Source organism: Theropithecus gelada, chromosome 4 (assembly GCF_003255815.1).
Source record: "Theropithecus gelada isolate Dixy chromosome 4, Tgel_1.0, whole genome shotgun sequence".
Taxonomy (NCBI): Eukaryota; Metazoa; Chordata; class Mammalia; order Primates; family Cercopithecidae; genus Theropithecus; species Theropithecus gelada.
This window is the reverse complement of record NC_037671.1, coordinates 46,113,985-46,184,737: the sequence shown is the minus strand read 5'-3', so window position 1 is coordinate 46,184,737 and position 70,753 is coordinate 46,113,985. Positions and strand designations below refer to the sequence as shown.

The window sequence follows — 70,753 nt, the reverse complement described above, 5'->3', positions numbered from 1 at the left end:
CCAGCCAGCCTCAGAGGAGAAAGTCTCCTTGGTGCAGACAGAGCAGAGGCAGCAAAGAAAGCAGCACCGGGGAGAGCCGAGTGTGTGATGGCAGAGCTGGCCGCGGCCGCCAATCCTGGCCGTGTTCTAGATGTGTCACTTCCCTGCTCTAGGGTTCAGTTTCCTCGCCTGTCTAGTGGGATCAGTGAAACCTGCTCTGCCAAACCCATATGCAAAGCTTGGAAAATGATAAGCCACAAGTATGTGACGTTATGACACAGATAATAACTGTTAAAAAGCCATGGTCAGGAATCTGATGGAAGTCTTTAGATTTGAACACTTGAAAAAAGACACGTTCAAACTGTCATGAAAACGTCTGTGAATCAGAAGGAGGAAAGGAGCACGAGCTTGCAATAAAGTCTTCCCAGAAGGAGAAACAGCCCTTTCTGCAGCGTGCTTTCCGAGAGGATAATCTTGTCCATCTCTGTGCCTCCTCTGGGCCAGTCAGAGGCGCTGCCCTGCCCCAAGGGAGCCACCAGGCTGCACAGAGGCAGAAGCAGCCTGCAGACACAGAGCCCAAGGCAGTGGCAGATGAATCCAGCCTGGCTGAGCTCAGGGCCACTAGATTCCCACTGGGGGAGGAAGCAGAGGGTAACATGGGCTGGATGTGGTAAGCCCCAAAAGCTTTCTGGAGGGCTGGCTGAGCCACTGTGGTGGGGAAACAGCAGGCACACAGTGCATCACCCATGGTGGCAAAAAACACGGACTTTGACGCGATACAGACCAGGGTCAAGTCTGCTCTGCCTCTTGCTCTGTCTGATCCTGAGCAGTGATGTGAGCTGAGCTTCCCTTCTCCTCTGGTAAAATGGGGGTGTGATATGTACCCTTCTCACGTGGCACTTGTAAGGATTACAAGTGAATCTGTGTGCTATGCCCAGGACCCAACAAAGGGCAGCCTTTGTTATCATTATTAGTCCCTATTACTAATATAAGTGCTTTCCAAGGCTGGGAGGTGGGACAGAGATGGAGCACGGGAGAAACACTGCGACTGTGGTCGGGTTGAGTCAGGGTGACAGTGGGGCTCCTTCCAGGTCTGATGGGACATGAGTGTGTACGGGGGAAGGAGATAGTAAGGGTCCCAGGGTCCTGCCCTAGCCAAGGCCTGATCCTCTGAGGTCCAAGACATACCCTCACCTCCCATTCGGCTAGGAGAGTCCCCCACTTCCTACTGTGGGAATCCTAAGCCTGGCATGTATTTTCTTCTCCCAAATTTCTATCCTGTCAGAGCTGGGGGGAAGCACTCTAGATAGACCTTGCCCTCCCTTTGGGGTTTACAGGTTGGTTCCCTGTGCTGTTAGCCATTAAAGACACAGATCCCTCCTCATGACCCAAGGCTAACCAGGAGAGCTCCAGGAGGCAGCCCCTATGAGGATGTGTTTAAAGGAAGCCCCAGCCTCCTCTTCAGGCAGGCCACCCCTCTTTCACCACCTCCTACCCATCTGCCCAACCATCTTCACACACAAGGACACCTGGGTCTACTGGTGACCCAATAGGTAATCATTAACCCTGGGAGGAGGCACTGGCCCTTTAAGGCTGCCCTGGGAAGAGATGACAAAATCACACCACTGGACTTTGTGCCCTGAGGCTGTTAGGGAAAACAAGGCCCGGGAGTGGAGAGCTTCAGCTGGGAATCCTAGACAGAGAGCCGCTTCTGTCGGCCTTCCTCCCTCTGTCTCCTCTCTGATAGGCTTGCCCTGCATGTGTTTTTGTTTTGTTTTTTTTTTTTGAGACGGAGTCTCGCTCTGTCAACCCAGGCAGGAGTGCAGTGGCCGGATCTCAGCTCACTGCAAGCTCCGCCTCCCGGGTTTACGCCATTCTCCTGCCTCAGCCTCCCGAGTAGCTGGGACTACAGGCGCCCGCCGCCTCGCCCGGCTAGTTTTTTTGTATTTTTCAGTAGAGACGGGGTTTCACCGTGTTAGCCAGGATGGTCTCGATCTCCTGACCTCGTGATCCACCCGTCTCAGCCTCCCAAAGTGCTGGGATTACAGGCTTGAGCCACCGCGCCCGGCCATCCCTGCATGTGAATAACGGTAACTCCACTATGCATGCTGGTCTGGAGGAGTGGTACCCTCTCTGGTGGGCATCCTCTCTCCCTGGATCATTAGGCTTTGTTCATAGCCCACCTCCTTCTAACAAGGTTCTCAATCTGGGCCATCCTTTCAATACCCATTGTGTGAAAAGGGGGACCATGGTAAGGACCACCGCAACAATGCCCAGCACCCAGCCCAGAGCCCAAGGTGCTGACCCAGAGAAGGCACTGGCCTCTTAAAGGCAACTGCGTGGTGGCATCCACGGAGAGAGCACAGGGTTGGGAGTCAGGACTGTTAGGTTCTGGACCCCACTCCGCCCTGGGTCACTGCAGGGCCTCTGGAGTGTCTCAGCCAATCTCTGACCCCAGTGTCTACATGCAGGCAACAGGCCCTCTCACTGCCAGCTGGTCCTGTGGCTTTGCAGCCCTCTGTAGCAGTGATGGAACAGGGGGTGCTGATGTAGGGGATGGCCACCACTGTCCCTCCTCCTTGTGAACCAGGACCACAAACAGGTCACAGGCACATCTTGATCTAACAAAGATGAGCAAAGCTCTCTTAAACAGCTTACATCAAATAAGTGATTAAGAATTTTTCAAGGGCCTCAAGTGCCAGCCCCTCTGGGAAGCCTTCTCTGACTGTCCCAACCTTTGGTTCCAGTGCTGAGGAACTGCTCTGGTAAATATCTTATCTCCTTGATTGGTTTGTGACCTCTTTGAGGCAGAAGAACTGTGTCATCTTCAACACAGAGAGCCAGAGCAAGCACGGTCCCAATATTTTCTGAGTGAATAGATGCATGGACATCAATGGTGTTTAAATATCAGTTCTGTACACAGAAGGAAGCCCCAGGTCTGAGAGAAGATGTGCAGGTTTGGCCAAGGATGGGCCAAGTTCTTTCACAGCTGGGTAACCTCAAGAAACAATCTGACCTCCCTGGCACTCCTTTGGCCCAGATCCCATAAGCTAGTCAGTTAGTGGCCATCGATTAGGAGTCTGCTGCTGTCTGCAGCACCCTGGAGAGGTTGTCAGAGGGCCACATTGCTCAGCTGCTTTTGGTTCCTTATGAAAAACTCTGAGAAAAACAGCAGGAAGAAATCAGGACAGAATAGGCAGACCAAAGACGGGAATAAGATGCAAAGAATAGGCTGGAAGTAACCCCAGGAGACCTCCTAGGGGAGGTGAGTTCTGAAATAGAGACCCAGGACATTCATCCCACTCATTCATTCATTCATTCATTCATCCATCCATGGAAGCAGCAGACATTATTAGAAGCCAGGCCCTGAGAATACAATGGTAAATGAATCCAGCCCTTCCCTCAAGTTGCTGAGAGTCTCACTGGGTAGCCAGCATCTAAACTCAGGTGACCACACAGTCTGAGATGTGACCTAATAGATATAGACCACATGCCAGAAAATAGAAGAGTGAGAAGCCTCTCAGGAGGGTTTATCTTGAAGGAACCCCCACCAAAATCTGCTCAGCTGATCTGAGCTTTTACGGGAGCAGGAGATGCAGGTAACGAGAGAAGGGGCGGAAGAACCTTTGTAAAGCAACAGTTACCTGGCAGGTAAACAAGGTTAATGGAGACCTGTTGTTTTTCCAGGTTCTTAGTGACCTCACCTTTGACCAACAATTTCCTGGCACTAGCTCAGGCTGCCAACGGGGGAAGAGGGGGAGGAAGAAGAGGGTAAACAGCAGGTGAGGCCAAAGGTGGCCCTAGAAGGCAAGGGACACATACCAAAATGTCTCCCCAGCCTGAGACCTGCAGCAGAGCCCAAAGTCCAATAGGGAACCTACACCCGCATTCCAGTCATCAAAAACACCATAAATACTGGATTACCCACCAGAAAGGATGCTTCCCGCTGCCTAGGAATGCCTCCCTTTCCCCAGGCTGAGGCCCATTCCCCGGCTCCCCAAGTGCCCCCTTGTCCAGGAGGCTTTCTAGATGGGCTGGAAGGAGCTGAGGATTTCCACCTGGGCATGGCCTCTTCCTCCTACCACTTCTTCCTCTTCTCCAATATCATTAACAATCAACCGTTAGGGGAAACTCCCTCTCTTCACTTCATTCCCCTCAGCCCAGACTGGCCAGTGGGAGAGCCCCAGAGCCACGTGGTGCTGCGATCCTGCTGGGCACTCGAAGACGAAGCCCTGAAATTTCTCAGCCAGCAGCCAGGTTCCTGGCTCACTCTGCCACTCACAGGCTGCATGACCTGGGTGAGTCACCAAACCTCAGTGTTGTCACCTGAAAAACAGGGATGCGGATGAGGAACACTTTCACATGGCTTTGAAAGGAGCAAAGGAGATAATGTACAAAGTAAAATGAGGCATTATTATTCTAAATGCTGGATGTTACCAGAGATCACCCAAACTTCTAATTTTACTGATGAGGAAACTAAGGTCCAGAAAAGACATTTTAAAATGAGAGGATTTGGGTCCTCACTCCTCTTCCTTCTCCTCCTCTTAGGACTCATCTTCTTACTTTAGCCTGGCCTTCTAAATGCAGGTTTCTAAACTTTGTAGGACACAGACTCCTTGCAGAATCTGATAAAAGATAAGGACTTTCTCTCCCCAAAGGGCATTCATTCATATACCCCCAAGACTGTGAAGGTAAGTTCAGGGGGCTCTTGTGTTCCAGGCTGGGGTTCTGCTCTATGGCAGAGCAGAAAAAGAGAAGCTGTCCGTTCTCCGGTCGAGCCTCCCACAGCCACAGCCACAGCCGCAGGGAAGCAGGAAATAACAAGGGGCCAAGCCTGACCTTCAGGGATCAAACTTCACCCTGAGAGTCCCCCAAAGCCCAGTCCTCAAGACCCTGGGAAGAAAGTCCCATTTAATTCCCCTCCAAACTCCTCACTACCCTCTCCCTTACCCCCACCCATCTTCTCTCAATCCACCTAACACCCCCACCCACCCACAGCTCTTCTTTTGAACTGGTTAATTCTGTTCTGGTCTTTGAAAGTCAAACAGAATCTTAGAGACCATCTGTACAAACCTCTTTATCTTTACAGATGAGAACTATAAACAACAAAAGGCATACTGACTTGCTTGAAGCCACCCAGATAATCAGGACAGGAGCCAGGCTACATTCACCAACTCAGTCCCACGGGTGTGCGCTGAGGACCTACTGTGCATCCTGGGCCCAGCTGGGAGGGGTGGGGCTGCCAAGATTGAGGAGCTGTAACCAGATTGGCCAAGCAAGTCTAAAATCCTTGGAATGAGAGTGCAAACAGGGTTACCAAGCTCCTGATTGTGTAAGAGAGGTTGCAAAATCTCTAGAAGTTCAGCAAGGGCAGGGTTAGAGCATTCATTCATTCATTCATTCATTCATTCATTCACTTATTCATTCATTTAACAAATATTTATTGAACCCTAAGCACTGGTCATGGAGCCAACAGTCTCGACAATCACCCAAGCAAGGTTCCTGCTCTCCCAAAATCCTAGAGAGAGAAAGTCAATCTGTAAACAAATAAATACATTTTAGCTAGAGATAAATACCATGAAGAAAATTAAAAGAGTGGAATGCAAGCAACTTGGGGATGCCATTTATGTTGCAGGGGAGAAGGGGAGAGGTGCTCAAGGAAAGCCTCTTGGAGGAGGTGACATACGAACAGAATCCTGAAAGGTGAGGGGGAGGCATCCATGCAAAGATGTGGAGGCAGCATGTTCCTGAAGGAGGGAACAGCAAGTACAAAGTCCCTAAGCGGACATGACACTGATATGTTCAAGGAAGGAGAGATTATTGTGTGCAGACGGTGAGAGGGGCCTGTGAGGAGGCTGAAGAGAATGTCAGGAGGCAGACAAGGCCTGGCCTTGTGGACAGGCGATGAGGGCAGGCTTTATTTTGTGTGCAGGGAGGGTTTACGCAGAGAGGTAGCATGATCCTTCGTGTGGCATCAGAGTGGTTTCTGGCTGCTGGGAGGAAAAACAGTTGGAGAAGCTGGAGAGGAATGGAGAAGCTGTGGAGCTGAGGCCAGATGGTAGAAAGAGGGGAACAAGGACAGAAGTGTTTTTGAAGCAGAACAGGCCCTGGGATTGCTGATGGCTTTGATCACCCAAAGGGGTGGTCAGATTATGAATGCCAGGCTTTGGGCTTGAGCAACTGTGGGAATGGCGGTATCATTCACAGGTATAGGAGAGTAACAGGTTTATGAGGAGAATGAAATCTTGCAATTTGTGTATCAGGGAAAAAAGCTCAGTATCCTTTCCTGACAAAACCTGTTCTGTCTGAATGTACTATAAAGACCGTGTGTCCATATAACAACAAAAGATACAGCCATTTAAAGAACTCAAAGGTGTCTGTGACAGAGGATGGGGCAGCCAGGCTCTGAAAATAGCCAACATGGCCAAAAATGTATCAATCACAAGTAAAATTTCAAAACTGCTTTCCTTCTGGGCTTTCCACACCGTGCGGCTGACAGCCAGGGCTCTCCCTCCAGCCAAAGGCGGGGCCATGTGGTCAGGGACCGGGGCTGGCAGGGGCACCTCACGCCCTGTGTTTGAGCTTCTTTCACTCTTGTGCTCCCTCTCATCTGATTTTCATGTTGTGCGAACCGTGGTCACTGGATTTGGGCATGGTTCTTTTTGTAAGTCAAGAGTTTTTTTTTTTTTTTTTTCCTTTTGTAATCATCTTCTTTGAGAATGAAGGCATTTTTTTTTTATTGGAAAAAAGTACCAGCTGGAATCATACACTGAATCACATTCCCGGCGCCACATTCTGAGGGGAACTTGGGCATTAGATCCTGCCATGGCACCCCTGCTGGGCGCCCTCAATCAGAGGACACTGACCATCTGCCCTGTGCCTGTCAATGCAAACCCCAGAGGAAGACACAGCAAATTCCTTCCTCTAGGGATTCTGGTTGGGAAAATCTAGCCTCTTCCTCCAACTCTGTATCCTGCGTGGTCCTACTGGACCCCAAACCCAAGGCTTCTGACCTTGATGAGCCCCCGTCTCAGCCCTAGCCTCAGTCAGCCCTGCCTCTTTCCTGGGCCTTCCCTGACCTCTGCTGCATCCTCCTTCTTTCTTTCCTCCATCCTTCTTTACCTCTGACTGGAGATGTCCTGAACTTTTTTCCTCCTGTGCTGGTCTAGCCCCAGGCCACCTCCTCCTGGAAGCCCCCAGTGATCAAGCCTGATGCCATCATCAACCTGGCAGCAGTTTCCAGTGCTCTCTCCTTCTATATACTGGTGTGTGATGGTCCTGGGTTGTGTGTGTGTGTGTGTGTGTGTGTGTGTGTGTATGTATGTGTAACAGATCTGAAGGAGCATCTCTTCTGTTCAGATAGGAGGGTCTTAGGGGCCTCATAATGACCAGTGGACACCTTTCTGTTCTCTTCCTCGAGAATCGTCTCGTTATGGGCCTGTTACCAGTGACTGCCCTGTCTTCCCACTCTCCCTGGCCTCTGTTTCAGGTCCCTCCCATCCAGCCAACACGTATTTACTGAGTACCTACTCCGCACCAGACACGTGCTGAGGGCACAAGTATGAACAAGATAGGCAGTTCCCAGCTCTCACGGAACTGCTATTCTGAGTGTGGCATCCACAGGGAGGTCGATGGGTGAGTGGGGAGCGTGTACACAGAAGGAGAGAGAGAGAAGATCATCACCCATAGTGACAGGTGCCATTTGCTCCACAAGTTGAGTACCTGTGGTGTGTCAGGTGCTATTCCAGGGACTTAAGACACATCAATGAATAAAACAAAGACACCTACTCTTGTAAAACTTAAATTCAGGGTGGGGGGAGACAGAAAATACACAATGCACATAACAAATACATGCATTTTATACTGTGAAAACATTAGAGAGTGGTAAGTGTTTAGAAAAAAAGATAAAAGAGTATAGAGTAAGAGGGCTGGCAAGTGTAGGAAGAATATTGCCATTTTAAATAGGATGCCCAGGGCAGGCCTCATTGAGAAGGTGATGTTTGAGCAAAGACGTGAAGAAGGCAGGAGAGTGAGTCCTGCAGATATCTGGAGAAAGAACATTCCAGGCAGAGGGGGAAAGCTGTGCAAAGGCCCTGGGGCAGGAGCATGCCAGATATGTTTGAAGAACACCCTTGCTGTTCTTGGAAAGGAATCATGTAGGACCTTGAAGTCCATCGTAAGGACTTTGGTCTTTAGTCTGAGGAAAACCAGGAGCCACTGCGGGGATTTGAGCCAAAAAGTGACATGAGCTGACTCAGCCCTTCTTCATTAAATGCAGCAACTGATAGAAAGTGACTGAGGCAGGGAGGAGGCCACTACTTTAGGTAACGAGGTCAGGGCGGTCTTTCTGAGGAGGAGCATCTAAGCTGGGAGGTTAAAGGCAGAGAATGGTCCCACCCACTCTTCTTTCCCCTCCTCTTCCTCAAACTGTCAACCAAGGAAAAGCCTTCTGATGTCTACCACACCTCAAGCATCTCCTTTCCCTCATCCTTTCATCCTCTCTCTCTTCCTCTCTCACCATCTCCATTTTCTCACTCCCCTCTTCTTTAGTCTTTTGCCGCACCCCTCAGAGATGAGGCCTCTGCCTTCCTGGGGTTCTTAGAAAACAGTTGTGAAAAGCAGAAGGAAATGCTGCAGTAGGCCCTTGGCAGGAAGGAGGGCAGCAGATTACAGTGTCTGGTCCCAGAGGCTCACCCTGTAATCATCACTGTGTTTCAGGTGACCGGGGACCCTGAGGCATGCCCCACCAGGCCAGGACTTTCTATCCTCAGCCAACCCTCCCCAGTCCCCCACCTCAAACATAGGTGAGAGAGGAGACAGCTTCAAGGCCTTGCCCTCAGCCCAGCCTTCAAGGCCTGATGAGGAGCCAGCTAGATGGGACCCCTGAGCCTTCAAGCACAACCCCCACAGGGTACAGAGGATGAAACTGAGGCCCCAGGAGGAAACAGTGCAACTCCACGTCGCAGGTTGAGATTTGAACCCAAGACACTGTCTGCACCCCAGACTACCTCATCTTCTGGCCTAGGCCTTGGGGTCAAGCAGCAGGTCAAGGATTTGGCTCCCTTGCCTCAGACAAAGAAGAGGGCCTGTCTGTGGTCAGATACTGCATTACCAAGGCAGGGCAGGGGTGCTTTGCTGCTAGATGCTGGCATCCAAAGGGCCAGGGAGAACTCATCCCCAGTGGAGAGTGACCCTAACCCCATGTCTCCAGGAGAATGGGGATGGCTCAGGACAGCCCTGTCCCGCTGAAGTAACAGCTCAACCAGCCAGTGGAGCAAAGCTCCAGGGGACAGGTAAGCCCACAGGCCATCTTTTCAGCTCCATCCCAGGGGCCCAGGCCCTGAGCCTGTGAATAGAATCCCTCCTGTCCTCTAGGAAGAGAGATTTCAGTGTCAGCCTCCTGGGTCACCTGTCTATCCAGTCCAGAAATAGACCTGGCCCTCCTTGGCTGTCACGTGCCATGCGTGGCTGTGGCCTCCAGCACCTGAGTCATCCGTGACTCATCGCCCTCTGTCCTTGGTCTCAAGAGGGTTGGGCCAGGAGGACTCATAAGACCAGTCTGATGTCCCTGCTACAGGCCTATCCCTCCCTGCTCCACCCCACACTGCGACACAGGAAAATAGCCAGACGCCTTGCAGCAGACACCCATATGAACACCCATCTGCTCACAGGGGACCCAGACACCTAACCGCACTCACCCCTGCACACACACACACACACACACATACACACACTCCTTCACAGCGCCCCTCTGCTCACATGTGTGCTGGGTGGCCCCATGTCCCCCAGAGTCTCTCCATAAGCCCAAAGCACTGCTCTGAGATTTAGGCTCTGCTATTAACTCCCTGGGTGACCTCACGCAAGATTCCTCCCCTTCCCCTTTGGGGCCTCAGTTTCCTCCTCTGATCTTGGACTCACATGTCTCCAAGATCCTTTCTAGACCTTAATCTAAGGTGGGGCATGGTGATTACGGACTACAGTGAATTAATGAAAGGAAAGAGCTAGGAGGGTGACAGTGGGCACGGTGGAGGGGGAAGGAGGACACCTGCCCGGGACCCTTCAGATCACACCACACCTCTGGCTACAGTCAAGCATGACAAAGAATGGCAATGCCCTGAAAGACTCCTCCTCGGCGGGGCGCGGTGGCTCACGCCTGTAATCCCAGCACTTTGAAAGGCCGAGATGGGCCGATCACGAGGTCAGGAGATCGAGACCATCCTGGCTAACATGGTGAAACCCTGTCTCTACTAAAAAAAAAAAAAAAATACAAAAAAAACTAGCCGGGCGAGGTGGTGGGCGCCTGTAGTCCCAGCTACTCGGGAGGCTGAGGCAGGAGAATGGCGTAAACCCGGGAGGCGGAGCTTGCAGTGAGCTGAGATCCGGCCACTGCACTCCAGCCTGGGCGACAGAGCGAGACTCCGTCTCAAAAAAAAAAAAAAAAAAAAAAAAAAAGGCTCTTACTCAAATAGCCAACTCTGGGCATCACTATGTCTCCCCTCAGACTGGGGCTCCCTGAGGACGGGGCTGTGTCTCCTCTCAAACTGGGGTTCCCAGAGGATGGGGCTGTGTCTCCCTCAGACTGGAGCTTCCTGAGGATGGGCCTGCGTCTCCCTCAGACTGGGGCTCCCTGAGGACGGGGCTGCGTCTCCCTCAGACTGGGGCTCCCTGAGGACGGGGCTGCGTCTCCCTCAGACTGGGGCTCCCTGAGGATGGGGCTGTGTCTCCCTCAGACTAGGACTCCCCAACTCAGGGCTGTCTCCCCTCAGACTGGGGCTCCCTGAGAATGAGGCTGCGTCTCCCTCAGACTGGGGCTCCCTGAGGATGGGGCTGTTCTCTTCCTGACTCTCTGACAGGTCAAGAGCTTTCAGTCTCACCTTTTTTTCCAACTCTTCCTCTCTTGACTGAGCATGATGCAACTCCAGGCCAGTTCTTCTCAGCCTGGTTTCTTCTCTGTGAATTGGACCCAGGATGACAGCACCCACACAGAGGGGGCCATGTACTGATGAAACCATCTAAATAGCCATCACCACCAGGTCTCTCCCATATTCCACCTGTATTATCCTCAAATCCTCCCGGGTAATGTGGGTCACACCTGGATATGGTTCCTTAGAGGAAAGACAGGGCAGTGTGGTCCAGAAATCAGAGATTTGGCAGGAGCCACAAAGCTGAGGGTCATCAGCCACTCACACTCTATTTGTCCTTGTTCACCCACCCGGACAGCAGACACCTCCTCCACCCCTAGGAAGGGGTTAAGGAGTATCCCTCCCAGGGTACAGGGCATTGGGAAAGCTAGGAGGGAGCCATGTTCCTCCACTTGGCCCAAGATTCAGTTTCCCAATCCAGTATTATTACCGTGAGGCAGAACCAGGCCGGAGGCAGCTGGGCAGACTGGACACCACCCGGCTGTGGATCCCAGAATCTTCTTCTCTTGTTGGAGTGGCCCAGGGGACCAGACTAGCTCCTGAGGGCTCTCAGCTGGGAGGGCCCCGGGCTCTGGGTAGAGAGGGGCATGAGCTCAGCAGAGGCAAGGCAGGAAGACTACTCAAGAGAGCAAAGAAGAACCCCAGATAGGAGGTTGTAAGTGGGCCTGTCATCTCCGTGACGTGGAGAAATAGCAGAGACCACGTCCGGGTCTCCAGTTGCCACGGTCACCCTTCTGTCACAGCTTCCAGTACCGACTTCCTTACTTTTTTGTTTTACCACAACCCCCTGAAAAATACTTCCTACCTCATGACCCAGAACACATGTACGCACACACACACACTCCACACAAGTTTCAAGAAACAGTACTTACCTTTACTCCATGCAAGACTAAATATTTTGTACCCTATTCTCCTTCCTATGTAAGAAAAAGAATCATGCTGGTTGCATGCTGTTAAATCGACTTCATGACCCACATAGATCACAACGTACAGTTTGGAAACCCTACTCCAAGGTCAGCAAGCTAGATATAGTGCCATTGTACAGGTAGAGATACTGAGGCCCAGAGAAAAACCAAGAGCTACCTGAGGTCACAGGGCTGGTTGGTGACAGAGGCCCGGCCAGAGCTCTGGGGTCTTGGCTCCCAGAGAATTTTTCCACTGGAAGTTTCCAGAGCCTGAGGGACTCTGAGATAGCAGAATGAGGACTAGGGAAGAGAATTCCCACCGACAGGTCATCAGGAAGGGGGAGACGGATGTTTACTAAGGCTCTCTTAGAGCTTCTGCAGGCCACAGCAGTGAAGGCTATGCTGAGCCTATGGAAAAGGTCAGCCTTGAGGGTCAGCGCCAGATCCTCCTGAGCATGACGAAAAGGAGAAAGGGGAGTGGGCTGGCTGCAAGGTCACACGGACTCAATCCAAAGGAGGCTCCCAGTCTGATGGGGGAGACACTGACTGCGCCCTCAGAGAGCTCCTAATTTGTTTCACATCTCTGCTGCAGGCAGAAAGTGAAGACAAATCCAGAACGAGGGCCCACACACAATGTCTCCACTGGACACCTCAGCAGCAAAGCAGTGAGAAGGCTGGGGAGGAAGAAGAGGAGCAGCAAAGCACCTGAGAACTCTCGAGAGGGAGGTCCAGCCACTCCCTCCATGCAGGGTTGCCAGACACAGTACGGGATGCCCAGTTAAATCTGAATTCCACACAAACAATGAAAATTTTACAGGGCACCTCATGTTTTTATTTGCTGCGTCTGACAACGTACTTCCAGGATCTTCTCTCCTCAGACCTAGAAGGCCAGCTGACCATAGAGGCCTGAGGCCCATGCAGGACTAACAGACAGCAGGAGAAACTGAGGAGGTGCTTCATGTCCAGGTATCTGGTATTGACCCAGCGGGGGTGAGACAGAGATGAGGGGCTCTGGGACCCCCATCCCCCAGTAGGTAGTCCTCAGACCACAGATACCTCCTTCCCACTTTCAGAGAGGGAGAGAGGATGGTCTGGGGTGCAAGAGATAGCCTTTGGAGTGGACATGTGATGGTGGGCAAGGGAACAAATGGCTTCCTTTGCCCCCTCCCAGCAGAAACCCAGGCCATTCGAGATAAGCCAGACTCCAGGGACACTTCCTGTGAGGCAAACGCCAACGGCTGGCACACCACTGGCATCTGGGGGGCGGGCTAGGAGAGGGGCAGTTTCTCCGAAGTCATGGGGCCTGGGGGAGGGTTTTACCAGCATCGAACTGAGCCCTTCCCCTCACCCCTGTGTCTCTTCTGCCCTCTTTCCCCACTGTGTGCCCTCCCACTCACCACCAGCACCACCATTTGAGTATTTAATGTGGCTGCCAGACACTTAGGTAGTACCAAGGGAGTGTTTGGGGTCACCACAGTCACAATGAAAGGGGATGAGCCCCACTGACCGCAACAAGAAGGCATTCCCTGGACTCCCATAATCTTTGCCGGCAAAATGTCCCCTTTCCCAGTCACCAGAATAGGGGGTAAGTGATAGGACTTGGGGAGGGGGACACAAAGCAATGCCAGGGATGCAGCCAGGAGCTGAACCTGGGGCCACATCCTGGCAGGGGACTAATTGTAGGCCTGGGACTCTGTGCCCAGGGCTTAGGGCAGCATACCTTGCCTGCACCTCACTACAAGAAGGAAAGGAAAAGTTGTTTCCATTTTTCCTTGTGGGTTTCTGCACTGGCTGTTGCCACACCAAGAGAATGAACCATCCCAAAAAAGACTCGGTATTTTAGATGGTTCATCTAAAGGGATCCATAGATCCCTTTCTCCCCAAGGGAGAAGGCCCAAGGTCATACCCTCACCTTCAGGGAGCACACGGGCTAATCAGAGAGAATTTGCCCCTGCTCTTGGGGACCCTGACAGAGTGAGGTGACTAATGTTCATTTATTCATTCATTCTACAAGTACCATATTTATTGAGCCCCTTAAGAGGGGACTGGGGGTGGGTTTTACCAGCATCGAGCTGAACTCTTCCCCTCAGCCCCAGGTCTCTTCTTCCCTCCTTCCCTTTTAAGTGGCAATCACTGTGTGTTCATTGTCTAATATAATCCACATCAACACCTGGGAGGTAGGTGTTGCCATGCCCATTTTATAGAGAAAGACAATGAGGCCCAGACAGATCCAGCAACTTGCCCGAGGTCACAGAGCTAGAAAACTCTACTGATGTCAAAAGCAGAGCTCAGCTCTGTCCGATTTCAAATCCTCTCTTCGCACATCCTTGTGCCAAATCACGACAATAGCTAACCTTTATTGGGCCCTATTGCGTGCCAGTCATCCTCCTATGACCATCCGCATTTCCCCGAGCACCAGCACTCTCAGCTCTAGTATGGGGACACTACTGCCTACGTCTGGTGTGGGGAGGATGACATGATCATGTGTACACAAAACACTGTGAAATAGATATCATGGTGCCTCTTTCACAGATGACAACTGAGATGCAGAAAGGTAATTGTCCTAAACATAACTGAGAAGCTGTCAGAGCTGGGGCTGTGTTTGGGGTTTGGGTTTTGGAACTCAGGGTTCAGAAGTTGCAGCTGGGATTTGAACCCAGGCAGTCAGGCTGGGCCAGGCCAGAAGTGACCCAGTGTTATCAATTCTGGGCTGCCACATAGAGGACTATTAATAGCCACGAGGTGTTTATTGCTGAACAGTCAGCAGTTCCCAAAGGGCAGCTCCAGGTCATGGGACCGCAGCCAGGTCAGCCCCCAACCCCCAGCCCCATGGGGGTTCGTCCTGAGATGCTGGCTCCCCCAGCTGGGCCTCACCCAGCCCCTGGGAACCCTTACCCAACCAGGCGGCCACCCCGTGACTGGGGACGGTGACCCCTGTCACACTTGTGTGTGTGCGAGCCCTTGTGGATATGCCTATGCGGAAGATCTATAGCAGGAGTCTCACTCCAGGAGTGAGGATGCCTCGAGAGGGCATTTGCTGGGGCCAGGCCTTCCCCACCACTCCCAGCCTCAGGGGCCCAGCAAGCCCTGCCATCTTCTCTCTTTCTCAAGCTGGCCAGGAGAGCAGCTGGGAGGGAGCCCCGGGGAGTGAAGTAGGGAATACCTGGGGTGGGGGTGGAGATGCCTTTGGGAGCCAAAAGCAAGTAGATAAGCAAACACCCTCCCTGAATATTTCCCCAGAAGACATCCTCCTGGCCGGGCGCGGTGGCTCAAGCCTGTAATCCCAGCACTTTGGGAGGCCGAGACGGGCGGATCACGAGGTCAGGAGATCGAGACCATCCTGGCTGACACGGTGAAACCCCGTCTCTACTAAAAAATACAAAAAAACTAGCCGGGCGAGGTGGCGGGCGCCTGTAGTCCCAGCTACTCGGGAGGCTGAGGCAGGAGAATGGCGTGAACCCGGGAGGCGGAGCTTGCAGTGAGCCAAGATCACGCCACTGCACTCCAGCCTGGGCGGCAGAGCGAGACTCTGTCTCAAAAAAAAAAAAAAAAAAAAAAAGACATCCTCCTGTGGCATCCCTGGGAGATGGCAGCTCCCAGCTCTCCAAAGTCCCAGGGAAGGGCTTCTCCCCTGCCTGGGTCCCAGAGGCCCCTCTCTACCTATACCACGAACCATTTCACCTAAAGATCCTAGAACAGACAGGTTTTCACCTTGAGGGAGCTTCTGAAGACAGCCCTGGGGACATCCATCCCCTGCAGCCTGGCCCAGGCAGCCCTGCCCGGCCTCAGCATTTCTTGCCCAGAGGACAGCTGTGTATATAAGGGTGGACATCCGGCCTCCTCCATCAGAATGGAGGTTCCCAGTGTGTTTGGGGGACCTAAGAGAAGATTGGCCATGCATTCTGCTCCTGTTCATTTGTTCATTAATTCCACAAATACTCGTCCAAGCCCACCTTGTACCTGGTCCTGGGCTCAAAGCCACAGGGCATCATCCCTACCAGGAAGGGCTCTCCACACCCTCTTTTCCCTTCAGTCCAATCCCTTTCTCTCACTGCTGGGCCCCAGGGCTGAACCTGCTCTGGCATGCCTCACTCCTCAGCAGGAGAATAAGGACGCCTGCTTGCAAAGATGATTATAAAATCCAGCCAGACCATTTCAGATTTTTTTTAAAAGTGAGAAAAAAGCCCCACAAATGACCAAAATGTACCAAAGGGGGCGGTCAGAGAGGAAAAAGCTTTAGTGTGGAGACTAGAATAACAACACGATGACAATGACTTTTTTTAGGACATCCTATGTACCTGTCACTTCATGAGGTACTTTTACATGTCAATGTCACTTCAGAACCTTAAACTCCACCATGTAGGTATTATTGTGCCCATTTTAGACATGAGAAAGTTGAGGTGCAGGGAAATAATTTCTCCAGTGGCAGACTCAGGAGGGTGGCCCAGATTAGGCTCTGCAGAGGCATCCAAAGAGAGGTCCCGATGGGCCAGGCCTCACAGGACATCACCCCACCTCCTCAGAGGCTTCCAGCCCCAGGACAACTGGATGAGCTACAGACAGGGAGTAGGGGAACAGTCTTCCCACAGGAAGTCTGAGGAGCTAATGATGAATAGGGTTCTCAGCAGAGGAGACACGAGAAGCCCAGGAAAGGGACATTTACTGGCATCTGCTCCACTTGGAGTCAGACCCAGGGACCATCAGGGGATGTGTGGAGAAAATCGGGGCCCAGGCTGGTGAGCCACACATGCGTGATGACAAACATGAGAGAAGCTCTGTGAGCATTGTGAATGAGCATCGAGATTGGAGGTAAGGATGGGGTACCAGCATGCGGTGACTTCAAACAGTGCAACAGCCAAACGGAGGCAGGGTAGTGCCTTCCCGAAACTAGTATCCAAAGAAATGTCTGATGGCAGAGGCTCTGTCTCCTCCCTCAGATTAGATACTCTGTAAGGACTGGGAGCATCCTGAGGGCCAGGGCCATGTCAATCCTCCTTGAGACTGGGAGCTCCCTGGGAGCAGTACTTGCACTTCCCTCGTAGAGAGACTAACTCCCCAAAGGCAAAGGCAGCCTTTGAAAATCTTTGTCAGATCCCGGCCCCCTCTTGCCCTGGGAGACTCAGGCCCAGCCTCGCTCCATAGGCACCTGTTCCTAGTGAGCCCTTTCCTCTAACTCACTGCTCCCTGGGTTCTAGCTCTTCCCCTTCCATGTCACCCCTCTGTCCCCTTCTCAGCAGATGCTCAGTCAAGCCCTGTCTTTGCTTTGCATTTTCCTTTTCTAGGCAGATTATAAATATTTACTGATTCCTTCCCTGCCCTCCCCTAGTCCCATGTCCTAATGGACAATGTCCTGTGGATATAGCTGAATTATCTCTCTCCCAGCAACTCTGAAGCTAACCTGGTGGAGCCTTCCAAGGGTCATCCCATCCATCCCCATCTCTAGGCTGGCTCGTGCTAAACCACCCCCGCCAGTAAATGAGAGGCCATCCATACACCAGGGTATAGTACATATACTTGGTATTCCATAAATGCTGGAGGATGGGAGGAAGAAGGCAAGAAAAGGATTCCACAGGCTTTTCCTCCAAATCCCTCAGGCTGTGCTCTCTGGCAGTTCTTCTCATCCTCTCTCCTCTATCCCTCGTGCTGTAGGTGAGGCCCACTTTCTTTTGGTGAGACTCCAGTAGAACCAAGTCACTCTCCTCACTTTAGAAATTAGGACAATACTTTGTGCTGCCTGGGATAGCCCTTACCCTGAGTCTTCCCACAAAACTTACCACCACGGCAGATGCCTGGTCTCTGATTCCCTTATAAACACTCTCTTCTTTCCTTGAACATCCCTCCATCCACTAAGATCTTCATGAATACCAGTTAAACCTTACGGATGGGAAGGGACAAACACCCTAATCCCAAGGAAATGACTGTTTTGTTGGATGGCTCAGTTATTATTGAGGAGTAACAACAACCCCAAAGCTTAGTAGCTTTAAACAACACAGTGTATACATTTGCTTACAACTCACTAAAGTGGAGAAGGGATGGCTTCTCTCTACTTTATGTGTTGTTGGCTAGAGTGGCTCACCTGGCGCTAGGGAATCCAAAGTGATTTCACTTACACGTCTGGTGCCTCAGCTTCAGGTGGTTGGAACAGCTGGGAGTTGGCTGAGCCTCTCTCTCTCCATCTCTGTTTCTCTCTTCCTCTATCTCTCTGTCTCTCTTCCCCTATCTCTCTCTGTCTCTCCACAGTCTCGCTCTCCAGTAGAGTAGTTGGACAGTTATAGCCTGGCAGCTGCCTTACAAGAGGACAAAAATTGATACTACAATGCCGCTTAAGGCCTAGACCTGAAAGTCCCAGAATATCTCTCTTGTGTTGCATTTTTATTCCAAGCAAGTCATAAAGCCAGCCCAGATTCAGAAAGAGGAAAAATAGACTCTGCTTCTTGGGGGGCAAAGCATGTGGGCACAGGGATGGAAAGAACTGTTGACAGCCATGTTTGCACACTGGCCACCACATGATCCTAACACATGAAATTGATCCAGAATCACCAAGTTTTGCATGGATCCACCCTTCGGCCTTGCAGGTCTTGTGGGAGGCAGGAGAGTGGGCCAGCAGGCTCTCTACAGGCCTCTCAGGGCTGGGAGTAGGATGGGCAGCTCCTTGGAGAAGGGACAGTCTCAGGCTAGGCAGAGGAGAAGGAGCACTGGGTAGCTCCGGACCAAACAGTGGCTAAGCCAGGGGGTGTGAGTCCCACAGAGAGGAGATGATCTGGGAAGGCAGGGGAGGCCTTGGGACTTGCTTAGGTCTGGAGAGATCCTTGGGAAAGGCTCCAGGGGGGTATCTGAGCCAGTCTTATACAATTGGGGGAGGTGGCATTTTCATGTTCTCCTTCTTTTCTCCATGGTCTGTTTCAAGGCTGTTTCTCTCATCTCAGGCCGTGTGTTGCAATCTCTTGCGTGCTTAGGTTTCCGATCTTCCACTGACGAGCCCCAGCCCCTAGAGACATCTCTTACTTGCCTTGCCTTGCCTTACCACACTTGGGGAAGTCTGGATTTCAGCCCTGGGTTTGGCCACCACTACATCCTCCCCCTGTCCCACTTTCTTCTTGCCTGTTTGTGTTCAGTCTAGACGATTCATTTTTATTTGTTGATGTCCTGCCCTAGCCTGGGGCAGCTGTGGTGTGGTGAAAAGAGCACTAGATTTGGAGTCAGAAAAGCTGGTTTAAATTCTGGCTTGGCCATTTACTGACTGTGTATAAATTTGGGCAAGTTATTTACCTTCTCTGAGCCTCCTGCTTCTCATCTGCCAAGCAATAATAAGGAGCCCCATCTCCAGGGTGGCTAAGAGGAGACGGTGCTAGCACTGACAAAGAGACCTCTGCTCTAATCCCTACCAGCTGACTTTGAGTTCACTTCTAGAAAATCCCTGCTCAAGTCACCACCTGTCCAGCTAACCCTCCACCAACCACTCCTGGCATCTCTATAGAAATCCTGTACTCACCTCCATAGTCTTGGGATGAAACCCTCAGGTCCAGGCCTCAGTTTAAACAACGTCAGTCATTTAACAAATGTTTATTGAGCACGTACTGTGTTCCAGGCACTGTTCCAGGAGCTGGAGATACAGTGAACAAAACAGACAAAAATCTCTTCCTTCATGGAGCTTGCATTCTAGCTGGGGGAGACAAACAAAAGGGGGAGTACGTTTTAAAGCTATACTGTCTGAAATGGTAGCCACTAGCCATGTGTATATTAAGCACTCGAAACGTGGCTACGACTAATTGAGACATGCAATAAGTATAAAATACGCACCAGATTCAAAGATTTATTTTTTCTTTACACCCGATTTCTGCCCTTGGACAGATGCAAAGACTTAGTACCAAAAGAGTATAGAATTTCTCATTAATAGGCTAAGTGCAGTGGCTCATGCCTGTAATCCGAGGCAGGTGGATCATCTGAGGTCAGGAGTTCAAGACCAGCCTGACCAATATGGTGAAACCCCCATCTCTATTAAAAATACAAAAATTAGCCAGGTGTGGTGGTGTGCGCCCATAGTCCCAGCTACTCGGGAGGTTGAGACAGGAGAATCACTTGAACCCAGGAGGCAGAGGTTGCAGTGAGCTGAGATCGCACCACTGCATTCCAGCCTGGACGACAGAGCGAGACTCCATCTCAAAAAAAAAAAAAAAAAAAAAATCTCATTAATAATGTTTACATTGATTAGATGCTGAAATGATATTCTAGATATGTTGGAGTTAAACTATTAAAATTAATTTTACCTTTTCACAGTTTTCAAACTCTGGCGCCTAGAAAATTTTAAACTCCGTAAGTGACTCACACTATATTTCTGTTGGTAGCATTGTTCTAGAGTCTGTTAGGTGGCTACATGCACTATGGGGAAAAAGAAGGGATGGTGAAAAAGAGGTACCCAAGTGCAGAGTGGGAAGGGGGGTCAATCGTAAATGCAGTGGTCAGGGTAAGTCTCACTGAGAAGGTAACAAGACTTGAAAGTGAGGGATCCAACAACACGGGCCATGTGTAAGAAAGTGCTCCAGGAAGCAAGGACAGCCAGTGCACAGGCCCTGTGGCGGGAGCATGCCCACTGCATCTGAGGAACGGAGAAACCAGCATGGCTGGAGCCACGCGGCCAAGGCAGGCCCCAAAGTCATTGAGTAGTCAGGGAGTCAGCCCAAATGGTGCAGGCCTTTTAAGGCCATTTGGGTTTTTCTCTGAGTAAAACTATCTCTGGAGGGTTTTGAGTCAAAAGGTGACAAAACTTAACTCACATTTTAACAGGCTCTCTCCAGCAGTTGTGTGAGATTCAGCTAAAGGAAGGCCAGGGGAGAATCCAGGAGACCAATTTAAAGGCTCTGGCAAAAATCTAGATGGGACGAAAAAAGCCCCTACCTGCCGGGCGCAGTGGCTCACGTCTGTAATGCCAGCACTTTGGGAGGCCGAGGCGGGCAGATCACCTGAGGTCAGGGGTTCGAGGCCAGCCTAGCCTACAATGGTGAAACCCCATCTCTACAAAAACACAAAAATTAGTCGAGTATGATGGCGCGTGCCTGTAATCCCAGCTACTTGGGAGGCTGAGGTGGGAGAATCCCTTGAACCCGGGAGACGGAGGTTGCAGGGAGTCGAGATCACGCCATTCCACTCCAGCCTGGGTGACAGAGCAAGACTCTATGTCAAAAAAAAAAAAAAAGCAAAAAAAAAAAGCACCTACCTCCCAGGGCTGCTGTACAGATTCAGTGTAGGGGCCGGCACGTGGTCAGTGATTGGGAAAGGAGCACTTACTAGACCAAAAGCTGCCTGAGGCTGAGACCTTGCAATGGCCCGCACTGCCAGTCACCAAAGGTGCTTCCCCACCCTCAGTGCAATTCCTCCTGGAAGACTACAACAGCCTCTACCAGCCTCTCTGCCCCCCATACTGTTGCCAGGCACCTATGGAAAAGTGTATCTGACTGGGCCGCTCAGTGTTTAAAGCCCCTCAGCTGCTGCTCATCCCTGACAGGCCCTAGGCAGTTGGCATGGTGCTGCAGGCTCCCCTGGAGCTAACCCCTGCCCATGTCTCCAGCCTCCACCCCGCCCACCCACTCCCTGCCCAAGTGCCACCTTCATGCCTTGCTCACACTATCCCTTCTGCTTGGGATGTCCTCAACCCTTTCACCCCCCTCCCCCCGTTCTCCCTGTCTTCAAACCATTCTTTAAGTGGCAGCCTAGAGATAACGTTGTAAGACACCACCCCCCAGCCACCACCCCCAATACAACTTCCACCCCCAAGCTAGATCAGACGCCCCCAGCACATTTTATGTATTTTTCTGCTCATGGATTTATAGTTTTGTGTCTCCCCACCCACTCACCCTCACCAGATCCTTGAGGGGTGGAATTGTGTCTTATTCATAGTACACAATGACTGGCTCAATATATATTCAAGCCGTATTTATGATTTGCAAGAATAAATGAGAGGCTAGAGGAAGTGAATTTGGAAGCACTGCTCTTCAATGCCAAAGATCTGGACAGGTGCCACTTTACCCAGAAGCAGGACATGAGAGAAGAGCTTATGGCAAGCTGGAGCAGGGAGTCCCATCAGTGATGACCAGACCTATGGGTCCATCTTTCAGAGGCTCAAGGAACTCCAGGGTGTAACTATGCAAAATTAAGTTACACCCTGGGGTCACAGCCCTCCAGCAGCATCCCCTTCCCACTCCCAGCCTGTTGCAGCCAACAAGACCCCCACAGACAAAAACAGCTTTCTCCTGTCTCCTGGGCAGCAAGCTTGGAGACATGGCCAGTTCTTTCCCTGGCTAAGGGACAGAGGCCTGGATTATCTAATTCCTGAAGGCAGCACTACCAATTGCAAGGGCCCTTGGCTCCTGTCTTATAAGCTGTTTCTCCCTCTCCACCCATTCCCAGAGCTTACCACCTTCTATATCAAGACAGGATGGATGGGTTCCCCCAGGACCAGCTCAGCCAAAATGGAAGGACTTCACCCCCAGCACAAGGTGGGTCACCCCATATCCTACACATTAGACATACCTTTCCCAGACCCAAGACAAATGCCATGTTCCCCAAAGGAAGAGGGAAAGGGGGCAGGAGGAAGTCTAGAGCAAGGATTCAATGGAGAAGGAGAAACCAAGAGGAGCTTTGAGATCAGAATTAAATTCTTTAATACAAAATGCTTTTTTTTAAGATATATCTGTATTTCTTTGTCGTTGTTTAAAAATAAATATGTACTACGGAATATCTCGAAAAACTGCACTAGAGACAAAGACGTGATGTTAATATCTTTTCCCCACAATTATTACGGATAAACAGTAGCACCAATAAATAAATGATAACAAATATTAAAATTAAAAAAGGAGAGAGATTTAGTATGTAGAATTCTCTATTTTTTCTTGTTTTGTTTTTACATATAAAAAACAGAATAGCAATGTCTATTTTATCAGAATCACATATATACATAAACATATATATATATATACACACAAATACAAGTTGCCAAATATATATATAGTATGTAGATGTATATTGAAACCTTATTTCAAAGGAATGTGTGCTGGGGAGCCAGGGGAACGGGGAGGGCAGAGCTAAGTGTTAGCAAAATTAAATATCTGTTCAAGATAAGCTAGTGACTGTCACCGATCAGGGAGAGAGAGATTGGAAACATGAATTGTATATACAAAAACCGGTACAAATAAGAGAGCGAGAGAGAGCAAAAGATACATCTCATAAATAGTTGAAATTAAATATTAACCAAGAATACTGAAAAAAACCCTACTCTTTAATTAAATTAACTGTTTTAATTTCTAATTAAAAAGGGATATTAAATAAGTACCGTATATAAAACACTTTCTCTTTTCTCTGCCTCCACAATGGGCACGTGGATCCTGCCCTGTCTCTCTGTGCCTCGGGAAGGGAAAGGAAGGACCAGGGGATGGAGGAAGGTCAACCACTCACACACACACAACCAGGTCTCCTAGGGGGACAGAACTAGTGGTTTCAATGGTGTGAGGACATCAGGTCCTTTTAGGCTACACCCCAGGAAGGGGAGCAGGAAGAGGACGAGGGTGAATCCCAGGAAGGGGAGCTGTCATGGGCTGCTTCTTCCAACAATGTGTCTCTTCTCTTCGCCGGGCCATCTGCCAGTGGCCTCCTGGGCAACTCAGAAGCAAGTGAGAGTAAGTGAAGGCCGCCCAGGCTCCTGAATCTTCCAGGCGCTGCCCCTGGGGGCAAGATGCGCATGCAGCATGTGGAGGGAATCCCCAAAGCACAGCAATGTCCTGAAGCTCCCCAAACTCCTAGTCAGAGCCAGTGTCCTCGTCCCTGTACCTGTCATCTGTCTTTCTGTCCATCTGACCCGGGGTAGAGGCTCGGTGCCAGGGCTGGGTTTGTCGGTGTTCCCAAAAGTGGGTCATATTTGCCCCCATACCCTGGCCTTGCACGTTCCTGGGCAGGGGAGGGGACCCTGGCCCCACCAAGTGGGACAAAAAAAAAGATCATGCCAGAGTCTCTCATCTCCTCCTCTTCCCTGTCAGGATCTGAGTGGGAACATTCCCCCTCCCAACTCAAGTCCACAGCAGTCAAATACATCCAGTGAAGACACCAATAACATTAGCACTGTTAATTTAAAAAAAGAATATATATATTTTATATATATAAAATATAGATATTTATTTTTATATATATAATATATATATATATATAAATGTATGTATGTGGGTGGGTGTGTCTACAGGAATCCCAGAAATAAAACTCTCTAATCTTCCGGGCTCGGTGATTTAGCAGCAAGAAAAATAAAATGGCGAATCCAATTCCAAGAGGGACCATGCTGGGTCACCCGCCCGGGAATGCTTCTGCCGGAGTCTCGCCCTCCGGACCCAAAGTGCTCTGCGCAGAGTCTCCTCTTCCTTCATTTCAGGTTTCTGGATTAAGGACTGTTCTGTCGATGGTGATGGTGTGGTGGCGGCAGCGTGGTTTCTGTATCGATCGTTCTGTATCAGTCTTTCCTGGTGAGAGATCTGGTTCCCGAAACCCTGAGGGAGGCTCCTTCCTCCTGCCCGGCTCACCGCCTCGGCTTGTCACATCTGAGGGAAATGGAAAACAAAGGCTAGGGTTAGGACCAAGTGAGGAGGCCTGGCGATGAGGCAGGCGGCCTCCCCATTCCTGGGGGACCCTGGGTCACTGCAGCCTCCAGCACCATAAGAGCAGAGAGGATAGGAAGGTGTGGTCCTGGGGCAGAAAGCCCCAGTGTGAGAACAGCCCCAGCCCCGCCCTCAGGGAGCCCCGGTCTGAGCAGCAGCTCCGCTCAGGGGCTCCCAGTCTACCCTCCGGAGCTTGCAATCTACTTGAGACAAGACAAGGACACGGGAACACTTTACAAAGCAACAAAGGAACGGATACCAAAGAACAGTCCCCACTTGACATTTTAAGAGCTGATGGGTGACGAGAGCTGGATGAAGTTAATCAGAAGAGGTTCCCTGCTGAGGAGGTTTTTCAGTTCAGTCTCTAGGGGCTGGTGTGGGGAAGAGAGTAGGCAGGTCACCTGGGAGAACGCCTGAGACAGAGAGGCTTGGCTGGGTGGCCAGCAACGGGAAGGGCCTGCCCTGGGGACAGGAGGCTCCCGAGGGGGTAGTGTAGAGCAGGAGGCCCCAGCAAGGTGAGGGAACATCTCCATTCCCCATGTCCCCTCCCAGTGTGGCTGTAGGCCTCATCTCTCCTGAGCTGCCTGGAGGTTACAAGCCCAGGTACCAGATTGTCTTTCCTTTCAAATATGCTGCTTCACTTAGGATGGGGAGAGACAATTCGGCGGCTTCACAACTCCTGCCGAAGCAAAGGGGGCTTCCAGGAATTTTCTCAGTATGCCCCTACCCCTGGGTGATTGTGAGGAGGAGGCAGAACAGGCCCTACCCTTCTGGGGAGCCCAGAAATGGGAGTCCAAAGCTCCCAATTTTGGAAACTGATATTCCCAGGTACAGCCAGCCTGGGGGTTGGATAATGGTATTGGGAGGTTAGGGTCACCAGTTAACTCCCAGGTCACTTCACACAAACCCCCATCAGCAGAATCATCACCAAAAAACCCTAAAATGTCAAGTCCCTTATCTTCCCCAAAGACCCCTGGGGAACTGAGACTCCCCTCATCCAGCCCTGAAGTTAGGCAGAGCCCCCACCCCCAGCACTAATAACACCCTCTTGGTTTCACATAGGGCCAAGACATATAGAACCCCACACCAACTACCCAGGCCTGGTTCCCAGCATCCCCTGAGCATCCACAAGCCACAAGAACATTGCTGGGGGAGGGGAGACACTCCAAGGACTTCCCTAACGCAGCCTCAGGGCGAGCTGGGGGTGCCTTGGCCCTGTCTAGGAAATCCCCATAAAAGTCTTGCCTCCCTGAGTGAAGCTGACCCTGACCCCCAGGGCCTCCCTCACTCTGAGCACAGGCCAAGTTGGTATAAAGAACACAGGCTAAGGCATTAAAAGATTGCCAGCCACCTGTCCCGGCCCTGTGCTCCTGACCTCACCCCCTGAACTGACTCACACATTCAGTCACGCACTTGACACTTCCTTGGTACCCAGTATGGACAAGGGACAGAGGTACAGATGCCCGGGGCTCACAAAGGTAAGTAAACCAGGCCCGGCTTACGGAGCTCACAGTCTAATGTCAGGAGAATGGGCACAGAACCCTCCCTTCACGCATCCTGGGAGCACTTGAAAATGTGTGGGCTGCTTGGGGTTGTCACCATGACTGGTGGAGGATTAAAGGTATCTAGTATTCTTGGATGCTACAGCTCCTTCAGTGTGTAGGCAAAACTGCCCCATCCTAAACCAACAGCCAGAGCCCTTGCCCTCAGAGAGCCCCAGTCTGAGGGGGGAGACATAGCCCTGTCCTCAGGGAGCCCCAGTCTGAGGGGAGAGACACAGCCCTATCCTCAGGGAGCCTCAGTCTGAGGGCGGAGGCATAGCTCTGTCCTCAGGGAGCCCCAGTCTGAGGAGGGAGACATAGCCCTGTCCTCAGGGAGCCCCAGTCTGAGGGGGTAGACATAGCCCTGTCCTCAGGGAGCCTCAGTCTGAGGGGAGAGACACAGCCCTATCCTCAGGGAGCCTCAGTCTGAGGGCGGAGGCATAGCTCTGTCCTCAGGGAGCCCCAATCTGAGAGGGGAGACATGGCCCTGTCCTCAGGGAGCCCCAGTCGGAGGGGAGAGACATAGCCCTGGCCTGAGGGAGCCTCAGTCTGAGCAGAGAGACAGCCCTATGTGCAGGGAGCCCCAGTCTGAGGGGGGAGACATATCCCTGTCCTCAGGGAGCCCCAGTCTGAGCGGGGAGACACAGCCCTTTCTTCAAGGAGGCCCAGTCTGAGGGGGGAGACATATCCCTGTCCTCAGGGAGCCCCGGTCTGAGGGAGGAGACACAGCCCTTTCCTCAGGGAGGCCCGGTCTGAGGGGGGAGACACAGCCCTTTCCTCAGGGAGCCCCGGGCTGAGGGAGGAGACACAGCCCTTTCCTCAGGGAGGCCCAGTCTGAGGGAGGAGACACAGCCCTTTCCTCAGGGAGGCCCAGTCTGAGGGAGGAGACACAGCCCTGTCCTCAGGGAGGCCCAGTCTGAAGTGGACTTAATCCCTTCCCCCATCAAGAAACATTGAGTGAGTGAGAAGCCCAGCCATGCAGACTTCAAAGGGCCGAGGCAAGGCCCCAGTGAGAGCGTCACGTGCTTTGTTGACACTGTCCACACCTGGAATCGGCTTTCAGCTTCTCAGCATTAGTACCAGAGGTAGTAATAACATCAGGACCGACAGCCACTATGAGCAGAAGGACCACAGGACACAACACACAGCTTGCGTCCACACCACCACACTAAGCCACACCAGCCTACCACTCAGGCAACCAGGGCAACCTCAGAACAGGCCCCGCCAGGCTGGACCAGCGCCTGCAGCCCACCACAGGGGCCTTAAAAGCAGAGAAGGCAGCAGTCACCAGGCAGGCAGCTAGAAACTGAGCAAGCAGCTGGCCCCTCTCAGGCACTCTCTCGCTCGCTCGCTCTCTTTCTCTCTCTCCCCATCTCTATGTGATGCCCCTCTCTGACCTGCTTGCCCTCTGGGAACCAACCTGCAAGTACGTTCGTTTAACTCAAGCTGCCTCGCCTTGCAACGCGAGTCTGTGTTTTTGCAGGAACATTTACACGTCTGCGGATCTTGTACAAACAAATGCTTTCTCCGCTCTGAGCAAGGCCCACAGGGACTGCAAAAAGGCAAAAGGAAAGACATCTAAGCTAGAGCATCAGCAGAGAGAGAGAAAAAAATCACCATGCAACACCCCCTAACACGTCCGCAGCTGCACCCCCACCCAGCTGGTCAGCCCCCAGGCCCTGGAAGGATCCGAGCGCTACAGCAGAAGACAGAGAGAGCGGCGGAAAGAGGCAGCACTGGCTAGGACACCTGCCGCAGGAAGAGGCGGGCACAGACGGGCAGAGAGTGCGGGGAGAGGCTGCCATAAGGGGTAATGCTATGTCCCTGGGAGACCAGGGTGAGTCTCAGACCACAGGGACCCAACTGTTGCCGCCCCCATCAGAGCACGCCTTGACTCTTCACCTGCTGGGGATGGCAATCAGGGTCCACTGAGATGGCAGGGGCCACCTTCTCCCTGTGCAAGGCTCATGCCCAGGCCCTTCCACCAAGGTGGGCTAAAGTAGGGTGTGATGGGAGGCTAAGCCCAGAGGCAGTGTCCACAGGCCAGGCTGCTGGTGACCAGAGGACCCAGGGCAGGGCCCACCATAGCCTCCAACCCAGAGGAAGAGGCCATCCTACAGGGAGGCCTCTGTGGGTGCCATGGGTTGGGCTGGAATAGGGGGCTCCCCTCCAGAGGCCCCAACTCCGTGAGGAGCCAGGGCACTTCCACCAGATGAAGGGAGGCTGCCACATGGTGTCTGATCCCACCCAAGCTCCTCCTTCAGCCGAGGAGTCATTCAACAAGCTGCCTCCAGTCATTCGAGCCCTTCTTGGGCCATGTCTGCCCTCCCCACCACCCTCCGCTTCCAGACGAGTGCAGAAGCCTAGAGCAATGGAAACCAGTTGGGTGAGCAGGCACCCGTGCCAACATGGGCCCATCACCAGTGCCCAGTGGGTGAGAGAAAAATCGGTGCCCAGCCAAGCCAGAGTCCCCTCCCTTCATCCTCCAGGCCAAGTCGGCTCCCCCATTCACCCCAACCCTGGACCAGCAACGCCACCACCAAATCTACCCGTTGGTGCCAATTAGTGGAATGAGAGTGAGAGAGAGACACGGGCCAGGGGGATGAGAGCCAGGGAGGGACCAGGGGAGGGAGGCAGGGTTACAGGGTACGGCAGGCAGAGGTTGGACTGGGGGCCAGGGAGGCTCCAGGGAATTAGACAGCAGCGGGCACCAACGTACACGCTCCAGGACTTATGCCGGGATTTCTTGCGCTTTCGTTTTTGCCCCTTTCCCTTTCCTCGAACTGATTTTCTGGAAAATAAAAAAACAGAGACAGAGAGAGAGCGGGGGCGGTGGGGGGAGTAAAAGAAGCGGTAAGGAGGGCAGGGATGGGGGAACGACCAAAGCAAAGCCACAAAAAGCCGCTTCCTGGAGGAAGTATCAGGAGGCAGGTGGTCTCTGGGGAGGCATGCACAGGCACGCACAGGCGTGTCTGGGCAGCAAGCACTCGATGGCTCTTTCTTCTCCTCAAGCTGCCCACCCTGGGATGGCAAACCCAGTCCCTGACAAGGCTTTGGTGGGAAACCGAGACTGGGTGGAGGGCACAGGACCCAAGGGTCTCCATGCTCACAATGGCGCCCGGTCTCCAGCAGGGGGCTAAGCCTGAGGGAAGGCTCTTTGCCCAGCAGCCCTGTCCAAGTCTGACCCTGAAGGTCAGGGGGTGATAAAAGGTAGGCCAGACTTTGGGGAGAAGGTCAGAGACCTGCCTGGATGGGGAGCAGGAGTGGGAGGGCAGGCTGTGCGTCAGGCATCTTCTGCCTTCATTTCCGACTGCGACAGAACCTCTGGGAATCCCGGTGTGGGGGAAGTGGCTACCTTGGGAGCTGGCACAGAACCAAGAGCAACACCAGCCTGCTCAGTGCGACCTGTACTGGGAGGCAGGGCTGGGTGTCCTGGAGCCCTGGGCAGGCAGCAGGGTGGGGTGGGAGTTAAGGAGGGCTGGGGAGGAGGGGCTTGGGCGGTACTTGGCAGGGAGTTCTCTCCCCAGCCTGTCAAAGCCTGCTACACCATCTCACCAGACACTCTTCCGAGCCCAGGCGAGCCCCCCACTCTACCCGTGGCAGAGCAGTCATTTGGGGAAGTGGGAAGGGGGGCAGGCTGTAGCCTGTCCTCTTCAAGAGAACCAGCGCTCTCCATGCCTGCCAGGCCCAAGAGAACACACCTCAGAATGTCTGTCACAGGGAAGAAAGGAGGGGGAGAAGGGACCAGAGAGGGTAAGTCTGTCCCCCTTAGGAGAAAGCACTAAAGGGTGGAAGGAAGGTTTCCGCATCCTCTCGTTCTGGAAGCTGGGGGCTGAGGGAAGAGGCAAGGGGTTGAGGCCTGGCGGGGGCTTCAATGTCCGCACAGCACTGGAGGCAGACAAGATGGTGTGGGGGAAAGGGCAGGGCACAGGTGCTCTCTCTCAGTCTCTCTTTCCCTGCAAGCTCTTGCCGATGCCAGTCGCCCACCCTGTCTTGAAGGGTTACTGCCACCAGACCTTGTCCCCCGCCCCATCCTACCCGCCCCTTAAAAAGGAGCACTCACAAGCCTCTGAAAATGACCAACATTCAACTTTTTCTCCCTGGCCAAGAGGGCTGTGTGTCTGCCGCCTGCCGCCTACAGGAGGGCATGCGCTGAGAAACCACCCTCCAGCCGGCCTTGCATCCAACTGCACCATCACAGTAGCCACCAAAAGAGGCCATTTCCTCTGACACACAAAAGCTGGCCTCTCTGCCACCCACTCCCTCTCCCCACTGTGGGTGCCCTAGAGCAAGCCAGTGAACCAGTGTCCACAGTGCCCCCTGACACACCAAAAGAGCAAGTCCTGGCCAGGAATGATCTGGAGACCCAGAAGGCACTGTCCCTTACAAAGGAAGTGCCAGGCTCCTGGCTGGGTTTTCTCACTAGCCCTAGAGCCATCATCCTGGAGTTGGCTCCATCCCATTGTTGCTGACACCACAAGTCCCCCACAAGACCAAGTCCCTGACCCCGGGAGGCTATGGGAGCCCCCAATAGAGGTAGCCAAGAGCCCCAAACCAAGACAACCAGCCATGGAGAGGGAGAAGTGCTAAAGTCAGGGCCACTTACTTTTCTTGTCTTGCTCTATCTTTCTTTGGTCTGCAATGGGTAGGAAGAGAGAAAAGAACAAAACAGAGAAGGGTTAAGATGGTGATGATAATGACAGGGAAAACAACAATAATAATCACAGTAAAAACAGCATTTATTATGGAGCAACACTGTTTTAACCTTCTCATATATAACTTGTTTAATCCTTATAACAATGCTATGAAGTACACTACTATTGTGCCCATTTTACAGATGTAGAAGCTGAGGAACATTGAAGTAAAATGCCAAAGGTCACACAGCTGGAAGCTGCACGTGGGCTAAAAAGTACAACATGCTTAACCCTGGCACAGATCAGACACCCTGCAGCCACTTGCTGATAATGAATCCGCGACTACATCCTCACCTGCATTCACATTTGTTGTGCTGTAGGAAGCTCATCTCTCCTATGTGCTGGCCTTGGTGAGGTTTGATCCGCATAATCTGGAGGGGAAGGAAGCAGATCACAGAGGTTAGTGACCCAGCCAGCCATACCCAGATGGGACAACCCTGGGGCTCCTGCCACTCAGCACCCAGGGGTTCTGCAGAGCAGGGATGGGTGGTGGAGACAGGGAGGACCAAGAGCTCTAGCAGGAAAGAGGCTCAGGCCCACCCCAACTCCCCCAACCCTGCTGGCCTCAAGGAGCCCTTGTTCCACTTGAGGCCAAGACAAGGCTGCAAGGGTTGGCCAGGCTGGGAATTCAAATCCTAGGTTCTTACCACTCCCCATGCCCTCCCCTTCTTTCATCCTCTCTAGGCTTCACCCTGACTCCTAGCAGATACCCAAAAGCAACCCCCTCCCTGTGTTTCACAGCTCCCTCCCACCCTATCTGGGCTGAGATATGCCCCATTACCAGGTAACACCAAAGACTTTTTAAACTCTTCATGGACCAGGCTCATTCAGCTTCCCAAACAGAGCCCCCAAGAAGAGAGGGCCCTCAGGATTCTCTCCAAGAGAGGGAGAGAGGGGCCTCTGACACAGGCATCCATCTGCCCCCTCCTGAGCCAGGGAGGAGGAGCTGGTTGGGGCTTGCTGGGAACCTGGGCTGGGAATACAAGCATCTTCTTCACAGAAGGCAAGACCCTACCACACCTCCCCTGTGCAACTCAGGGGCAGGAGCCAGACAAGGCAAGTCTAGCCAGAAAACGACCTGGGACCACCTGTTCCCAAAGTGTTATGCCCCTCCCTATCCCCCCCTGCCCCCACTTCCCAAAGATGCCCACCTGCATGGTGATGTTGGACTCCTCAGTGGGCACACACTCCAGGCCCTCGTCATTGCAGCAGCCCCCACATCGCATCAGGGGCACACAGGATGGCTTGAAGATGTACTCAATCTCATCAGGGTACTCCTGGAAGATGTCCACCAGGGTCTCGATTGGATGGCAGTAGCTGCGCTGATAGACATCCATGAACTTCACCACTGTATGAGAGGCGGTGACACATGAGCCCGGTGGATGACACAAAAGATGGCTAGCCCCTCTCTCCACCCAGCTCTGTAAAGCCACTCCTTGGAGCTTCCGTATCAGGCAAGTCCTTCTAAAAATCTACGTCCCTCCTACTGTGTTTGAAGCACTTCCCTAAGCTTTCCACCATCAACACTGGTGAAGGCCTGTTTTCATTCCAGAGATCACACGATATACTCAAGTTCCAAGGGACATGGCCTGCCACATCTGATCCCACCACCTCACTGTGACAGCTGAACTGAATCCCGGGCCAACCTCGATGCCAGAGGACAGTTTGAGTGTCAGTATACCTCATGGGGATGTTGTAAGCTTTCCCTAAAAGGAGGAAAAGCCAGCTTTGCCAAGCTAATCTCCAGTTTCCTACATCCTCCCCACAACCACTACGATAACATCAACCACACCAACAGCTATTTATTGAGCACTTACTACATCCTGGTTACTGTGTACAGTAGTCCATAGCTATCATCTCACACAAGTTTCTCCACATGGGACTATGAGACACTATTGAGATTCCATTTTACAGATGGGGAACAGGAGGCTCAAAGAGGCTAAGTTGCCCCAAGGCCGCACAGCTAGTAAGTAAAGGAGTCAGAATTAGCTGACATCAAAGTGTTCCCAAGCCTAAATTAGGCAAAAACAGAGGAGGCACCTTTCAGGAGGAGGCACTTTTCCCCCAGCCAGTCCCCTTCCCCAGACATGAGCTGAGAAGGTGGTGGGCATCAGCACAGGGGCTGGGCCCTCCTGGAACCCGCAGGTGGCAGTGGGCGGACACGCTGTGCCAGCCCTGCCAGCCACTGATAACCCCGCCCAAGAGGGCAAACTGCTTGCATCATGGAAAAAACAGTGCTACCACTGTAGCCACGAAACATTTCTAGAAGCTGATCTGAAGGGAGACCAGGGTAGAGACAGTTTCCCAAGCTGGCTGTGGAGCCTGGGGTGCACTGGAGCATGAAGGGGTAATTCTGGGCCACAGGGGCGGGGCCCTTGAGAATAAATAAATGCAGGACTCTGGCATGACTACTCCAAATTGTGGCCCAGCCTGCCACTCCTATCGCACCCCACCACCACCGCCACATAGCAATCCTGTCCCTGAAATGGGTTCCCTACCCAGAGGGAAGAAATAACACCTGGCCAGTGAGGAGGCCCAGGCTCTGGTCATGAGTTGGTGTGACCTTGGGCCAGTCCCTCCCCTCGCTAGGCCTCCAACTCTGCTCAACTGTGTAAGTGGGTTGGGCTGATCTCTAAAGATGCTGAAACAGGCTGAAAAGGTGGAGTTTTGGCTTCCATTTCCAGCCCTGGGAACAAGTGCTCTTTTTTCAGCCTGGGTAATATGAAGTTTAGAACTTCATCAAAGCATCTTAAGTGTATGCCTCGTGGACTTCCACCCCAGCTCCCAACCCCCACCCCCAGAGGCCACAGCTGAGTCTCCCCCTCACTCCTCCCTCCAAGGTCTGCTTTCCAGAAGAATAAAGGACAATGAGGGGGGCTATGTACACAACAGGTTGATTGGGGAGAAGGTGGGGAGAATCCACAGGTGTGAAAACAGTAAGAGCAGTGGGGGAACAGGCCAGTCCACTGCCTCCTGTGAGGTCTCTACTTCTTTTATCCAGACCACCAACGGGCACAGAATCCTTCTCTACCCACCAAGGGTTACAGCAAAGCATCATCAAAAGGAGTGAACGAGACCAGAAGTCTGAAAAGGTCATTTTTTAAATCCAAGTCAATACGGAAGAAGATGACTAATCAAGAAGTTTTGAACTGCCCCTTCATCACGATTGGGACAGAGGAGGGCCAGGCTTGTGGCCCAGGAGGGGATAGAAAAAGGTCTGGCCTGGGCAAGGGGTTGGTAGCTGAGGGTAAAAAGACCTGGGGTAGGAATTCCCCCAAAAAGTTTCCCCTCCATGGGAGGTGGAGGGGGTAACCTCACCCGCACCCTTCATCAGGCAGCCGCCCCTCCAAGGGCTGGCCTCCACTGCCTGGGGAGCACATACATACACTCCAACACCAGGTTTTCATGGTTTTCCTTATTTATCGCAGACAACCTTTTCTCCAGCAAACAAAGACCATTTGTCTTGCCTCTCCCAGACCAGAGACCACTGGGAAGCTGAAAGGAGTAAGTGGCGCACTAGAAGCAGGGGGCCGGTCAGTGGCTGAGAAGCCATGTCCTAGGCCAAGGAAAGGGCTCCTGGGGTAGGGAAGGAGGAGGCAGAACAGGCTGGGCATCACCACTGCTGGCCACTACCCAGCCATGCCGGATTTAGGTCAGGAAAACTCGCCTGAAGGAAGACCCAGGGCCTTCCCTCCCCAGAGGTGGAGAGCACAGGCCACAGTCAGTGGTGGGGAGAGCCAGGGTGTCCCCAGAGAAATGGGAGGATCCAAACCACAACGGAACAAAAGGCAGGCGGACTCGGGGTTGGGCAGGGGGGGTGGGGCGCCTGGGAGCTACAGCCAGCCCTCTGCTGGCCTGGGAGGGAAGTTCACAGCACCCGAACATAGTCAAGTGGGGCTTTCTCCACCCCCAAAGGAATGCAAACCAGGGAAGGGAGGGGAGATCCCATTAGGCTGAGCCCTCTGTACCTCCAGCTCACACAGGAAGGGTCACAGTTCCCACAAGTGCGACACGGCTATATAGGAAATGACACTAAATGTCCACCCTCCCCCAGGAGCTAGGGGAGACAAGGGACACTTCCCCCAACATCTAGGATCCCTGAACACTGTCTTCCTTCTCCGAATAAAATGTTACTGGAAAGAGCAGAAGAAAAAGGCAACAACTCCTACTTCTAGCAGAGACCTGAACAGCGGAGAGTCCTCACGAAACTGAGGGTGAACCTCACGGTGCCCAGCTCTTTCTTTCTTGGTCCTCATATTCCTGTGCCCCTTCCCCTTCCTCCCCACAGGTCTGAAGAAAAAGGAATTAGGCCATCCACCCATCCCCTGAGAGGACAGGGAACCCCATCCAAGAGCCAGGGAGACTCACCTTCGTGATGATTCTGCCCTCCTCCTTCTGCCATGGGTGCAGCCTGGGACCACTGAGGACAGAAAGAGAGCAAGGCATGGGCATGGGCAGGGGCTGGGGTGCACAGGCCCAGCCACCCAGCCCCTCCCCCCTCCTCGCTTCCCTCCCACCAACAGCCTCTGGCTTCTCCAAGTCTTCTGAGTCGAGCAGGACACAACCGGGGGTCCCCATGAGCACAGAATATGCCCACCACTCCTGAACTGCTATGATTATAAACCCGAGGAAGTTAAAGACTAACCAGATGCTGGGGGCTGGGGAGCTCGAAATGCACGAGGAAAACCCCAGAATGCTTCACTGTCCAGGTCCCCTGTACCTTCCCCACACTTCCCTCTCACCACCCCCCTGATTTCCTGGTCCAAAGCCATGGTAAGTATTAAGGTCAAATAAGAGGACAAATTTGGACTGGGGCAGGAAGGAAGGACTGGGGGCGAGGAAAACAACATGGTGACCTTCTCCTGCTGACATGACAAATACCAGGGTGAGCTGGTGTTGGAGAGGGAGGGGGGTGCTGAGGACCGAAGGGCGCCAACCGCCCTCCCCCATCCAAGTTCTTCTAGTCCTAGCATGCCCAGAGGTTGCTTCGAGGGTAAAAACCCAGGAGGAGACCCTGGGGGAGAACCCCATTTTCCTCTCTGCACAAATCTCTCCAGAGCCTCAATAGATTTCCAAAGTCTCACCTGTCTCCCACTCCCACCTGTTCCCTGGTTTCTTCTCCCTCCCAGGGTGAGGAGGTCCCAAGCCCCTCTCACCTGGGCACCTTCAAATGCCACCAGGGACCAGGGAAGGCTTTTATGTCTTGGCACTGCCCAGCCCCTAGGGGGCCCCCTGCACCACCTTAGGCCTGAGGCCTCCCTAACCTTCCCCACTGGCACCAGATCATTCCTCCCCTCCCCAGAAGCTGTGAAGGTCAACATGCCAAGACATGCGGACCTGACAGCACCCAAAAGGAAAGGCTTCTGCCAGCCCTTCCTGAGGGTCTCCAGCTCTCACCAACTCCCCTCCCGCCCAGCACTCGCAGAGCAGAGGGGCACTCTAGCCCACGAACACCAGACCCTGCTAGTGGGGAGTCCCACTGTCCATCTTTCTTTCCCTCTCCTTCCCACACACCCCACATGCACCCCACTCAGGCCCCCAGCCCTGGTCCCAGGACAGCCAAGGTCAGAGGAAGCCCCTCTCAAGAGAAAACAGTTCCCAGGTTTCCAGCTGGTCAGCTTCCCACTGCGGCTCCTCCAGGGACCCCCTGGATTCTGCACCTCAGCCCCTCACCCATTCCCATGACACCCCCTGCCTTCCCCCTGACAATATTCTCCCTGGACCCTCCACTCCTCCTGGGCCCGAACGAGGAAAGGGGACAGAAATTTCGTACCCCTTCCAAGGCCAGGGGGCACAGGAGGGGCGGTTCTGGGCAGACAGGGGCCAGGTGTCCTTCTCTGGGGGCCTCTGAAGGTCATACTGTGGCCAGGCAGCCACTCCTCCCCCTCCTCCCTACTTGGAGGCCTGTAGCCAAGGCCTTTGTGCCAGGGTCTGAGGAACTTGTGGTGTTAGCAGCGACCCCTGTCCATGGCTTTCCTCGTGCCTTCTCTCCAAGGGAATTCTGGCTGAGGGAAGGCGTCAGGGAGGAGCGGAAAGGGACCCTTTAGGTGGCTTTCAGAAGCAAGTTGGGTGGGCAAGTTTGGAGTTCCAAAAAACCACCTGCTCCAGCGCTGCCTTCCACCAGGACAAAGTGTGTGCAAGGCTGGCAGGAGCTCCTTTCCAGGGTTCACGAAGAACTATTCCCATGCTGCCCGTGTCACAGCAAATTTCAAGCCATTTCTCCAAAAGGGTAAAGTGGGGCAATGACTCTCTTCAAACCCTCCCTTGACCCACCCCCAGAGAGTTAAAGCACAGCTCACTCGGAACTGTTGTGGAGGGAAGGGAAGCACACTGTCACCAAGTCGGGACTTTCGGTGGAGTGTGACAAAGCGCCCGGTGGGCTCCCGCGCCACGACTTCTGACAGTGATCATCCTTTCCCTGGACTCTGGGGCCAGAAAGGGGTTAGATGGATCTTCTCCGCAGAGAGGAATGAAAATAAAAGGGGTGACAGGGCTTTCTCTCCACGATAGAAAGGAAACGGGTAAAGAGAAGGGGCGTCAGGAAATTCCTCCTAGCACTGGGCACCGGTAGGGTCTGGAGACAGTAGGAAGGGGTAGGGATGGTTCTTCGGATCCCCGGGCTGGGGCTACCTCGCGAGGTCACCTTCCCGCGGAGGGCTGGCGGGGGGAGGGGTGCCGCTCGCCACTCTGGGCTCCCCATTCGGGCAGCCGAGGCTCCGGGAACACGCGGCCGGCCAGGCCCGGGCTGATGTAATCGGCTCCGCGCCGCGCGCACCCGGCCGGGCGGGGGAGGGCGGGCACCGAGCGGGACGCGAGCGGAGACGGGCGGGGTTGGCGCGGCGCAGGTGGCCCAGCAGGGAGGGGGGGTCCCCGCCGCAATCTACCCCAAAACTTTTCCCAAACTCGCGGCGAGGGCCGAAGAGACCGAGGGGCAGTGACAGCAAGCCCCCTCTCCCTCCTGCGCCCTGCCCCCTCCACGCTCTCTGCCCTCCGGCGGTCCAAGGTCCGAGCACCCCCCTGCCGGCTGGTCTCTGGCTCCCGCCCCCGCTGCCCGGACTTCCAGTTCGTCTGGGACCAGCGGCCGGGAGCAAACTTCAGCCGGCAGCGGCAACGCAAGCCCAGCCCCCTCGGCCTCCTCCTCCGGCTCCCGCCCTCGGCTGGTCGGCCCAGATCGTACGTGCGGTGACTCCGGTGGGTGGGCAGGGCCCGCGTGGGCGGTGAGCCTCTCTCCGGGTGCCCTCCCACCTAGCGCGCGCCCCCTCCCCCTGCACCTAAGACGACAGAGGGGGACGCCGCGCGCCTGGTGCCCATGGACCCGCGTGGGGCACGGAGCCCCCACGCGCGCGCTCGCACGCACGTCCCCAGCCGGGAGAGGCGCTCGCAGCTGCCCGCGGCGCCAGCCGGGCACGACCACTTACCTTGGCATGGTGGAGGTACAGCAGCAAGGCAAGGCTCCAATGCACCCAAGAGAGCAGAAAGTTCATGGTTTCGGAGGCCCGACCGGGGCCGGCGCGGCTCGCGCTCCCTCTCCGGCTCGGGCTGTGGGGCGGCCCGCTCTCTTCGGCGCCTCGGCGAGCTCCTCTTCCTCCCCGGGCCGAGGCCCGGGCCAGGGCCTGGGGCGCGCGCGCGGCTGGAGCACTGTCTGCGCACACCGCCGCCTCACCCGTCCATGAGCCCGGCTTCCAAGCGCCGAGTCGCCACCGCGGCCCCCTCTCTTCTTCCTTCTCTTCTTCCTCCTCCCCCTCCTCCGGCTGCGGCTCCTCCCGGCCCGAGCTAGCACTTCTCGCGGCTCCGCTCGGCTCGGCTTCCCCGGCGCGGACCACGGCTCCTCCGAAGCGAGAACAGCCCAGAAGTTGGACGAAAAGTTTCAGTGCGACGCCGCGAGCCCCGACCCCCTCCACCCCGCCTCCGGGCGCGGGCTCCGGCCCCTGCCCGCGGCTCGCCGCCGCGTCCACTGTCGGCCGCCGGCCGGGGAGGAGGTGGGCGCTGGGGCTGGGGGCGGTGTCTGTCTGTCTGTCCGTCAGCGCTACTGGTCCGCTGCGGGATCCCAAGGGGGAGGGCTCACGCCGCGCTCCGGCGGTCACCCCCAAAAGCAGGTCACTCACTTTGCCCCTGTCCCTCTCGCTGCTCGCACGCCCGCGCGCTCTCTCTGACTCCGTCTCTCTCTTCCTCGACTTCTCTCTGGAGCTCTTGCTACCTCTTTCCTCTTTCTGCTGGTTTCCAAAATCCACAGTGATTTGGGGAAGTAAAGCAATCTCCCCAAGCCGTCGGCCCGATTCAAGTGGGGAATGGCAAGCAAAAATAAATTAAAACGGGAAACAATACAGTTTTAAAAAAAAATGTTTAAGAAAAAAGAAGAGGGATAAACCCCGGATCAATGAATATCAAATTCCAGCACGGAGCGCCCTGGCGGGTGAGTCCGCTGACCGGTCCACCTAGCCGCTGCGCCTCCCGACAGAGCGCTGGTGCTAGCCCCCAGCGCCACGACCTCCGAGCTACCCGGCTGCCCCAAGCCTCCGCGATCCTCCCCGCTACCAGCCGACTTTAAAAAAAGAGGGTGCCTGGCTCCGCCCCGCCGGGACCCCGCCCCCGGCCCGCCCCGGGGGGCGGGGACAGGCGAGCCTCAGCCCCTCCACACGCGGCTCGGGCCCGGGCTCTGCGGACGCCCAGCGAAGCCTGGCCCGCAGCCCGCCGCAATGAAGGGGAAGCTCGACCCCCACCAAGGTTCACAGCCTGAAAATTACCCATCCGCCCCCGGAAACTCTGTCCAGAGACACGCGCCCGCGGGGCATTGGCGAAGAGGGAGCAGGAAAGTGAGGTTACGTGCGGACAGGGCCTGAGAGCCATTCCCTCTCTGCTAGGAATATTGAAGGGGGCAGGGGAAGGCGGACAGCCCGACAGGGACGGGTGGGGAGAGGGACACACAGATCTATTGGAATCCTGGAGTGACCCCTGGCCTTCTCCCTGCTCCAACGCCCTCAACCCCTACACGCACACGCACACGCACACACTCACCCACACAGACACACGTCCTCACTCTCGAAGACGCTGCTCGCTCCATTCACCCAGCTTCCCTGTGGTGGCCGAGCGCCCCCTAGTGACTGCCGTCTGCACACCCCGGCTCTGGCTAAAGAGGGAATGGGCTCTGGAGAGGGGGTGGGGGGAGTTTGCTCCTGAACCCCCTATTTCTGACCTCCCAAACAGCTACATATTTGGGACTGGAGTTGCTTCATGTACAGAGAGCCCAGGGCTAGGCACAGGGGGCACAGTGTGTCCCTCTGACAATGTGCCATCTGGAGCCCTCATCTGGCCCGCAGACATCAAAGTGAGCGGCAGCCAACAGGCTGGAGTGACTGGGGTCCTTTGGGAAGTGTCCAGGGATGCTTCCCTGCGGGGAAGAATTTGGCACCAAGTTTGTGGAGCTGAGAACGGGAAGCTGTGTGGTTCCGGGGTTAGTCAGTGACTGGGAGGGAAGAGGACCTGTTGGAGCCCACGTATGCACTGTGGAGTCTGGCAAAACCCAAAGGGGGAGGCAACTGGGCAGACAGAGGCCCTTGTTCCTGCTGCCCCCCCAACCCCAGATGTTGCCAGGGAACTGAGGCCAGGGGGCTGGTGGGGGCGGATGGAGGCCAGGGCCTGCGTGATGATTCAAACCTACCCGCCAGCACTAAGGAACGTCTGTAGGCCAGCTGCCCAGAGCTCCCACCAGGCCAAGGGCCAAGGCTTCTATCAGCCCAAGCCCAGACTCATAGCTCATCTTCTGAACAGAAATGGGGGTTTCTTCTCAGCTCCCCCATTCCCTCAGGATCCCTTGGCTACTTCTCCAGGCTTATAGCTTCTCCCCTCTCCTTTCCCCAGTCCCCTCCCTTACCTCCAAGCGGCCTTTTCCTCCAACTCTCCACATCTTCCCTAAGTGCTCCCGAAGGCCCCTATCCCATTCTTGCCTATAGGAACCAGCTTGGGAAAATTCCTGACTGGGTTCTGACCCAGCTATTTCCAGGCTGCTCCAGGGAACAAAGTTGGGGTTCTGATGCCTGTGGGAAGAGTGGGACCAGTCAGTCTGATTGTCCACCTGGATCTTGCCAGGGTCTGGTCTGCAGCTGGCATAGCCTCTGTGGAGGCATGGACTGAGAATGGGAATGCAGCAATTCCCTCAATTTGACCAAAACGCTCCAAGGAGCTTACCCAGTCAGCCGCATCGTCAGCACATGGTGCTGTGGTTTGGTGGAGGTGCTAGGTTACCTCCCCGGTACCCCCAGTTCCATCAGTGTGGTGTCCTAAGGCCCTTATGAGGAGAAGGGCTGGCTCCCACCCACCCCAACCCTCCCTTTCCATCATGCATGCACTAGTCCTGTCTCCACCACTTGGCAGGCTCCCCAGCAGCAAGGACAAGGTCTTCGTACAGTTAGTAAATGTTTATTTCCTGGCTAAGGGCCCCCTCCCAGGCAGGCCTCCTCACCTGGGCTCCATGCTCTAGGCTGATGAATGGGATATGGAAAGGAAGCCACTAACTTTCCTCCTTGTGTGCCTCTAGCACCCCAGGAGCACAAGCTGTAGGCATCTTGGCAGGGACCCCTCCCTCATCCCTACCTTGGGGCAGGATGGAGGTTCTGAACCCTAAAAGCTCATTCTGGCCCCGTCCCTTGCATCCTTTCTCAACTCAGCCTTCTTCAGCCCCTAAAAGAGCCAACAGACCTGAAAGAGCAGGTCTTAGTAAAAAACAAACAAATCTGAAGTTAAGAGGTGGCTGGAGGGGTTCCAAGGAGGGATAACCATCACCTGTCACTCCATGACCCCAGGCACCCCCACCCCATAAGCCAACTGTCCTCCATGGTGGTACCCAGCAAGGTGTGTTACAACTATCTGTTTGTATTTCCCTGTGGGCTTTGCCCAGGGATCCAGGGGAGTGAGGGCACAGAATTCCTTTTATATAAAGCTAGGATTACAACCTGGCCTAGGGGTTTTTGAGCTACCTTCTTTAGGGTGAGAAAGTATGGCCCACCTCCCCCTTTCATTTTGGAGATATAACCTGGCTGTGACCTGGAGGGGTTAACTCTGGATCCCATGCCCCAATGTGTTGTCACCGGCCTTTATAACAATGCACTCTTATGGACTCAGCCAATGCCCACATTGTCACCAAATTAAAAGCTCAAGTCACCTAGTCATCTGAGCCTTCAAAAAAGGGGAAAAAGCACAAAACAACAATCACAAGACGACAGGTATCTCTGTGGCACCTTCCCTCCCATGAGCTTAGCCCCTTGAACAAACTTGATTTCACTTATCCTCCCCTCCCTCCCCAGGCTGCTGCAGGGGAGGGGGTGTCAGAGCAGACTGTCTCCCCAAAGAATCCTCCAAAGGCCCAGAGAGGGCACAAAGGGGCCCAGGGTCACCTAGCAGATTGGGGGAAGGGACAGTGAAGCAGAGAGCGACCCACACGGAGGTCATGCTGGCTCCCAGTTGAGGGGCCCACTTGGAGGGCCTCACCTTGGGAGCCCAGTGGCCACTCCCCACAGCCTGTGGCTCTGAAGGCAGTTCAGAAGGAGCCAAGGAGGAAGGGGAAGGTGTTCCAGGTGAGGGGGAAGGGGAGAAAGGGGTGGGGGTGGAGAAGAGCATGAAAGGCAGCCAGGAGCCAGCGGTGGCCCCAGACAAAGAAAGTAGTGATTGGGCCAAGGCACAATAGTTGTACTTTGTCCTGATGTCCTGTCAACTCCAATATTCAGGGAAACTCTCGTCTGTGTGGGTGTGGGTGGTTAATCTAGAAGCTGGTGGATGAAGGGACAAAATCCCTCCTGAAATTGGAAAGAAGGTGAGGAAACCGTCACTGGGTCTTGTTGTTTTCCACACATTTCTCCAAGTGGTTTCACTGCGATAGAAGGAGATCTTGTCCTTCACTCCATCCCCTGACTCCCAGGTGACTAGCAGGACACTGATCTGCAGGAAGGGCAGGATACAAACCTGGCGAATTGAAGGAGAGAGAATTGGGTTGGTTCCCCTCAATTCCCTGACCCCGACTGTGGGTCAATCTCTCTCTCTCTCTCTCTCTCTGTCTCTGTCTCCCCCCCGCAACCCCCTCAACCCCCGCCTAGGTCTTTGCAACAAAGCATTAAAAAGACAAAGAGAAAGCAAATAAAAGGGCCTGTTTGGTCCAGTGCCAGTGTCCTATGTCCCCATGTGGATCTGGAGGTTTGACTTGAGGTAATGATAAGTAATGATGGCCAATTGATCAAAAGATTGGAGCAGAGGAAGCCAAGGAGGATAACTCTCCCAAGAGGATCCAGTCAGGAAAGGGGGAAGGAATGGGGAAGAGGACCTAGCTGGAGAGAGGGCAGGGCAGTCACTGTCTGGGGAAGCTTACCTACCCACACCACCCCTAGGCCCATCAGCCTCTGCCTCTCCTTCATAGGCCCCAGTCTAATCCCCTGACACTAGGCTGTCCCTGATGAATTGCATCTCCCCAACAGCCCCAGGCATGCCGAACTTCTGATACCCCAATCTCTGCTGTTCCTCCAAGTCTGAACCCAAAACATGCCCATTTCTGCCCCTGTTCACATCCTCCACCCCTACCCTGTCTTGGAGGGAGTCCCTCTGCTGGGAAGAAGGTGTAGCATATGGTGGCAACTAAGGTCCCAAAGCTGTATCTGCCCTTTTGACCTGGGCCTTGCCTGAGAGCTGAGCTAAGCTCCAATTTGTGAATATTTGTAGGGACTACCAGGCACCAGGCTCTATGCTGATTTTACAGGAGGTACAGGGACATCTAGGCAGGGCAGTGGAAAGTACAGGGACTTCGGAATCAAATGGACCCAAGTCGCATTCCTGGCTCTGCCACTCTAACTGTGTGGCCTTAGGCAGGTTATTCAACCTCTCTGAACCACAGCTCCCCTCATCAAAAATAGGAGTAAAGATCCCTGCCTTAGAGAGTTGCTGCACACAGACAAATGTGCACACAGCTGCCCCAGAAAGCAAGATGAGAAAGAGGCCCTGGGGGAAGCGTTATGAAGGTATGGAAGCGAAGAGCCAGACTGGCTAGACTGGGCATCTGGAAGGGCTTGGGAGGTGGCTTGGGACATGCATTCCACAAGCAATTATTAAACTCAGCTTGTTAGCTCTGCTTTGTGTTGAACCCTGGGACTACAACAATGTCGGTGAGCTGGACCTACCTCTAGTGTTGGCTTTTTTCAAGTATTGGCTTGTCTGGATGGAGGTAAACCAGAAGAGTAAACCAAAAGTGGGAATTCTCTGAGGGGCACTTACCTCCTGGGAGTAGGGAAAGGCTTCCTGGAGGAGATGATACTTGATACTTAAGTTGCGTCTTTTTTTTATTATTATTATTATTTATTTTGAGACAGGGTCTCACTCTGTCACCCAGGCTGGAGTACAGTGGCGCACGGTCTCGGCTCACTGCAACCTCTGCCTCCCAGGTTCAAGCAATTATCCTGCCTCAGCCTCCAGAGTAGCTGGGACTGCAGGTGCCTGCCACCACACCTGGCTAATTTTTGTATTTTTAGTAGAGATGGTGTTTCACCATGTTGCCCAGGCTGGTCTCGAACTCCTGACCTCAAGTGATCCTCCCACCTCCGCCTCCCAGAGTGCTTGGATTATAGGTGTGAGCCACCGTGCCTGGCCTTGAGTTGGGTCTTGACGGAAGAGCAGGAGTTTAGCAAACCAAGTGGACTGCGCAGAAAGAACAGGCAAGGGAAGGTAGCCTGGAAGGTTCTGGTGGTTCACACTGAGCCCTCCTGGTACTCCTCGGAGTGATAGAGACGTTGAGGCTAGGCAGGGCAGGGGACTAGGGCGTCTTCAGAAACATTCCCCGCCAAAACTCACAGAGACAACGCTGCTCCCTCAGGAGGTGAGCTCCACACTGCCTTCCCCGCCCCCCCAGGGACAGCTTGTCTCTGTCAGAGAATTTAAACAAGCCAACACTAGAGGTAGGTCCAGCTCACACATGGAGCACCACTGTTGCTTGCCCCAGGAGTGAGGGGAGGAGGGCAGAGGACACCAGCCTGTGACAAGCACAGGGCCACTCAGCTGGGCCAAGGCATAAAGCAGAAAGATATATTTCCTCCAGCTTTAATCCCTCCCTGTCATTACCTGGTTCCCAGAGCCCTCCTGCCTACCTGTCACAGGCATGTGGCGACCTGGAAACAGCACGAGGCAAAAAAGTCCTGAGTCTGGCTGGGTGCGGTGGCTCACATCTGTAATCCCAGCACTTTGGGAGGCCGAGATGGGCGGATCACCTGAGGTCAGAAGTTCAAGACCAGCCTGGCCAACATGGTGAAACCCTGTCTCTACTAAAAATACAAAAGTTAGCCAGGTGTGGTTGTGCGTGCTTGTAGTACCAACTAGTCGGGAGGCTGAGGCAGGAGAATCACTTAAACCCAGGAGGCAAGTAAGCCGAGATGGCACCACTACACTCCAGTCTGGGCGACAGAGCGAGACTCCGTCTAAAAAAAAAAAAAATTCCAGAGTCTGTTGCATGCTGTGTGACCTTGACAGCTCCCCTTTCTGGACCTCAGGCTTCTCCTGGGTAAAGCCAGAGTTTCCACTCCCTAAGCTCTGAGGCTCTGTGAGCCTGTAACATCTCCATCAAACACTCCAGATGAGACGACTGATACCAAATGTCACATCTTCCAGGGGCTGTGTGTTTTAAAAGCCTCTTGGAGCGGGCAGTGCTTAACTCAAAGAAATCTAGCACTAATGGTGAAATCTGGGGCTCAGAACCAAGTGATAGAAGGGAGAAGCAGTTCTCATGAACCCCCAAATCCCAGCAGGTAGGTAACTGCTTCCTCTGTTACCTGAGATGCCAGACCTCTGTCCTTTCAGGAAAGACACCAGCTTGATGAACCCTCACTGTGAAAAGCCTCAGCCACCCACCCACTTCCCTTGCCCCACCCCACCACCCCCATAGCGAGTAATGGAAAAAGGAGACAGGATGGATTTGATCTTGGTCCAACACTTCCAAGCTTTGAGACTTGGACAATTCACTTATCTTTCTGAGCCCCAGTTTCCTCATCTGTAAAATGAGGTTCATGGTTCTTACCTCCCAGGGTTGTAGGGAAAATACATGGAAACAGCAAGCATCAGCTAAGCTCCTTGCCCAAAGTAGGTATCACATAAATGTTATTTCCCTTCCCTGTCTCCTGTTCCTACCCACATTCATGAACAAACTCTTAGAGAATGCAAACCCACTATCATCTGGCTAAAGTAAAACAGAAACGAATAGGGAAACGGGTTTACCCCACCCCTGGTTAAAAAAAAAAGAAAAAAAAGCAAGAAATCACATAATGCATGCCAAAGATGACTAGGGGTGGGGGATCTGTTGGCTTGATTCCCGCTTTAGTCTTTCTTTGAAGCAACTATGTAACTAGGTTGTCATTGAGTTGGCTGCAATGTGAGTTCCTTCAGGGAAGTCCCAGGATAAAAAAGAGGCAGGGACCCAAGGCGCCCCCTACCTCCCAGCAAGAAGGGCCCCTTCCCCCAGCAGGCCCCTGGGCCTGGGCTGGAAGCCGGGGTGATGACCTGGGCCCGCCAGGATGGTTCACAAAGATAATGCCAGTTAATGATTGGCCCCCTGGTTGGCCCCCTGAGAGCTGAGCTAAGCTCCAATTTGTGAATATTTGTAGGAACTACCAGGCACCAGGCTCCATGCTGATTTTACAGGAGGTACAGGGACATCTAGGTAAGGCAGTGGATTCAAAGTCCCACCATACTCCCTGCTTTCCCAGACCCAGAAGTGCAGGGCGTGGGGAGTGGGGAGGCCTCGCCTCAGCTTCCAGGATCAGCCTGGCCCAACAGCCTCAAGATATTCAGGGAAGCAGGCAATTAGTCAGAGGATATCCATGTCAGGAGAACATCAGACTGTGCTCCTAGAAGTCTTGAGGGTCCTCAGAGATAGGACAGGTGGCAGGAAGGTGTGGGAGTGGGCAAACACAGTACATGCAGTTTTATTTGCTTCATTTATTGGCGCTTCACCTGGAATTTCATTTGAGGAAAAGTTCCCACTGCTAAAGAAGCTTAGTGGTCAGAGGAGCAGAAGGAGGCCCAGAGTTGTCCAAAGCCGGAAAGCTGCATAGAGTCAAGACCTCAACCCAGGTCACTCAACTCACAGCCTGGGGCTCTTTCTACCTCCCCAGGGCCACTTCATCATTTAATCAGGGCCCAGCACTGAGCCAGGCACCTTTGGGATACATTGGGCTTCTGCCTCTAAGAGCTGACTGACTGGGTGGGGAGCCAAGCAGTGCCAGAGAGGAGGTGCTGGAACTAGATGCTGCATGCATAGGAGTGTGTCAGCAGCTGACCCAGGGATCTGTTGTTTGCTCCTCCTTCCCTAGAGGGACTCAGCACTCCCTCACTCCAGGCAGTGCCCTGCAGAGGGCACAGCTAAACCATGCCCCACTGGGGTCTCCTGGTGAGATGGTCCTGCCTATATCTCCCTGCATGCCAGCCTGCTCATCCAGACCCGTCTCCTTCCAGAACACAGCTGGAAGCATCAGGAGAAGTGAGGCAGGGCATGCTCAGAGCTGCTGTGCCTGCTGCCAGCTTCTACAAGTTCCAGGACCTGGTCACAGTCAGCTCCAGCTGTGGGGCACCAGGCCCCCACCAAGCTCAGGATGATGGCCAAACCATTTAACACCTGCTATGACTCAGGCACAGTTCACAGAGAGCTGACGGCATATGCCAAGCCAGACATAAACCTCAATTTCTGGATGGTGGAGAGGTCCAGGGGACCAAGGAAGGAACTGGGGTGGCCAGAGAGGCACAGGGGGAACTCAAGGGCTAGAACAATAGCTATTTACCAATCAATCAGGAGGCGTGCTAGGGTACACCAGGTGAATGTCTGCCCTGCCGCAGTCCACTCTTGACTCTAGGCTGGAATGTGCAGCTCCCTGCTGAGAATGAGGCCTGTCTGGGTCCCTGGTCTGCATGCCTCCATACCTCCTCCTCTCTTGGAAAGTCGAGGCCAGGACTTCCTACTAATCTTCATGCATAAGTGTAGCCCACACCCAACATAGCGGGTACCTCACCACGCCTTCAATTCCAGAGGCCAGACCTGAGGCGGTGGACTTATGGGTCCCAGACACTGTTGAAAACATGGTAGACAAGGCAAGCCCCAGCTCTGGGGTGGAATTCCAACCCCAAATGTCCAGATCATAGACAGTTATGGGTAAACAGAGCATTTTCTTTTCCTTTCCTTCTCTGTCTTTCCTCAGATGTCTCCATCCCTCCTTGCCTCCTTCTCTCTTCCTCATTTCTGCCTGACCCCATTGTCCTGGGGGCCTCCTGGGTCCATCCCATTGACTAAGTGCTCCTCTGTGAGCTTAGCTCCTCTGTCCTCAACTTCCTGAGCCCCCTGGGAAGGTGACTGTTCCCCACTTCCCATTCACTGTTGGGGAGCAAGCCCGGGCAGCGGGGAACAAGCTAGGAGGAAAGATATTCTTCACATCCCCTCAGTTCCTTCTAGCCCTCCAAGAACTAGGAAGAACTTGCAAAAAGGACATTTCTGTGGCTATGGGACACACTCCTGCCTGTCGGATGCCAGGAGAGTTGGTATGGCAACTCCAGAGAGAGCAACAAATACAGTGCGGGGCAGCAAGCCCCCTCCCTAAGACCCTGGCATGAACAGAGGTCTTAAGGAGGACAGAGGGAAGCACGATGAATCTGCCCTTCACCAGCTCTGACCATAGCCCTGGGATGGCATCTCCTCCCCCACTGCATCTCCCTCCCGTCACTTATCCACCAACCCCCTGCCTCTCCATGTCTCCTCAGCTTTCCAGGCTGAAGGCTGCAGGGACTACTAAACCACACGTACACACACACAAATAAACCCCATCTACCACCACCACCCACGACAGGGCCCCGTAGAGAAGAGAGAAGTGTTTCCAGAAACCCAGCTGTTCCAGGCAAGCTGACCTGGGTCACAGTGGCTTCCCCACCAAGGCTACAGAGAGACTAGGCGTCCACTGAGCACCCCCTCCCAACACCACCACAGGAGTTAAGTTGAAAGCCCCCCTGACAAATAGTGTCCCTGAAGCCCTGGCATTAAGCACTCTGCTCCCTGAGCAGTTCCTCAGATTGCCATGTGTGGGTCCTGGAGGTCAGGACATCTGGGTTCAAACGTAGGCACTGTCACTGCCTGGTTTTGTGGCCTGGAGCAAGGCACCGCCCATCCCTGCCTCAGTGTCCTCCTTTCTAGACTGAAGGGGCTGGACTGATTGCTAAAACCCCATTAGGGCTCCCAGTCTATTGCTGTAGGGAACAGGAAGGAAGCTGTAAAATGAAAGCTGTGGACACTCCTGCCTGTGGCCTGGCCGACTGCAAGAGATGGGGTAGGACCAAGGAGCACCATTCCAGGACCATCTTTTAGAGATACTATAAAGATTACTTAGGTACAGTTGGGCAGGGAAGCAGAGAAAAGTAAACTCTTCAGTCCACTGTCTGACCAACAGCCTGAGTTTGCCTATTGCCACCAACCAGAACAGCTGAGATTGCAGCAAGAAGAATTTAAATCAGATAAGCAGAGGTCTACCAAACTCATCTTCTCTAGAGGATTTATGGAATGATAGCAGCGGGATGTCTTTCTACAGACTTCTAGGCCCATTTCTGGCCTGGATGAAATGCTGGGGAGTGGAGGAAAGGAAGACAAAGGAGGAGAAGGTGAGCCAAGATGTCAACTCCCAGGCACCCGCGTTGGGAGAGGGGGTAGGCAGGGTGCCCCTGCCTGCAATCCAGGAGCTGAAGTGGGGGAAGGAATGTGTCAGGGGTGTGGTAGGGCTGAGCAAGGCAGGAGAATGGAATGAAAAGGCTGTCAAGTGGTGATATGAGTGTTTGTGGGAAATACCAAGAGAGACCCTTTCCTGGTGGGAGGGGATGAAAGGGAGCCTCAGCTCTGGCTCCCCCAGCCTGACTCCAGGGACTACAGAACCTTCTTGGAGCAGGGCCAGAGGTCTCCACTATGACATTAGCTTGGGCAGGGGAGCCCAGAGCCACTGTTTGAGGTGAGATAACACACACCTAGCCCTGGCCCCAGGCACTGGGGAGGGTAACAGAACAGAGATCACGAGGAGCAAGGGTGCTTCCTTCCCCCAGACTCCCGGGCTGCCCAGACCACCCCTGCTCTTCCTCTGGGCGGAAGCCCCAGACCTCCCCAGGGGCAGCAGGTAAGGCTCTAGGGAGACATCTATCCTCACTGTACTCCTGGCCTAGCCCTGGGGCAGGTGGAATAATTCTGTGATTCATTCCACAGTTACTCCTCCTTCTCTTCCAAACCCAGGAATCTGGGAGATAAGGAGTAGGATGAGCAAGAGAATGGGTCCCCTTTCCCCTTACTTTAGTCAAAAATAATGGACCATTTGAGGCAAGGCCAGTTACCTTGATGGGGGACAGGTGAGCAAATGTAGTGTTATGCAAATAACTTATGCATATGTATTATGAGGAAGGGTGGGTCTGCCCTGCTTACTCCCCTCTGGAGGCCCACACCCCAGCACCGAGTCTTCCAGCCCAGAAAGGTTTGTTAAGTGATTCCAAAGCCTCTGTCCACTCTGGCCTGTCCCCCAGGCAGTCTCCACGCCGCCATCCTCCCCTTTTTCTATGTGTCCTTCCCTACCAGGAGTTGAAGATTTCTTCCACCATCTCCCAGGTTCTGCCTACATCAACCCTGATCACAGCCACCTTGGGACACAGCTCCTCACACTTCCTCCTCTCCCGTCCTAAAGCTCCTCAGGGATGTCTGGCTCTCCAGAATGGGGCCACAGTTCCCCAGGGCTGGCAGGGGCAGCCTCCAGGCTCCTCGAAGCTGCCCAAGAGGAAGGTAGGGGGTGGACAGGGGCTGTTCCGCCGGCCTGGCTGGGTGCGGGTTAGGGAGCCCCTTCTCTGGCCCATAGGAGGGAAGACCTGCAACACCCAGACAGACGTGGGGGGCCTTGAACCCCCTTCTGCCTGGGATGACAGAACAACCTTGCTGGGCACCTTCCATCAGTGGGCTTCAGATGTAGCTGTTGCCCAACCATGGCCACACTCTATACATTCTCTGGAAGCCCAGGGCCCCCTCCTCAGTCAGGACCCCTCCCAGGTACCTCACCTAGTGCCACCCCGAGCCTCTAGAGGGCGAGGGAGAGCAGTGCTGGACTTCCCAGTCTCTGGGGCATGCCCAGGAGGCTTTCTGCACAGGCCCCTAGTCCCTGAAGAGGGGGCAACACGCTGGAGGCTGTCTATCCAGACTCACCCTCTAGGGGCAGGGAAGTATGGGGTATGAGCCAGGGCTGGGACAGGGACTGCTTGGAGGATTCAGGGACAGAAAGGTAGGCTGGACTGTGGAGGACCCTGAAGAAGGGTAGGTTTGAGTGATGGAAATATTATCTGAGTAATATTCAGATAATATGCTGAAATACACTGTTCATTTGAGTACAGAAAGGAGAGCAATGGCCTGAGCCTCAGGAATCTCTGCCTGACCTTGGAAGAGAAAGAGGCTTCTTGGCCCACATTGCAAAGCACCACTACCCTCGCCCCATGCAGGGTCGGAACTAGGGAGAGGAAAGTGAGGCAGCTAGGCGAGGACCAAATGCAAGGAGTAAGGAGCTGCTCATTCTTATAAGAGTTGTGCAGGTGCAGCGCAGGCCCGAAGAGTGAGTACCTCCTTAAACACTGCACCAGGCCCTGCTCTCTTGGGAGCCTGCCGGGGGACTAAAGCCACAGGGACATTTAAGACAGAGTTGAGGTAAGGAGTAGAGTCACTTTTTCACACTGGACCCCTCAAAGGAAAGAACTAGCACCTAACTCAACTAAAGGAGAGTGGGGCCACAGATGAGGTGAAAGAGACAACTATCTTGCCTGCGCCTGGGCTCTGTGTGTGTGTGCCTGTCTGTGACAGTGTCTGTGCGTGTAATTTGTTCATTCAGGTTGTGGATCTCCCCACTTCTAGCTATCTGTCCCTGGGCAAGTCACACAACCTCTCTGAACCTGAGTTTCCTTGAAAACCCATGCTAATAATACCTATACAGGGTTCTTGTGAGGATTGAATGAGATAATATATGGAAAGGGTGTAGCATGAACACCTGGCCTGTGCATAGTAGGAACCAAACAAATGGTGGTTTCTATTCCCATTATTATGCATAATATGATTGCGTGCGGCCCCTTCTTTCCCCTGCCTCCTTACACATCCATCCCACTCCAGCCAACCAGGTCTTCTGACAGCCCCAAGCATAGGTTGCTCATTTTTTCATCCTGGTCTATACAGTGCCACCCGTGAAGATTTGCCTCTTAAAACATGAAACCTTGGACCGCTTCTGCTCAGCAGTCTCCCCTAAACTCTTACAGCATAAGCTATCTGTACCTCTTCATCCAGCCTCAAATGCTGTCTGATGTAGTTAACTTTGTAAAGGAGTGTGTGTGTGTGTGTCTGTGTCTGTGTGTTTTATCTTTCTCCAAGTGCATTCACAGAGGAGAGAGTGTGGTTTTCAGTGATCTCTTACCCCATCCAAGCCCAAGGACTAATACAGGCCTGCAGGTATAAACATCTACATGTAGACTCTTTTCTTTTTTTTTTTTTTTTGTTTGTTTGTTTGTTTGTTTTTTGTTTTTTTTTTTGTTTTGTTTTTTTTGTTTTTTTTGAGACAGGGTCTTGCCCTGTTTACCAGGCTGGAGCGCAGTGGCATGATCTCAGCTTACTGCAGCTTCGACCTCCTGGGCACCTCAGCTGTCTGGGTGGCTGGGACCTCAGGCATGTGCCTCTATGCCTGGCTAATTTTTGTGATTTTTGTTTGTTTGTTTGTTTGTTTGTTTTGTAGAGACAGGGTTTAGCCATTTTGCCCAGTTGGTCTCCAACTCCTGGGCTCAAGCAATCTACCCATGTTGGCCTCCCAAAGTGCTGGGATTACAGGTGTGAGCCACCACGCCCAGCTTACTTGTAAACTCTTTATGAATGAAAATAATAATGGTGGCCGGGTGTAGTGGTTCACGCCTGTAATCCCAGCACTTTGGGAGGCCGAGGTGGGTGGATCACCTGAGGTCAGAAGTTCGAGACCACCCTGGCCAATGTAGTGAAACCCCGTCTCTAATAAAAAATTACAAAAATTAGCCAGGTGTAGTGGCAGGTGCCTATAGTCCCAGCTACTCGGGAGGCTGAGGCAGGTGAATCACTTGAAGATGGGAGGCGGAGGTTGCAGTAAGCTGAGATCATGCCACTGCACTCCAGCCTGGGCAACGGGGTGAGACTCGGTCTCAAAAAAAAAAAAGAAAATAATAATGGTAAATACTGCCTGTGATCATATCCCTACTGTGTGCCTTACGTTATCTCATTAATCCCAACAATAGCCCTGTGAAGTAGATTACAATTATAAAACAAAGGCTAGGAGAGTTTAGGTAACTTGCTCACAGTCACACAGCAAATAAGCAACAGTGCTGGGATTTACACTCAACTCTCTCTGGCTCCAAAACCAGCACTCTTAACCACTATGGCTTGCATACAAGAATGAACAATCAACAAACCAAAATTTCCTTTCTGTACTCAAAGAAAGAAATAACCAAACGCAAGCAGATATCAGAACTTCAGTCAAATGCTCTCAAGGTTTCAAATCAGAATCTATTGGGGTTCAAGTTCAGAATGTTCTGCTGTTCATGTTGAGACCAGAGCCCCACCCAGTCATTACACCCAGATGGTCAGAGGCACCCAGAGGGTCTTGCCTTACTCAATAGGGTTTTAGACCATTTTTTCAACAAATGGGGTTGAAAAAAATATTCATCCCAGAGTGAGTCAGAAAAACCACTCACTTTGTTCAATTCCCAGGACGTTCCTGTCAACCCTAGCTCTATTTTAACTTCTGTAGGAGAAACTTTTATTTGCTCTCCATTTGTTTATTAACAATTTGGCAACTTTTTGATAACTAAATGGACAACATTGGCCAGTCAGTAATATTACACGGAGTAACTACCAGAAAACCACACACTGACTGATTTTCACATATATTCCCATCAATCCCCAACTGTTACAATAAAATGTTGTCAAGGGGAAATGTATCCCCTTCAGGCCTCCGTTCTCCTTTGCCATCTTCCTTTTGCTGCTCTGGCATTAAACTGCCTTGGAATCTCTACATTACATTCCGCTCTCTGTGACTCAGTGTCCCTACCTGGGAAATGAGGATTGTAAGACCACCAACTCTACGGGGCTGTGGCAAGGATCCAACAGGCAATGTGTAGAAAGCACAGCGACTGGCATGGAGGGAGAGCAGAGGAAACATTTGCGGCTGTGGGTGCTGTCATTTCAAGCCTGGTAAAGATGCCCAGAGACCTGACCTTCTCTAGCTCTGGGAAAACTGCTTCTCCCGGCACGCTTTCCTACCTGTCTCCTAGGATCCATGTCCCTGAGAATCAGCCCTCACTCACTACCCTCTTGTCCCTCCAGTTACACCCCAGCCCCTCAAGATTTAGAATCATCAAACTCCATGACTAAGAAGGTAGTGAGAGCTCATCTGGTTCAACTTTATTTTTTCTGAAAGGAAAGGCAAAACTCTGCAATGTAAATGGCTTGCCTCTAATCACATATCGTGTGCTTCTAATTCACCTGCAAAATCCTATACAGTCAAAAAGTGGACCCTACCCACCTAGGCCAACAAAACCAAATTTGCTCAAAGCACTTTTGGACTTTACTTCCCTTTATGAATTGATCTTAGACTTCGTTATACAACAAACAAGGAAATCAATTTCTTAATTTGGTGCCATACCTTGTTTTGGACCAAAAAACAAAAAAAAGGTGCTGCTATTACCTACTTAGTTTGCTCCATCTCCTAGGTCACACACCTGGGCACTAAACAACTTATACATTTAGTTCCCAAGGATGAAGTCTTTTTTTTTTTTTTTTTTTTTTTTTTTTTTTTTTTTTTTTTTTTTTTAAGAAGGAGTCTTGCTCTTTTACCCAGGCTGGAGTGCAATGGCGTGATCTCGGCTCACTGCAACCTCCGCTTCCCAGGGTCAAGCGATTCTCCTGTCTCAGCCTCCCAAGTAGCCGGGATTACAGGCGTCCACCATCAGGCCCGGCTAATTTTTTGTATTTTTAGTAGAGACAAGGTTTCACCACATTAGCCAGCCTGGTTTCAAACTCCTGACCTCAAGTGATCCGCCTGCTTCAGCCTCCCAAAGTGCTAGGATTACAGGTGTGAGCCACCACACTTGGCCAGGATGAAGCCTTGACACCATTGTGGAATATTTTTAACATAATAAAGGCTCCGAATATTTTTAACACGATAAAGGTTTTATGTTTGTTTATCCATAAATTTAGTAACTATCTATTGATACTTCCTTATATACCAGGCCCTGTGCTGGGGGATGGAAATGGCACAGTAAACCAGACTGACTCAGTTTCAGAGCATACCTGATCTGTTCTTTCAGTATGATTACATGGAATTGATCATAATAAAAGCCTCTAATAGATGGACGCAATGGTGCACACCTGTAGTCCCAGCTACTCCGAAGGCTGAGGCAGGAGTTCAAGGCTGTAGTGCGTGAAGATTGTGCCTGTGACTAGCCCCTGCTCACCGGCCAGGGTGACATAATGAGACCCCCCAGCCCTAAAAAATAAAAAATTTAAATTAAAAAAGCCTCTAAAAATAACTTAAAAGACTTCCAGGAAAAATTGGCAGCCTGAACTCTTACATCTAGTTTTCTTGTTCCTGAATCTCCACTAAAGCAAAGTTAGCAAAGACACTAAAACACTGGGGGCAAAATGAAACATCCCAGCCAGGTCTCCCTAGTGTGAGGCTTACAGAACCACACCCACATACACACACACCTACACACATACATACATACACTCACATACACAATCACATATACACACACCTACACACACATGCACACACACATACACACGCACACACACCTACACACCCACATACATACACTCACATACACAGTCACATATACACACATACCTACACACACATGCACACACATACACACTCACATATGGACACACACCTACACATCCAATGTGTACACTCGTATACACACTCACATGTGTACACACATACCTACACACGCATAGTCACACACACATACACAGCTTCCAACTAGCTTTACAAATCTCCACACCTAAAAATAAGCAAACAACTGAGGATTATGAGACATTTGAGGAAAGCTTCTAACACAAAAGACAGAGGCCAAAACAAACAAAAAAGTGACTTGAAGGAAGCTGAGTCTACATAGCAAGAAGAAAGCTTAAAAATAACAACACATTATTATCATATCCTGTGAATGATAAGAAAAAATATTGCAAAGATGAAACAAAAACAGAACAGTGTTTTTTAAAAAAACAGAGAATAAGAGAGAGGTCTTAAAAATCAAATGTGATAACAGAAATAAAAAAATTCAGTGGAAATTTGGAAGATAAAACTGAGGAAATGTCCATAAAGTAGAGAGAAAATAATAAAAGGATGGAAAGTTACAAGTAACTATGAAATAAAACTACAGGACCAGTCCAGGAGAGACAACAACATCTAAATAACAGGAGAAACAGAGAAACTAAGGGAAAGACATCCTTAGTGACATAATCTAAGAAAATTCCCCAGAACTGAGGAATCCCTGAGAGCCCAGTGCAACAGATCATATTTTTTAAGTATTATTTTTAAATTTCAATTTCCAATGGTTCATTGCTCATATTTAGGAATATAATTGATTTTTGTATACCAGTTTTGTGTCTCACTACCATACTAAATTCATTTATTAGTTCTAGTAGCTTCCTTGTAGATTCCATCAGACCTTCTACAGGGTTGATCATGTCATCTGCAAATGATGAAAATTGTACTTCTTCCTGTCCTATCTGAATGCCTTGTATTTTTCTTACCTTATTACGGTGGTTAGAGCCTCTCGTACAATGTTGAATAAAAACAGTAAGAATGTACATCCTTGTTCTATCCTTTTTTTTTTTTTTTAAATGAAGGGAGCAGAAGCCCAAAAGCCTACAGCACCCAGTATTCCAAGGTGGTCTTCCATCCAAGTACTAATGAGGTCCAACCCTGCTTAGCTTTACAAGATCAGGTCAGATAAGATCAAGCACATTCAGGAGAAAATATTCTATCTTTTCACCATTATAGTTTTTTTGTTTTTTTGTTTTTTAGTAGAGGCTTATTATCAGGTTGTGGAAGTTCCTTTATAATCTTAGTTTGCTCAAGTTTTAAAAATCAGAAATGGATGTTGTGTTTTGTCAAAGGTATTTTCTACATCTATTGAGATGATTGTATGGGTTTTTCTTTTTTAATTTGTTAATATAATTAATTACATTGATTGTTGAATTTTAAACTAACCTTGAATTCCTAGGATAAGCTCTACTTGGTCATGATGTTATTAGTGTACATGTATATACACTAGCACATATATATATACTAATACATATATAGATGATATAGCATACTATATACCTAGGTTATGTAGTATAACCTATTACTTCTAAGCTACAAACCTGTACAGCACGTTACTCTACTAAATACCGTAAGCAATAGTAACACAATGGTAAGTATTCATGTATCTAAACATTGAAAAGTTTCAGTAAAAATACAGTATTATAATCTTATGGAAGCATCATCATACATAAGGTCCGTCATTGACCAAAACATCATTATGCAGTGCATGAATATGTATATATAGTATGTGTATAGATGATGGAAAGAGTTCAATTATATTTACATGAATTTTGTGTAGAAATTTTTCATCTATATTCATGAGAGATATTGGCCAGTAGTTTTCTGTTCTTGTAATATCTTTGTTTGGTTTTAGCCTTATCTGATGAGTTGGGAGGTATTTCCTCCTCCTGAATATTCTAGAAAAGTTTGTATAGAATTATTATTTCTTCCTTAAATGTTTGGTGGTATACGTCAGTAAAACCATCTGGGCCTGGATTTTCTTTGTGGAGAGGTTTTCAACTGCAAATTCAATTTTTTAAAAATTACGTACAAATCCATTCAAATTGTCTATTTCTTCTAGATAACCTGAATGGAGTGGAGTGGCACAATCTCAGCTCACTGCAACCACCACCTCCCAGGTTCAAATGATTCTCATGCCTCAGCCTCCCGGGTAGCTGCCATTACAGGCATGCACCACCACACGTTGCTAATTTTTGTATTTTTGTATTTTTAGTAGACATGGGGTTTCACCACGTTGGCCAGGCTGGTCTCCAACTCCTGACCTCAGGTGATCCGCCCACCTTGGCCTCCCCAAGTGCTGGGATTACAGGCATGAGCCATCGTGCCTGGCCTCTATTTCTTCTTGAGTAAGCTACCATAGTATGTGTCTCCGACAGAATTAGTTTATTTTATCTAAGTTGTGGAATTTATTGAAGTAAAATTGTTCATAATATTACCTTCTTATCTTTTTAATATCTGTACAGTCTGTAGTCAATCACAGCTCTCATTCCTGATACTGGTAATTTGTGCCTTCTCTTTTTTCCAGATCAATCTGGCTAGAGGTTTATCAATATAATTGATTTTCTTGAAATAACAGTTTTTGGGTTTTTTTTTATCGTCTCAATGTTCTTCTATTTTCAACTTCATTATTTTTCTCTGATATTTTTCTTTTTTTAGACAGAGTCTCGCTCTACCACCAAGGCTAGAGCACAGTGGTGCAATCTCGGCTCACTGCAACCTCCATCTCCCAAGTTCAAGCAATTCTCGTGCCTCAGCCTCCTGAGTAGCTGGGATTACAGGCACTTGCCACCACGCTGAGTTCATTTTTGTATTTTTTAGTAGAGTCAAGGTTTTGCCATGTTGGCCAGGCTGATCACAAATTCCTGACCTCAAGTGATCCACCTGTCTCGGCCTCCCAAAGTGCTGGGATTACAGGCGTAAGCCGCCGCAACCAGCTAAATTTTTCTCTGATCTTTATTATCTAATTTCTTCTCCTTACTTTGTGTTTAACTTGCTCTAGTCAAAGGTTTTTAAATTCATTAAAAATGTTAAACTATAAAACAAAAAGTACAGAAATAATTTTTCATCTGGTTTGTGCTCTAAAATAAACTTTTCATTTCAAAATTCCTCAGTAAGTCTGAAAACACATTCAATCATTTAGTCATCAAATGTTTATTGAGCACCTACTATGTGCTAGGCACTATTCTAGGCACCAGAGATAGGGAATAAAACAAAGGTCATGCCCTCACTGACCTTATGTTCTAGTTGGAGATGGACAACAAACAGATAAATATATCATATGTTCAAATTAATTATATAGGCCAGGTGTGGTGGCTCACGTCTGTAATCCCAACACTCTGGGAGACTGAGGCAGGTGGATCACTTGAGGCCAGGAGTTCAAGACCAGCCTGGCCAACATGGTGAAATCCTGTCTCTACTAAAAATATAAAAATTAGCCAGGTGTGGTAGTGCACACCTGTAGTCCCAGCTACGGGGGAGGCTGAGGCAAAAGGATTGCTTGAACCTGGGAGGTGGAGATTGCAGTGAGCCAAGATCATGCCACTGCACTCCAGCCTGGGTGACAGAGCAAGACTCCATCTCAATAAAGAAAAAACCACACACACACACACACACAAATGGACTATGTAATTTGTTGTTGTTGTTGTTGTTGGTTGGTTGGTTTGCGATGGAGTCTCACTTTGTCGCCCAGGCTGGAGTACAGTGGCGCTATCTCAGCTTACTGTAACCTCTGCCTCCCAGGTTCAAGTGATTCTCCTGTCTCAGCCTCCAGAGAAGCTGGGACTATAGGCACACGCCACCACGCCTGGCTAATTTTTGTATTTTTAGTAGAGACGGGATTTCACCATGTTAGCCAGGTTGGTCTTTAACTCCTGACCTCAAGTGATCTGCCCGCCTCAACCTCCCAAAGTGCTGGGATTACAGGCGTGAGCCACCGTTCCCGGCACTGACTATGTAATTTAATAAATAAATTTATTTTTAAAATATGGTGTTGATAAATGTCTGCATAAGACAAATAAAGCAAGGTGAGGGGATAGAGACTGAGCAAGTTGTGGGGGAAGGGGCTGTTTCTATTTTAGATGAGGTCAACAAAGGGCTCATTCTGAGTAGAGACCTGATGGAAATATGAGGGGGAACGTCCGGAAATATCCAGGGAAAGGACATTCCAGGCTGAAACAGCAGCAAGGGCAAGTTCCCTGAAACCAGAACATGCTTGTCTTTTTGAGCAAAAGTAAGAATGTCTAAATGGCTAAGGAGAGAGGTAGCTAGGGGCCAGAACATGTAAAGCCTTATAGGCCACTGTAAAAACTTCATATTTAATTCTAAATGTGGTAGGGAGAATTCTAAGATGACCCACCAAAATCCCCTGCTCCTTGGTTTGCCCCTATACATAATCCCAGGACTGTGAATACAATAGGTTTCACTCCGGCAGTTAGATTATTCCATGGCATAGCTGACTCTAAATATGAGAGATTATCTGTGGCCAGGCCTGGTGGCTCACGCCTGAATCACATGAGCTCAAGAGTTCAAGACCAGCATGGGCAACATAGTGGGACCCCCTCTCTCCAAAAAATTTTGAAAATTAGCCAGGTGTGGTGGTGCACACCTGTGGTCCCAGCTACTCAGGAGGTTGAGGTAAGAGGGTCACTTGAGCCCAGGAGTTCAAGGCTACAGCAAGCCATGATCACACCGCAGCACTCCAGCCTGGGTGACAGAGTGAGACCTTGTCTCAACGACAGCAACAAAAACAAAAAGAACTCAGTTCAGCTGACATTTTGATTTCAGCCTTGTGACACCCTGAGCGAAAAGCCCACTCACGTTGTCCCTGCCTTCTGACCTACAGGACTGTAGGCTAATCAATAGGTGTTATTTGGAGGTGCTAAGTTTGTGGTCATTTGTTACACAGCAATAAAAAAGCTATTATGTTCAATATGATGGGAAGTCATAGATACACAGACCCTTTCTTATGAGTTTGATGTTAATGTCACCCTAATTAGATAGTAAGCTCCCTGAAGGCAGAAACCAACAGTCTACATGTCTCCTACACTAGACTGTGTCAGGCACCTAGTGGACACACAGGAAATATCCCACAAATAAGTAAAAACGTGTTGATGAAAGGTGAGTTCTTTGGAAAACTTGCCTAGCCTCTTGTACTGATCACTCTGAAGGACTGCTGATATTTGTATAAGTTCTTTCAGAGAAATTGCATTCTGTATATGCACAGCTTGCCTTCAGTCCTGCCTTGTATGTGGTGGGGCATGGGGTAGGATGACCTCTCTTTAAATGCAGCATGTTGCACCAGAACTCACCTTCCATTCAAACATGGCTCCAACATACTTCCCTTTCTGTTGCCACCATCTTTTGGGGACCCAAGTTCTGAATCTTGGGCTGAAGCTCAATACCTCCTTCTCTTACCCTCTCCATAGTCAGAGCCCTGGAGATTGATTTTCCAAAATGCCGTTCCATAAGTCCTAGCATCTGTGTTCCCACTGCCATCAGCCCACCTGAGGCCTCTCAGCTCTCACCTGTGTGATGGCAAAGGGCTCCCAACAAGCTTCACCATCTCTTCTCCCCTGTGCTCAATCCACCTTGGTCACCACCACCTGGCTAATCTCCCTTAGATAACACTTGGCACATGTAAGCCCTTCCTCTAAAACTTTCATAGGCTCATCACTGCACACTCAGGTGAGCAGGATGTCCCACAGTGAGCTGTGAGCGTCTTGACAGCAAGGGCCATGTGTTGAATATCTTTGAGGCATCATTGGTATTCAACATCCATATGAGGCTGTTGATGGCAATGGTCATGACCATGAACATGAGAAGGATGTCTTTTCTTTTAGGTCAGAGAAGACAGCCTGGTCTGTCAGTCTTCCAGGCTCTAAAGACTTAACCAGCAGCAGGGGAAAACTATGAAGTTTGTCCACTCTTCTCTAACCCTCTGCCCCCAACTCCTCCCCATCCCTGGGAATCTTGGCCAGCATGCCTCCCACCCGTTACTCCATATCAATGTCAGCTGTCAGATCTTCTGTTCACGCTGAAGAGGTTTCCTTCCCAAGGGTATTTGCAATTTCACAAGGAGATGACCGTAAAGGAGGCAAATATTACTGGTAGGGTTTCAAGTGTCGGCTACTAGGTGGAGTGAGATGTTTGGAAAGGGATATAAAGCTTTGCTCCTGCACCCAAAAATATGTCCCCACCCATGCAGCAGGACTGATGTTAGTAAAAGAATAGCATTGAACACATGTACCCTCCCCCGACAGGTGGGGACAGAACAAGTCCACGCGGTAGGCAGGATCCGGAGTAGGCTGCTGAAAAGCTCCAGCCCAATGATGAAGAAGAAATTCAAGAGAAGTTGAATGCCCTGTAGATCTTAGAAAACAAAGAACAGCTCCTCTCCGTCCTCCCCTCCTGAGACCCTTCTCCTAACCCACCAAGGGTCAGGCTGGGTTGGGATGATACTCAGTTTAGAAGCACAGGGAAAATTGCTATGCCTTCGGGTTTTTTGTTTGTTTGTTTGTTTGTTTGTTTTTGTTTGTTTGTTTTGAGACTGAGTCTCACCATGTTGCCCAGGCTGATCTCAAACTCCTGGGCTCAAATGATTCTCCCACCTTGGCCTACCAAAGTGCTGGGATTACAGATGTGAGCCACCACACCCAGCCAACCTTTGATCATTTTTATGTCCCCATCCTCAATACCAACTCTGAAGAGAGTGGACCCCTTTCCACAGAACCGGCCCACCCCCAGGCCTGGACCATAGGGAGAGAAAAGCAGCTTCCAGACCCAGGAGCCCCTCCATCTTCCTTTTGTTCTGTTCTCCCTGCTAACATGTTGAAAGGAGACCTTTTACACCCCTTTCTTCCCCTGAACAGTGGCTCACAGCTTCCTGGGCCCAGGGAGGGGAAGCCTGTGATGGGGGTGAGGGGGGACGTGGAAAAGGAGGAAGGGAGGAAGTTGTGCACAGCTTGGGGGAGCGGGCCCTCTGGCATCCTGGGGGAGTCGTCCTCCTTAATTGCTTGAGTTCTACAGCTGTCATTGCTAACGAGAAATTAAAAAGCACCCTGACCCCTGCCCCAACTCCTGCCCCCGTGGCTCACAAGTGCTCCCTCAGCACGTTACTCTCAGAAGAGCACGGGCAGCGGAAGATGCCGTGGAGACGTGGGGACGCCTGGAGCTGACCGCTCCCAGCCCCCCAAGGGAGGGGGCAGATGCCTAATTGGGGGAATGGGAGTCAGTCCCAGGCCCGGCTTCTCCACTCCTCCTGCTGCCATCAAGTTCCAGGTTCCTGGATGGCCCTGATTTCACACATCCTGCCTCGTAATCCCCGCAGCTCTTCTGGGACTTGTCAGACCTCAGGCCCAGATTTTGGGGGTTGGGAAACAGAGTTCCTGGAACTGCAGATTGAAGATCTACACTGAGCTGCCCTGGGCCCGGCGAGCAATGATATAAAATGCAGAGAAACGAAGAGGGGATGGGGAAAAAAACACAGCAAGAAGGATCTTAGTTAGTGTAGGGAGGAACTTCCCGCTGTGTCTCACACCACACCCAGAGAGGGCATCTCCTCTCTAAGGATAAGTCTCTACCTCACATGGCCCACCGGAGCCTGTGTGGTCTGGCTCTTGCCTGCCTCTTCAGCCTCCTCTCCCCACCCCTGAACTCAAAGCCAGACACTAACTTTGCTCTCAGAAGGGACTTCTCAGCACCCACAGATTTCAGCCACCTGCACAGCTCCTTCCTGTCACTTACCTCCCCCTCCTCCCCTAGAGACCACTGAATTTTCACAAGCAAAACACTGCATTCTAATACGATCCCTTCCCATTCTTCACATGCGCCCTCCTCCACACACAAACATACACACACACAGTTCTATACAGTACAGTGCTGCATTTACATGGCGGAATCAAGTACCCAAGTAGGGGAAAATATCTCCCCACAGACCCTAGTTATTTGACTTTAAATTATAACGCTATCATGAACATCTTTGCTCACATAGTCAAGTGAATAATATTCCTGAATGCATTTGCTATTTTTCCTTCAAACTTATGCAGATACTGTGGAGATCAATAATATGTGATAATTTCAAATTATTTCTAACTTTACCACAGTTGGTTGTCTTCATGAATTTTTCTCAGATGATGAATATCTGTTATACAATCACTATCTTTTGGAGTTCTTTGAAGGTTCTGTTTTTGTTTTTTGGTGTTCAAATAGGGTTTTCCAGCTCAAAATGTTTGGGAATCACTACCTGAAATCAACCAACCATTGCCACACACACACAGTCCCCAAACCAAGTTTGTATTCTGTTCTGGTAAATCTTAAGTAAGTCCCTTTTTGCGTAAGTCAAAATTCTTTCAGGTAAGAAGATAAACGAAGCAGGTGTCTGCTTGGCAGCAATGTAAACAGAGGGAAGAGCACGGAGACTGGGTAGTGAGGGTGCCCCCAGCTCTCCTTGCCTGCAAACAAGGGTTACTTCAGAGCCAAGGAGCCCAATACACACACTTACACCTCGTCAGCCAGTGCACCCGGCAAAGCTGGTGGAAAAGCCTGACTCAGGCCGCATTTACCTAAGTCACCCTTACGTAAGCATGCCTATAAAGATTTTGGAAGGAACAAGGAGAAAAGTAAATAGCTGGGATTATGGGTGTGAGTTTAATGTTGGGTGCCTGATATTGCAAGACTGCTTTAAAAATAATTTAAGTATACTCAAAATTAAACTTGGGCACAATGCTTATACGTGCCCAGCCCTGTGGAGGGGTTGTCAGATAATTAAGAGATGTTATGAGACAGCCCCTGCCTTAATGAAGCTTGTGATCAAGTTGCAGAGAGGAGCTCTAGATTCGGCCAAAGCAGGCCTGCCGTCTACTTCCCCTTTGGCTGGGCTGAGCTTGGCCGCTGTTGGCTCACTCTTAGCACCCTCCACTCCCTCACAGGTCCCATTGCCCCCAGCCAAGCCCTCTCCTCATACTGTCCCCAGCTCATCCCCGCAAAGGAGCCCTCTCCATATTTGGGGCATTCCTTTGCATGTCACTGATATTCACAGCCATGGCAATGTCAAAAGGCACCTCTCCTGGGTTCCCCTCCCCTGGCTCCCTTTCATGCCTCCCCAGTATCTCTGGGGGACTCTGGTGTTTCTGACTCCTATCTCTCCCCAGCCCTCCCCTCAAGACACAACCCAGAGGAACTGCCACCACCATCTGCATGTTCTCAGCAATCAGTCCTCCCCCAGCGCCTGTCCCCGGAACTGGGAGGGGGCAACTGCTGAGTCAGCCTATTCCTCACATTCCCTCCCTTCTCCCCGGCCAGCCAAATGCCACGGACCCTGCCTCTGAGTGACGGACCTCAGCTGAAAGGCTGCCCCTCTCCACCCTGACCCCAGCTCAAGACCGGCCTTCCTCCCTCACACCCCAGCAGGAGGCCCAGAAAGGAGGTCACACTGCCCACTCTCCACTGGAGCCCTGGCCGGGCGTAGGGCTGGGGTGCCATACCGCCCCATCTTCCTCCCTCATTCCAAGCTCCATCTCCCTAACCAGCCTCACTCAGAGGATCTGATCAGGAAAGGACAGGGAAGGTGACAGAAAACCAGAAGCAAACACTCCCCACGCAATACACACACACACGTGTACACACTCACACGTGTGCACACACACAGCCAAGTGGGCACCACAGCAGGCCCAGTCACCCCTCTAGTGCAACGTTGGGCCTGCAGAGGGAAGCCTAGGGGGAGTCCCAAGAAAGACTTCCAACCCCAGGGACCCCCAGTCTGAAGGGAGAGCTTGCCCTATCCTCAGAGAGCTCCTAGTATGATGAAGGAGACCCCCAAAGAACTGTGGTCAAGGGAGGAAGGAGGCTGCTCTCTGTCACTCACATAAAAAGTAAACAAAGGCTCAGAAGGTCAAGGGCAAAGCTGTGAGAGAGCCTGGAAAGAGGAAGAAGCATGGGACTAGCCAGCAGGTAAAACTGACCAAACAGGAAAGGAAGACTTCCTGGAAGAGGAGAGCTTGGGGCACAGAGAAGCTTTTTGGAGGCCCAGGAATAAGCAGGGGGAAGGCAAGTGAAGGCCCAGGATGGAAACAAGGCCTTCCTGGCACAGCCAGGCCTGGGGTGAGCACCGGTTAAGGAGTAGGAGCGGCAGGCTCCATTCCTGGCTATGATGTTGCCTTCCAGGGTGGCAGAGGCCAGGGCCCTTCCCCTCTCAGGCCACAGACCCCTCCTCAGCACAATATGGGACTCATAGTTCATTTTTCACTGGGCCCACAAATTATGCAACCTGTCCTGCCCTCCGACTTGGAAAGCCTATTTCCTCTCTGTGTCTTCTGCTTTGGAGAAGCCCTAGTGGGAAGGCCTTAGCTCCCCATCCCGCAGGAACACAGGTGTGAGTTTAATTTGGGGTTCCTGATATGGCAAGACTGCTTTTAAAATGATTTAAGCATATTCAAAATTAAACTTGGGAAGAATGTCCATCTGTGTCTAGCCCTTGCTCCTGGAGGCTGTGTGCAGAGAGGAGACTGACCAGAGTCTCAACACACGCAGGTCCCCAGCCTGACTCTTGGCAGCCCACGGCAGCCCACTCAGCCCATAAATGGCCTCATCTCTTGGAGAGCCCAGCAGGATCGTTTCACAACCATGTGTGCTCGACAGAGCCTGTTCTTGGAAAGCTGAGGACGGGACAGCTCACTTCTGGGTGTTGGAGAGGCCTCGGCCCCTGGGGTCTGCACTTGAACCATAAACAACCGTGGGCCTGCTTGCGTAGCAGGGGAGTGAGGACAAGGTTAGCCGGTGCTCTGCAGCTGGAGGGGAGCAAAGGGCCCCCTGCAAGAGCTCACCACAGAGTGTTCCCCCTTCAGGGGGGCACCCCAGTCTGATGAAGGACAGACACCATAGGTCCCCACTGGATGAGGCTGGGATTCAAAGCAAGAGGGATGTGATGTGGTGGAGGTGGGGGGACATTATAGCCCAGCAGGCTGAGAGGGTTCTGAGGGCAGGGCCACCCCAGCGCCTGTCACGGTGCCCAGCTCCCCAATAGCACACCGTACAAATTTGGGAGGTAAAATGCTATGAATTGAAGGTGAGTCAGTATCCTAGTGCCAGATCACCTGTCCTTTTACAACTGGTGACTGGCCACGTGAGATGGGACAGGTAGGCAGGAAAGAAGCCCAGACCACAGGAGGGTCCAATTTGCAGGGTATACACTATATTCTGAGAGCACTAAGAAACAGGGCAGGAAAGCTGAGTGGAGGACAGACGTTTTCAAAGAAGGTTTTCTGAGAAGGGGCTTGAAACCTGGTTTGAAAGAGAGGAATTTTGCACAGCACAGAACCAAGAGTGTCCTGGCAGAGCGAGCAGGCTCTACAAAGGCCTAGAAGTGCCTAGGAAATGAAGATCCCTTCCCCTATTGTGGGTGAGACTGGGGATGGTGAGAGAAGGGGAGGAGCTCCACATCTTCAGGCTGATCCCTGGAAAGAAGCCTCTGATGAGGGATCAGGGCCAATCCCCCTTTGATGTGCCAGTTCGAATAGCTGAGCCTGGATGCTCCTAACGGGCAGGGGCCAGGTGGGGGCTGCTGAAGGGACTTAGCACAGTGACTGTCACGGTGCAGGTGTTCAATAAGTGTCTTAATGAGTGGATTGATAGGATGATTGATTGATTGATTCATAAGGGTAATAAGTCAGGGGCCTCACTTTTCTGGGGAACTGGCAAAGGTAGCCTTTGGGCTCAGGCTTCTTCTGATGCCTCCAAAGGTTATAGGGACACTGCAAACTTCGCACATGGAACAGCACCTCCTCCAGGCTGCCTCCTCAGCTTTCCTGGCACCTCTGACTCTAGCCACTGGTGTCCTCAGACCTTAGCCTCTAGAACAATGAAAGATTCGGGAGCCGAAGGACTTTCATATACATATAAAGTCCTTGTACATATAATAGCAACAGCAATAATAGTTAATATTTAATGACAGTTTACTTTATACCAGGTCCTGTGCCAATGGCTTATATCATCTTTTACATCATACATTTATGCCTAATCTCAGAAACTTCAGTAAACACTTCTAAGTAAACACTACAAGATGCAGAACACTATGGACAATATGTGTCCAAGAGAAATGTTGATAGAAATGTTTTTTAACTTTATTTTGATTCTCTGACACACATTTTCCACATTTAACATCTCTGAAATCAGGATGTTCCCTGCGATCAATAACAAAAAGGCACTGTGTCAGAGTTTAATTAGCAGCAGTCTTCCTTCTTAGTGGTGTGTAATTTAATTGTGCATCTCGCTTTTGATGAAATACAGTTATGTACGAGGTCTACATAACGGACCACCTGCCCCTTTCAGCCAACACTGGATGATATAGAGTGTGTGTTTCTCTAATTTCCAAACGTGGTTTCTGGGGACAGAGGCTGTGCCTTGGCCCATTAGCCTGGGAGGCTGTCTTCCCTTCCCAGAGCTCCCAACAGCCCCCAGCCCAGCATCCCCAACTCAGGAGGCCTGGTAGATATGGGGGGATAATGGTAGACCTGGAAAACCTTGGGCCTCCCAACAAAGCCCTTTTAATGCAGCATAGAAGGGAAAGGCTTAGAGAAGCTGCTCTCGGCAGCCTCAGGGAGGAATGGAGGTAAAAGGGAAGGAATGAGATTGCTCCACACTTCACTGGGAACCTCTGGACCAGTGGAAATAATGCAGGCCAGCACTTGGCCACAGGGACCAGGAGCCAATTGCAAACACTTAGCAAACGCTGACCCCTGCCTCCTCCTGCACTTGCTATGCTTACCTGCCAAAATGTGTTCCTCTTGGCCTTTCCCTCTGCCCTCATGCTGGCCCGGAGGGGAGGCAGGAGCAAGTGAGGAAGTGATCTGCCCCATTGGACAGCAGAGGAAACTGAGGCCCCAAGGGCCCCCGGCCTGGATCTTGGGCCTTCATTGCTCCATTCCAGCAGAGATGCCCTGAGCTGGGTGCCTGGGACTACCCTCTGAGGACCCCTCAGCAGGGGATTTCTGGGGTGGCAAGGGTGAAAGGAAGGGAGAAGTGTCTCTTGCCAGGGACTCTCCCACTTGGTCAGGACATTGCCACCACCTCCTCCTCCTATCCCTCTTTTCCCAGGACTCCTCCCCTCAGAAGCCTGTCTTCTCCCTCCTCCATTTCCCAGAAGCTGTGTCTTGGGGTCCCAGTGGTCCCTAGATGCCCACTGACCACTACTTTAGGTGCCTAGGCCCAGCCTGGTTGTGCAGAGGGACAGAGACTATGACTTGTCCCCTCCCTGCCAGACCTGGGAGTGGAGGCCTCTGCATCTGCAGTGGGGGCTGGAGGATTAGAGTTTTTAATGAGGACCAAGACCAGGGACTTAAGGGGTTAGAGAAGGGAGCTTTCATCCTGGCCCGGTGGGGGAGGGGAGGCCGGGGTCCCGTGCTAGGCTTCCCAAGCCCAGTCTTTCAGCACCTCCTCCCCACTCCACTGCCTTGGGAGGCCCACTGATGGATCCTGCTGGGGTGTAAGTGGGAGGCCCCTCCTGTCCATGCCCCACCAGGACTCTGTAGCCAGGGCCTCCCTGAGCCGCCTGCTCAAGATCCCACTCATAGCTGGGGGTCTGGGAGACAAAGCTGTCCCTCCTTCCTGTCTTACACCACATGCCCCTGCAGGCAGATTTCAGAGGTGTCCCACCCTCTCCCCTGACCACAGGGAGTAAGGAGTGGGTCAGCAACCAACCTGGGGCTCCTACGCCCCCGTCTAGTGAAAACGACCCATACGAATGCTAAGAACTGTCCAGGTATTAACTCACATGATTCCTCTATGGGGAACTGAGGCCCAAAGAGGCCAATAACTGGGAGTCACACCCAGGGAGTCTGACTCTAGAGCTTGTAAATGTCTAGTTCAGTTATCTCTCCCAGTCACATCTTGGATTTGAGGCCCGAATCCTGAGGTTGGAGCTGAGGGAGTGTCTCTGGGGGTGCAGTAGTACAGGAGCTGGGGGTTGATCCAGGAGTAGGGAGTCTCCACCTGGTATGGGCACAGAGCTGGTCCCCAACCTGCCAGGACTATCCCAGTTCCCACCTGGAGGACACAGGGCCGGCAAGGAGACATGTGTCTATTTGCTTGTGTCCCTCCCAATGTGGTGGGATCACATTGTAGGTGGAGCTGCCTTTGGGGTTGTCAGCTGAGCCTGGGCTCCACCATCCCAGCCTATTCCACAGGGATGCAAGGAGACACTAGGTGGCAGGAAGGCAGTGTCACCATAAGCCCAGAATCTCTCTGTGAACACTAACCTAGGCACAGAGCCAAGTGATAAGGGCCATATCTTCTCACCATCATATCTCCTACCCCCTGGCACAATGCCTGGCTATTGAAGACAGTCAGTAACTGCTAAATGAATGACTGAGAAACATAAAGACAAGAGGTGACACTCCAACAGGAGAGTCAGTCATGTAGACACTAATTGTAACACAAGGGCAGAAAGAGTGCAGTAGGAACTCAGCTGAGGGAGAGATGAATTCCAGCTGTGGGACTAGGGAAGGCTTCCCAGAGGAGGCAGCATTTGAACCGTCTAATAATAATAGTGATGACGGTTTATACCTATTGGATGCTATGTGTCTGGCATACTTCTCAGTGCTTTGCATATGTTAACACATTCATTCTTCATATTACCACCAGATATGGATACTATTAACGTATCCATTTTACAGATGAGAAAACTGAGGCCCAAAGCCACATAGCTATAATAAATGAGCAGAGCCATAATTTGAGCCCGATTCTGGCACAGAGGCAGATATAGAAGAGTCCTATACAAGGGAACAGCAAAAAGTACAGTTTGGCCGGATGAGAAGGTTGCAAACTGGCACCCCGTGGACCACATCCGGTCCTCAGACATGTTCTGTCCGGCCCACCCGCACTGGCCCGCACGGAGTCCTCGGAAAAGGCGCAGCCCATCACCACAGCCAGAAGATAAACAATGGGCTGGGGGTGGGAGGATGGGCTTTGGAGTCTTAAATTCTAGAAATGCAACAACCTTTGAGAAGTTGAGTAGCACACCTCCTCCCATCGCCCCACCCTCATCCCCATCCTTTTCGGCCCCAGTCCACTTCCCTTGTCCCCAGTTACCTGTCTAGTTCCTGAAGACTGTTAAGTTTGAGAACCTGGAGTCAAGCCCAGGGCACGGAAGGGAGCAGTAGCGGATAACCACGGGAAGGTACAC

The 70,753-nt window shown here is 51.8% G+C and overlaps 1 protein-coding gene across 10 annotated transcripts; it reads right to left on the bottom strand.

Annotated features, from left to right (window-relative positions):
• Window positions 1-22,440: 22,440 nt before the first annotated feature.
• VEGFA (vascular endothelial growth factor A) lies at window positions 22,441-39,213 on the bottom strand. 10 transcript variants are annotated; one of them, XM_025382654.1, is made up of 8 exons: window positions 38,092-39,213; window positions 35,042-35,093; window positions 31,825-32,021; window positions 30,968-31,044; window positions 30,586-30,615; window positions 28,648-28,770; window positions 27,400-27,531; window positions 22,441-24,381 (listed from the first exon to the last, which is right to left on the bottom strand). In XM_025382654.1, the coding sequence occupies exons 1-8, from the start codon at window positions 38,155-38,157 to the stop codon at window positions 24,360-24,362; spliced, it is 699 nt and encodes a 232-aa protein (XP_025238439.1). In that variant the 5' UTR covers window positions 38,158-39,213; the 3' UTR covers window positions 22,441-24,359. The 10 variants fall into 10 exon arrangements, with proteins under 10 accessions (XP_025238439.1, XP_025238440.1, XP_025238441.1 ...); XM_025382655.1 differs by having other exon boundaries at window positions 28,699-28,770; XM_025382656.1 differs by having other exon boundaries at window positions 28,717-28,770.
• Between the last annotated feature and the right edge of the window lie 31,540 nt (window positions 39,214-70,753).

What these genes read in the sequence shown, in the direction of transcription:
- VEGFA (XM_025382654.1), bottom strand. Translation starts at nt 38,157, where the DNA reads ATGAACTTTCTGCTCTCTTGGGTGCATTGGAGCCTTGCCTTGCTGCTG. An exon ending in TGTACCTCCACCATGCCAAG is followed by an intron (nt 35,094 to 38,091) that starts GTAAGTGGTCGT and finishes TTCTGTCCTCAG; the next exon opens with TGGTCCCAGGCTGCACCCAT. An exon ending in GATAGAGCAAGACAAGAAAA is followed by an intron (nt 28,771 to 30,585) that starts GTAAGTGGCCCT and finishes TTTATTTTCCAG; the next exon opens with AAAATCAGTTCGAGGAAAGG.